This window comes from Chelon labrosus (genome assembly GCF_963514085.1).
Source record: "Chelon labrosus genome assembly, chromosome: 15".
NCBI lineage: Eukaryota > Metazoa > Chordata > Actinopteri > Mugiliformes > Mugilidae > Chelon > Chelon labrosus.
The window spans coordinates 23,050,225-23,111,172 of NC_140348.1; the positions used below are offsets into that span (position 1 = coordinate 23,050,225).

Below are 60,948 nucleotides of genomic sequence, written 5' to 3' on the forward strand. Positions count from 1 at the left end.
GTGTGTGTGTGTCAGTGTCTCACTTCAGCACACCCTGAGAGTCCTTGTCTGGAGACCTTGAGCGCTAAAAAGCACAGGGGCCTCTTCTGGGAGAGGGAACCGGAGCGCACACACACACACAAAAAAGAAAAACTAAAATAAATAATAAGTCGTGCAAACAGATAAGAAAGTTTTCCACTGGCAGGAACAAGCCGTCCTGAATGTTTCCCCTGTCCGATGGGCTGCTTCTGACGTCCACAGCACCGGGCGGATAGGAGATAATAACTGCAACAATTTCACTGTTAACTGGAGGGATTTGGACGTAGCAGGCGGTGAAACCTCGCAGAGGAATCCGAGCTATGGGGCGCACGTAGCAAACAGCTTCTTCTTTTTTTTTTTTTTTTGTCTGTCCTCCCTCCAGATGCTTCTTCACAGGTGTGTCTCCGTGGCTCGAAACCAAGGAGGGAGGATAAGTGCTGAGTGAGCACAGACAACAGCTACACTGTCTTTGTTAAACATCTTCAAGGTCCCCGAGGAGGGATAAATGGCCAACAGGAGGTGCTCCCAAAGGAGACACTCATCTGGACCTTAACGGGGTAAGACCTCTTCTGGCTTTTGACTTTTCATAAAGAGATTCCTTTGATTATGACAAAATGCTGGAACACATCTTTGATTTCTCTTTTAGATTCAGTAGCAAGGGTCCAGACTTCAAGGCATCCTCCGCAGCCAGGCAGTGAAAATATATTATTTCCCGTGTTACATGTCGTCATGCAACTCTTGTGCCTTTTGTCGCCCTCCAGGTCCCAGCGTGCCGCGGCGGGACGGCAGGGCTCGTTGCACTCGCTGTTCCTTTTTCCTATGCATATACTTCTTTGAGATGTAACTTTAAAGAGGCATAAGGCATGGGAAAATGGGGCTGCTGAGGTATTCCGCCAGGCCGGCAGCCGTTTCATCATCCTCCCTGCACGACAGCTGACCTCAAACCTGCCTCAGACTCACAAGAGGGGGACTGGAAAGCGTAGATTCTGACACAGAGGCTGCAGGTGATTTTTATGTCTCTGTGATTTGTTTTTTGTGTAAAATCGTATCTGAGATTTCATCATATTCATCCGTGATTGAGCTGTGGGTTGTGGTGCTACATTATTGTTGTTGTATTTTTTTTTTAAAGCTGTATGTTAAATAAAAACCATTGAACACTGGATTTGACATTCTGGCTTTTTTAACTGCATGGTCTGCAACAATTGAGTTGGAGATGGTGACCTTTCCACATTAGTGACTTAGGGTGGTGATGCACTAGGCAGTCTTTTTGGGCAACTCCGATGGGCAACAGCGCCCAGGAAATTGCCTGAGCACTGCTGCTTTAACAGCATAACAACAAAACATTATTTAACAGGTCTTTGGGGAAAAAAAAGAAGCAGTAGCGTCAAAAGGTAATCAGTAAAACAATCGAATATTATTACATGTATTTTAAGTAAAAGTGCAAAATATTAGCAAAGTGTATTTCATCCAAAGTTAAAGTACTTTTTTAGAGTGGTGATGGATCAGTGCTCTGTTTTTTAGATGGAGCCTGTTCGGCCAGGCATCTCCAAAGGTCACAATAATCATAACAAATAAAAAAAAGGTTTAGTAAAATGCTAAATGGGACATAATGTAGTAAGATAACAGTGGTCTGCAACTTTGTCTTTTTGTGACATCTCCTTATTTGACATCAGAGGGCCGTTATATGTGTTTTTGACTGGTCTAAAATGGGGCCCAAGCAACTAATACACGACATGACACGATTCTTTGAGAGGTTAAAAGCCCAAAAAGGTTAGACTTAGACTTGAATAGACATCCGCAAGGGAAACTGCTTGGTCACAGTAGCTTGGTTGCACATAAAAAAATAAAAAAATAAAAAAAACACTCCTGAGAGCCACAAGTAAAATAAAATAAGATTAGAATAAAATAAAATAAAATATATATGAGTAAAATCAAGAAAAATATAGTAAAATAAAATAAAAATAGTATGTACAGTATTAGCATATGAACAAATGTACAAGCAATAGAGTCGGAAGAATATATATTATATACACAGGAAGGATTAATAAGGTGCAGTAGTGAGCATTAACACTGAGTTAAGGCCTCCTGCAGTTACCCACTCCTACCTGAATGAACAACTCTCCAACCTGCCTATGATTCCTCTTATATTCTCAAACTGTCCTGTAACATCATCAACTATATCTTGTATTTCGCCATCAGATTCCACATGTACGCTTTAGTCAGATGTATGTATCTACGACAGATGTATGTTTATCTCATTCCTCCTATCCTCTCTCTTCTCTCTCTTTTCTGTCTCTACCCGGCAGGCGTCCCTCCATATGAACTTAAGGTTCTGCTCAAGGTTTCCTCCTGTTAAGAAGGAGTTTTCCTCCTTTCCACTTCGCCTTGTAAAGCGTCTTGAGACAATTTGTATTGTTATTGACTCTATGTAAATAAAATTGAACTGAATTGAGTTATCTGTTGCAGAAAGGTGAATTGCTGTAAAGTTGGACGGAGTAGCTATGCTGCACTGGTTTAATGTTTAGCAAAACATACCTCCGAAATACCACCTGCAATCTACAATATACCTGTAAATGATACATGTTGATCCTCACAGACTGTAATGGGTTAATTACTGCTCCATAGGGTAAAAATCTGAGGGTTATGATTGAAAGGATAGGTCTATCCTGTCTATTGTAGGTTATTTAGCTTTTTTAAATATGTATTTACATCTATAAATAATGTTAACTTTTACCTGTCTCTGTCTCAAACTGTTAAATTTGAAAAGCTCATTTTTTACTGGTGAAATGGACATGTACTCAGTGAGGGGCCCTTTCAAAGGTCACCAGAAATAAATGTGGTGTAATCTCTGGCAGTGCTCTGAATTATACACATTTAACCGTGTTCATGTACGTACTAACTCAAATCCCACATTTATTTGGCTGTAAAAGTCAAGTGTTCCCTCTGACAAATAGAAGGGTGCAGTAGAAGTTTAAAAGCAAAACCCACTTTCACTTGCGGCCTCTCCACCGCTGACAATCAAGCCTCCCTGGCTCCAGTCTGTCTGCAGCCATCCAGCCGCAGCTTTAGTGAGATTGTTAGCACCTCTTCACCCGGCTCGCCTCACCCGAACGGGATCAGTCAAACGCTCATTGTCATTCGACTCGCCAGCTCTTTGCCCTCTCACAAAGGATCACTTACTGATGCTCATGTCTCCATTAGTATCTGCAACTATCCCAGTTAATGCTGCTGCTTCTGCTGCTGCTGCTGCAGACTGGGGCCTTTCATTGTCTGCACTGTTTGCATAGAGGCCGTGCATAAATGGATGTATGGTTCAGCCAAGCATTTAAATGAATAAGGTTCTTCTGATTGTAGTAGTTACTGGTGCATGCAAGTCTAATCACCCCCCTTTGATGACTGTGCCTCCTGGTGGGGGGTGTCAGTATAGCTTTCCTTTTAAAATGAATTTAAATCTATGGCGCTGAACTCTTTGAATCATGTGGCTGCTGGACATGGATCCTGCCATCCCAAATGAGCAAGATATGGATTGCACAGCACTGAATGTGAGCAGACCACCAGCAGGCATTTATTTCTGCATCCTGCACATCATGAGCGAAGCGGGCGCGGCAGCTTTACGAGCACTGCGACTCAATCAGCCACCTATTTAGCTGGTGCCACCTAATGACTTTAACGTGAGGCAATATACACCTTGGGCAGACTCGAGGGCGCCGTCCCTGCGCGTCTTTCAAGTACGTGCGAACTGTTCAATCGCGACACAATGGAGCTCAATGGATCTCAATGATCTGGCAGTCCGCTCCGCTTTGAAGTCCCTTTGAAGATGCAAATCTGCGAGCGGCGGAGGCCGAGCACAGCTTGGAGCGATGCCACCGGACGCCGGAGGAGAATACGCGCCAGAGACGGCATCTTCAGTGACAGACAGACAGGCAGGCCGGCCGGGGCCTGTGTTTCTGTATAACATCTGCCAGTAGATATTATCTGAAGCGACCTGAATGTGACAAAACGTTACACTTGTTTGCTTAGCCACTAGGAAGTATGTCCAAAGATAAAAAAGGAGAATCAGAAAGGATGAAACTCGACAATATTGTGCAAAAAAGGAAGCAACACTGCACCATTTTTTTAATTTTATTTTACTGTCGTATAAATGTTGCAACAGATGGCATCACTTTGGATCTGATCCAGTAACAATGGCTGTGATTATCTGACCTCGCAGTGAGTTGCTTCTTTAGAACCAGTGCTTCCATTTTTTTATATTTATCTGTCAGTGTCATGACCGTGTTAGATTATTCCCTTAACATGCAGGAATATTTACAGTAAATATGAAGTGTGTCATCATTTTAATGGCTGACTCTTGAGTGTTATTTTTGTTGTGCGCATTTGCAACAAGCAATGAGTGTATAGCCTAACAGGGGATGGGAAGTAGTGCAGTAGCAGTGTGGGAAATATATTTGGCTGGAAGACAAAAACATGAGCCAGTTTTAAATCTATTATTTTTTTATTTATTTGTGAGATAAAACATATAAAAATCTGCATAAAATACATTATTACACATATGTAAAACATATCAAAACATAGCAACATAACATCAGTAGTGCTTCGAATTTATTTATTTTTTTAAAAAAAGCATTTCTATCCTATTCACAACGCGCTCCTTTAAAGGGAGCAATAGAGAGTATCTAGATTCTAGACAGGGATTATGGTGTTCAACTCTTGGGTGAAGTTTAGTAGAAGTGTGGAGGCGGCAGGGTAGAGGGGTAGGGGCGGTGCTGGTGCAGAGGAGCCGGGAGGATCGTCCTGTGGAGCGGCTGCAGCTGCGGGTAGAAGCAGCCGCCGCCTCTGGGGAGCTGTCCGCTCAGGAAGGGGTGCTGAATCAGCACCGGCGGCAGCAGAGTGGCCGGGACTGCCAGGAACTCGGGCCGCATGTCCTGCACCTCGCGTTTCAGCTTCATCCTCCTGTTTTGGAACCACGTTTTCACCTGAGAGATGCAGCACAGATTAGTTAAGAACAGCTCGCCTTCAAGTGTGTGCTCAAGTACAAATTATAAGCCAGTGACTCCACTGTGCACGACAGAGTGATGCAGCTACACCAGGTGTCACAGCTGAGGCCTCGAGGAAGAAGGCAGGTGACATACCTGAGTTTCAGACAAATTCAGCTTCTCTGCTATCTTCCTCCTCTGCGTGGCGCCCAGGTATTTGTGCTTGTTGAAGGTGTTCTCCAGTTTGCTGATTTGCTCCGAGGTAAACTTGGTCCTCATCCTCCGTTGCTGGGCCGCTTCCCCCTCGCTGTCATCCCCCACCTCGCTCTCAGACCCCGAGGTGTAGCCGCAACTGTCTGGAAGGAGAAGCCATTTAATTAATCCAGCCGAGATCAATACGGACACAAAAGAATGAAAAAAAAAAAGTCCACCTCAGCTCCTCGGACAAACTTTATCAGAGAACTTACTGTTTGGCGAGGTCGGGGATTGCTGGCTCCTCGATTCCTTTGCAAATTCCTCCACTCCGCTGTGGACTTTTGAATAAAGCGCCGCGTCCCGTTCCTGCAGAGTAATCTCCTCGTAATAACTTTTGGAGAGCCACTCGATAGAGAAGTTTGCCATGATGTATCCAAGCAGCGGTATCAAGATGTGTGTGTGTGTGTGTGTCTGTGCGTACTGACTCTTGGCCGCTATATAGGAGGGGCACACTTCTTTATTTGCATATGCAAAGGGATCTCAGCGGAACGATAGAAACTCGATGGTGGTTGTAATTGAGGTTAATAGAGGCTGGGTTGTAGTTTTTCTCACGTTCGTGGCGGCCTGAGATGCCCTGGCGCCAGTAAGTCTGAGTATCAGTTACCTGGCATCTCAGACTAAATGATCTCTGCATAAAGTGAGTTAGGGCCACATCCGCCTCTGAATACAAGAAGATTAAATGCCAGTGCATAGATATACAGTAATTAAAGAAGTATAATTAAAGAAGCCAGCGCCTACACGTACTTGCAGATCCCAGCCAATCCATAAAACGACACATCAGATCCTCATACAGTGCTTTTTAATAAGAGGTCACATGCTGGTGGCACTGAACTATAATTCAGTTAAAAAGCTCATTTGTATTGTATTCGTAGGGTCCGACCCCTCCTGTCACGGTGAGACATGTTTCCATGCCGTCTGGGACGCGAGTGACTTTTGGAGCCGCAGACAAAAGCGCCCAGCTGTCTGCGCGTCAAGCAACCTGGTGATGAGGCCTTTGTTACGGCGGGGCCGGGAGGGTGTGACCGCAGTCAGAAAACATCGACAGAAAGTGAGAAAGTCCCCGTTTGATCTTTGTTGACCTGTTTGAATGAGACATTTGCCTCGAGGCGCCCTGGAACCCCACACACCAGGTAACCTGCGAGGTCTTCAAAAACAAACTCCATTAAAAAGGAAAAAGAGGCATTTGCAGCAACGGGATGCCTTGAAATATCAAAAGATACTGGTGTGGTCTGATACTCTAGAAAGGCAGCATAGATCTGAGTCTCTCGTCTCGGGCATTTATGACCTTTTAATCACCTCCAAAGTCGCAGAGAATCGAGTTTGCTATCCCCAAATCTCATCAAAACAATCAGGTTTTAACCTCGGGCTTCAGACTTCACATCAGAGATCGGATCCGTTGGCCACACAAAACTCCAGACTCTCTGGAGCCAGGTCGGGGGCCCCTGTGGTAAGTGTAAACTCATCAATGAGCGGCTTAATTAAGGCTAATTGTCGACCATGATCTCCCCGTTAGCTGGCGTTTGAAGTGCAGAGGTGGGGGACAAACAGAGCATTTGAAAGCAGAGCATTTGGTCAACCTTTGTTGACAGGTTGGGAGGAGGTGTGGGGGTGAATCTGAAGAACCACAAGTTCTGCCCTTCTCCCTCCTTGTCCTTTAGGTTTAATAACCCTCGCTGATTTAATTTATCCTGATTTGTTTATATGGCTCTATGGCCTCATATCTAGTTGATACATGAGAATCAAATCAGGAGATCCATACAGTGTGCTGTGATAAGACCCCCTTAGCTCTACTGTCGACTTAATCACTCCCCCAGCCCCTCCCTGCTTAAGAAGAAAGACAGGATGATCTATTCATGTGGAACTAATCCTGCAATAAAGATTATATCATTTGCTTTATCTATGAGATACCCAGTGATGGCACCATGTGCAAAAACAATGCAGAGACTCTTGCTGCAGTGCAGAGGATAAACTTTATTCTGTGATAAATAGACTTTTTCTTTACAGCTTTTATATAAAATATAATAAACATCACACGTCAAATAAAACAGCTCTGGATTATTGCACGATCTCGAAGTGTAAGTGTTTCAGTGGGAGAGTTCGTGTTGGTAGGTGACAGTTCCTCAGTAAAAGTGTGGGCGGTGGATCATGAGATGAGGCTGGTGGTGGTGGGGAGGTATCTGCTGCTGCTGGAGGACCAGCTGCGGCGGGACGGGGAGCTGGTAGAAGGCCGGAGCGCTGGGTGCGTACTGGGGTAGCTGTCCGGCCACGCCGTGGTACTGAACGGGGGCCAACGGCTGGAACGGCACCGGCTGGAGCTCGGGAGCGAAGTAGTTCTGCACCTCCCGCTTCAGCTTCATCCTCCTGTTCTGAAACCACGTTCTCACCTGGGAAAATGCAACAATAAAGTATTAGTATCCAGAGAAATGCGCAATAGGAGATTTTTTAGTTCTTCATTAAATGCTACAGAGGATTTTTTTTTTTTTTAATTGACTGAATCTCTTCTCACCTGAGTTTCTGTGAGGTTCAGCTTCTGCGCTGTCTTCACTCTCTCGCCGACTTCCAGGTATTTGTGCTTGTTGAAGATCTTTTCCAGTTTGCTGATCTGCTCGAGGGAGAACTTTGTGCGCACACGGCGCTGTGGTGCGTCTTTCTCCACCTCGCTGCCCTCGTCCACAGACAGACACTCGGAGGAAGCTGCTTCGCTCTCGTAGCCGGAGGAGTACCCGCTGATTTCTGAAACTGAAGAAGAGAAAATGTGGTTACAAACCGCGCTTTTCAGAATTTGCAATGACTGAATGGCTGCTCGAAATTCCAAGAGTTGCACTACTTACTTGGTGACGCGCAGCTTGATGAACGCAGAGGCGAGCACTGGCTGGAGTCCTGGTGGTGGTGCCCGCTGCTCTCCATTTGCTCCGTGAGCTCAACAGATTTTGATGGTTTGGGTTTTGGCTGCAGGTAACCTTTGCCAAAAGTCGGCGGTCTCGGTGGCACCATGCAGGGAATGTGAGGTCTGCAGGTCGGTGCGGTATCCACGCCAGCTCCGTGCCCCTCCGAACTGTGATGGCTCTGGGCCAGCCAGTCCACAGAAAAGTATTTCACCATGTTGGCAGCGCTGCTCAGTGACCTGTTAATCCACCAAATGTCAGAAGGAGTGTGCTGTAGCGGCTCCGGCGCAGGGCCACAGCTTTTATAAGCCCCCGGCCCTCGCTGCCAATTTGCATATGTAGAGACCCTTGTTAACGCCTGATCGATCCCGATGATTAGGGGATAATGGCTCCTTATTGAAGTCTTTACATATCCTGTGAGTGTGTGAAGACCTGGCGCCGCCGAGTCTGTGAGAACCCTCCTGAGCTCATACATTTGTCCGCCCCGACTGAAACCGGGGGACCCTGAAACAGCTGTATCTCCTGCAGAGGCGGGGACCAGTTAACTTCCATATTGCTGCCTCTTGCATACAGTGGAGGGGAAGTGTCATCTGAGGTCTTATTAGACTCAGTTACAGTTTAAAATTCAGACAATAAAGCTTGATTTGATTTGGGCACGTCTCTCTTTGGTGCAGTTTGTCACAGATGTGTTTTAGTAGCATGCATCCGTCTACCTGAGCTGAAAATATGTAAATACCACTCACCAAGAAACTACAGAAATGAATGCATACTATATGCAGTGATCAGCTATATCTAAATGTAATTATCTGCACAAGATTTTGAGGTACGAATTATGCAGACAGATATTTGACACATATGATGCTTCCTTAAAGTTGCAGCCACCTCAAAAATAAATATGAAACATTTAGATTTCTCCACGCGGATGTGCCATTTGATTATGCCGGATTCTGATCCACTGGAGAGGCCACAAGCTCCAGGCTTTTTTTGGGCAATAGATGTCCAGGCAGTCTAGACATATATCAGTGGCCAAATTAAAAGAAAGAATTGTTTATGGATTATGCTGCCGTGCGTAAAAGCCAACTTTATGGACACTCGTACATGTAACGCGGTCATCACTTTTATTGCACTTTAACTTGGCATATATTTCCTCCTCAGCTCGTTCAGTCTGATGGGGGACAGTAATAATCCCCCGGTGGTTTCGTACTGACATGTCCTTGATACCCCGGTGAGCGCCGGCGCCAGCTACCCCAAGAACCAGCATTTGGCACAGGCGCTTCAAACATTAGAGATCAAAGGTATTACAGTAGCAACACAATTACGCCCGACTGTCGGCCCGTTCACATGCAAATATGCTAAAACAAGCTGCGAGGAAGCCGGGGAGAGCTCCTGAGAGCAAACACTCCAATGGAAAACACTTAAGTAATCCTTACAGAAAGTGGCTGATGAACCAAAAGCTGCAGGTTTGATATTATACTCGATATAAATAATGATGGAGAAAAAAAACCTCAGGACTCACTGAGAGTCAAATTGAACCCAATGCTCTGTAGGAAACTCTTTTAGTTGTCAGTCTTATCTGGAAACTGAAGGCTGACAGCATGACATCAATTCTATTAGGCGACAAATAAGCCCAGGAGACAGCTCCCCGAGAGACAGCCTATATAACCTGTGGGACTGGCCCTCCTCTGAGACGTCTCTGCATGCAGCTGCTCGGCAATTCCACTAAACTGATCGTTTAGTTATGTTACAAAGCAGATAAGAGGCTGGACCCAGTTGTCTCCTTTATCGGCGATCTGTCGCTGTGGAGGCAGGAGTCCATTCAACCCTTTGAGGCTCTTTATCTGCGACGCTTTGAAGATGCGCCCTGATCCTGTTAGATAACAATAAAAAAATAAAAAGGAACGCCCGGGACGTCGCCTGCACACTGCGCCTATTTCCTCAGCCCTGCCTCCGTGGGCTCTGCCTCGGTCTGTCCCAAAGGCACAGCAGCTGCACTTATTGTATTCAAATTGTGTTTTTACTGACACACTTGGCTGGGTAAAGCAAATAATCCAACGAGAGAGTGGACCAACAATCCTGGGTGTTTCAAGAAATATATTCATTTAGGAATTTATACTTGTAGTAAAGTTAAGTCAATGGATTTACTTGTGTACAGTACAAGTACTTCAAGTTCTACCAAGTACTTGAATACTTCCCTCCCACTGCTCTTGGTCATGTTTAGCAGCTCAAAACATGCTTAACATCTTTAATTTGAATAGCACATACATCTCCTTTTGACCTGAGGGCATATTTCAGATACCCAGAAGATAATGCATTGCCTCAGTACATGCTAGATGTTCATGCTCTTAATCTATAATTTGCAGGTTTCATATCCTCCTCTATTTCTGTTGTTAGAGTTAGAGATAACTGAAATGGATCTAAACCAGGGGTGTCAACCTCATTTTAGTTCGGGGGCCACATACAGCCCAATTTGATCTAAAGCGGGGCAGACCAGTAAGATAATAGCATAATAACCTATGACTCCATTTGCTTTAGTGCAAAGAAGATCAAGTAAATTAGGAGAATGTTTATATTTAATGAGCTACCCTTAAAAAAAATGAAATTTTGTAAGAAAAATAAAGTGCAATTTGAGAACACTGTGGTCTGCTGTTTAGTCCCGGGTCTCTGTGTTGTGTTCTGTCCAATTCCCTTACTAAAACAGTGGATAAATTAGGGATAGGAGTTATTTTCATTAAAAAAAAAATTGCAGTCTTCCATGTAACTTTGCAAATTCACACTGCAGGCCAGATTAGACCCCTTGGCTGGCCGCTTCTGGCCCACAGGCCGTATGTTTGATACCTGTGATCTAAACTATAACTTGACTACTCTCAGATTTGTAGGATAACATTCATTTGTTTGCGCAGAAACATTTCCTGATATATCAGCACTGCTCCAGGGTCACTTTCATATTTAGTTCCCTTAAGTGTGCAGTCCACACTTAAAGAAGTGGATCCACACTACTTTCCTATATTCAGTTTTCCACAGGACCACGAGAAGAACACGAGTAAAAGAAGAACACGTTACCTGAATCGTTATTATTCAGTTCAACATCTGGACAAGCTGGTAAATCCCTTTGTGGAAGACCTATGCTGGAATGACATGAGGTGGAAGGGTATCCATGAGAATACACTGTCTGGACAACAAAAAAAAATCGCCACCTGGATTTAACTAAGCAAATAGATATGTACCGGATAATTACTGCATGGGCGATTATCTTTCAGCTGGCAACAAGTTATTTAACCTCAACTGATGAAATGAATAGCTTCTCATTTCTTAAACAACCATGTCTAAAGACACATCCTGTGGTCGTGGAAAAGATGTTAGTCCGTTTGAGAAGGGTCAGATCATTGGCATGCATCAAGCAGAGAAAACATCTAAGGAGATTGTAGAAGCTACTAAAATTGGGTTAAGAACTGTCCAACACATTATTAAAAACTGGAAGAGAGGCAGATGAAATGATGCACCCATCATGCCTAGTGCCTACTGTACAAGCCTGTGGGGGCAGTGCTATGATCTGGGGTTGCTGCAGTTGCTCAGGTCTAGGTTCAGCAACATTATGTGTCCAAAGAATGAGGTCACTTGAAGCACGGCCTCCCTTTCGAGCCCGCCGATTGCCTCATGCTCCCACCTGACAGGCAAATGTGTCACTTTGACACAGGCGCTTTGCTCTGCTTTGCAGCTGCACAGACGGACCCTGTTGCCTTTGCGGGATAGGATGATGGAGGAGGGATGGCATTGATGGAGGTCCGTCTGGTCTCCAGAGAAGCTCTGAGGCACTTGGATGTGTCGCCAGGTGAAGCGGCCTTGTGTGAGGCTCGTCTTGCAGAAAAACCGGGATGTGCTTCCACTGTTAACTTTAAAAATCAGAGTCATTATGAACAAACTACGAGCCTTATATTCAAGGGTAAACTACCTAAGACAGTTAAGAATGCTTGCAGTCAGATTGGCTTAAACTACATACTATAATATATTCTCATAGATAGGATGAGAGAAATGACGCACAGAAAGTCACTACCATGCACTATAAACCTCTACAGCTCACAGATGGAGGGAACCCCGAGCTTCGGCTACGCCACCAATTCCACATTTCCAGCCTGATAAAACAGGGCTCTAACCTGCCTGCAGCACATCCTGTCGCAGATATTGTCTGACAATAATACGCTCTGGCAAGAGAAGGCTTATAAAATCTCATTTATTTAGCTAAATTAAGCAAATCTTCATAGCACGTCACATTTCATCTCGGCGGTGAGTTTCACAGCGGAAAACCGCGGAGGAGAGAGAAAGAGAGAGAGAGAGATTGAGAGAGAGAGAGATTGAGAGCGGGCAGGAAAATAGAAAAATAGACAGTGACTGAACGTCGTTCCTCAAATAACATTTTGCACACTGACACCTCATTATGTTCTATCATTTGCTCTGTAATGGTACGGTTTGGTCATGACACAGTAGCCTTGTCTTTCGCCCTTCACCACACACTACTGATAACAAATGCAATTATTACCCGTTGTGCTGTTTAAATGAAATTAATTTATCAATCTAGCTATGTAATTCTCATTTCAACTCCTAACTGGTAAACTAATAAGAATTAAAAAAAAATGAATGGTGCGTGTTAAGCAAAATATACGATCGATAGATGGTTCGGTAAATTGAATCCAGCAGCGTTGCAATATTTAGCCTTGTTTTCTACAAGTTAAACACAATTCAGCTGCATCAGACTGACTTCATTTAAAAGCTCGACATGGATGAGTTAAGCTGCTAGGAGGCCCCCCGTTCACCTCCAGGCCTTCCCCTTTCTTTCATACATACTGTCTCTCTGTCAGGTTTGCTGAGAGGTGGTAGAATATAATTTCAGGAATGTGCTGTGCAAAAATCTGACAGTCATGCCCGCTTCACACGGCGATGGTTCAGCTGGGCAGGGGTGAGAACGGGGCCAGAGATTGATTTTTCCTTTAAGCTGTCTTTCTACTTTGCAGAACTATATCTGGCATCTTGTTTCAGCCACTTGTGCCTCCCTCCTCTCCACAGCCCTGTTTCCAACATAGGAACCTTTCCAGGGGGCCGCATTTCCATAACCTTGACCTGCATTTGCAATGACATAGCCAGGTCCTAAAGTAGGCGCTAAATTCTATTCTTGAAAAACCACAAAGTCCCTGCTCGTCTGGCTGTAATTTCTAAATGTTCATGGACACTTCTGAATAGTTGCCTAAACTGGCATTTTATAAGTACAACCTCTACAAACCCAGAATTGTAGAAACACGGTTGCTGTTGAGCTGTGGCCAAGTATAATCATAATCCAGAAGAGACTGGTATGACTAATCAACCAATGAAGATATCCAGGCATTGTTGAGCATCAATGAAGAGGATGAAATTCAGAGAAAATTGAGCCAAAACTAAATTTAGCCAACCTGAAGAGCTTGTCTCCGTTTAAAACCTGGAAGCGAGGAAATATATTTTTCATAATCCCTCAAGTGCTTCACGAGCAATTTACACTTAAAAGTGTGTTGGCAGCTTCTTTGAATCCAGTATCCAGCCACGCTGGCGCCGCTGCGCTGCTATGCTCAGACACAGCTGTGTGCTTTGCGCTAAATGCTAATGTCAGCATGCTAACATGCTCACAATGACACTGCAGATTCACCATGTACAGTGTTTAGTGTGTTTGCATGCTAAAATTTGCACTAAACGCAAAGTTTTGAAGGAGCCGGGCCACACACGCCGAAGTGTTCACTTGACCTCAGTAAATCAAGAGCTAACAGATCACTACGACCATCCAAGTGGGATGGACTGTTTGACGTGAGACCTCTGCACATCCATGCAGTAGAAGTTCCCACGTGGAAAAGTCGGAAGGTTATCGAACTCATTCTTTAGGAAAAAACAAATGTTTGCACAAAACTGCTTTGGCAATGAACTCACTAGTTCTTGAGATATTTTCAGTCTGGACTGACAGACAAACTGTCACCTCTATTTCCAGCATGGCTACAAATGTAAGAGTCCCTCTCAAAACATACGCTACTGTGCTTTATTGGTGCCAGTCCCAAACAATACTGATTGATTAGCCACACTGCTACATAGTGAACCCAGTCGTTCGGGAGCCCGTGGGGGTTTCAGGACATGATGCAGTTGCCTACTCCACCATGGTGGTAATACAGCTTAAATACTGGACATTCATTCTACAGTGATGTAATGTTTAGTCCAGAAATTATTATAAGTAAGTCTTAACAGTTAAATTACAGACTTATGTTACAAATGCTGCCTGTATGAGCTCAGTAAAGAATCAATCACTGCAAATTACAAATATCCCCCAGTACTCATTAAAAATACTTTTTTTCTTTTGTTTTAGTTGTGGGATCAACAGCAGAACCTGATTATAAAGAGTGTGAGTGTCCAGTCCACAAGGCTCTGCCGCCAAGACTACACAGGAATCTGCAGGCGCTGGTTTAGGACATGGGGCGTCGACCTGGTGTCGTCGCTGAGAAAAGTGACTGAGGCAGGTCTCACTGGAAGGTGGCCTTGACCCTCCTCAGCGTGTCCTGGATCCTCCGCGTTTGTCGCTCGCTCGACTGCTGGAAGTTGGCGTCGTTGTCGGCGGCCAAGAGGTGAATGTCGGAGGCGGAGAGGCGGGCGATGCGGCGCCGAAGGTAGGCCTGCAGGTCCCGGTCCGGGCTGTAAGGGTACGCGACCTCCTGGAAGGCGTGGACCTGGCTCACAACCTTTGCTATGCTCCTAGGACCAGTGATGGATGGAGGAGGATGGATGGAACAAGAAACGGAGACACAGAGGAAAAAAAACAACAGTGACGACATGAGAAGAATATACGGTATACCTAAATGTATATTATACCTGTTTTTGTTCTTAGCAACATCATGAGCTTCGTCTGTGACCTGATTTAGAAAGAGACGGGACAGCCCCGCGCTCCACGGCAACCAGCTGTGCCTCTGCCTCTCTCCGCTAGATCTCCTGACCCCAGCATCTGGCTACACCCAGTCACCTCTCAGCATCTGGCCTGAAACCTCTTTTCCAATCAAACCCCATCCCACAGGCGCCATCTGGTGCAACGCTGGAACCCCTACCGACAACCCAAATTCAACAGCTGTGCCGTCGCCGTCCAGCCGCCACTTGTTGTGACCTCAGCATCTGGTCAGCCATGCTGGAGCGGAGGGGAAGGACGCTGGGAAAAAAAAAAAAGGGCCGACTTCGCCATAGACGGATGCACGGGATGCGGGGAGCGAGCTTAATTTTCACTTAATGACACTTACCGTTCATATTCTGTCTCGCTACGGGGATAGGTACAGGGCCAATTTCACTGGCTGGATCCGTAGTTAACCAGCATCAATCCTTTACCAAAGTGAAATTAGTGCAAATTCCAGCACGGGATAAATTATAATGGTAATGATGGGAGGAAATGAGAAGATTGAGCACTTCCCTTCTGGCTTTTTTTTTATTTTACCTCTCCACTTTATGAGCACTCAAGAGCTCTGCAGAGATATTTTTGCACCTGAAGCACAATTGTCAATATTTCATGCTGCATGGCTGCACATCTGCTGTCTGTCACCACTCTGTGACAACATTTTAGGAAATTCTGGATAAGTCTTACATCGTATTAATCGAACAAACATTCGTATGTAAATGGGTTGCTTCCGGGCAGTTTTACAGACTATATTGCTTGCTATTATGAACTACACCTCACAGCAGCTTGGAGCTAGACTATTAGTCAGTAGTCACGTTGACTAGTCAGAATGTGTTAGTTACGTTTTTCTAATATCTGTAAATATAAGGACAACAGGCTTTAAATATACAGTATGTTGTTTTATTCCGCACTACTGTGACAAGGAAATTTCCCATATGTGGGATCAATAACGATGTCTTATGTCTTATGTCTTGAGGATGAGAAGGTTTTCAGCCACACCTTTACCTCACTTATTTGACTTATTTTCATGCGGTCAAATGTCTGAGTGAGGTTCTGTGATGGACATAAAGCTTAAGCAAAAGTTCAGTAAATAAGATCTGTTCACGTATTCTGTCTCTATCCCTTTACAGCTAATTGTTTTAGCTTTTTTAAAAAATTTTTTACCACAGTTTCGTTCTCTTCATTACACCCACTTTCCAAAAGTCTCAATTTCAACATATCTGTTCTTGTTTAATGATCCATTTCAACCTGTTCTAAGTCCCCGCAGGCCATGCACAGACCCTAGTGCCGTGGCCTGACGTGCACCTTCCACAGAAGTTTCCGTTTTAGTATTTCAGGCTGCTTCTCCATCTCTGCAATTTTCAAACTGATTGCTTTGGATCAATAAAGGTGGAACACGCCGAGGAAAGGTTAACTGAGGAGGCTCGGAGATACAAACATCTGTGCAACTCGTCTTCTGTGAAATTTCTGCAAAACAAAGCGTTGTGTTTTTATTTGAGCTCGTGTTTTTCTTACAGAGCGAGCCAGACTGACGAGCACACAAGTGCAAATGGCTCACACCGGCGCAGACTACGTACGTAGGTCCCGCAGTACCTTAAATGAGCCTTAAGTCCCCAGTCTTTAAATACATTGCAATTCTGCCACTCTATCTGTCATGCAGCCCTCTTCCTCCTCATCTCCTCTCCATCCTAACTGTCCAGGAGATATCATCTGACATCTATCTCTACCACCACCACCACCAGTGTCTACACTCCAGATGGTCCCGTTCATGTCTACTGCCTTCATCTGGGACTCGCTATGATTTTACATCTCATCAGTGTCAAACCCTCAAAACATTTATTCTCTCCAGCTCTTGCTACTTCTTTAAGTTTCCCTTCCACATGATCTCTCCTTGATTGAAATGAATTCCATATTACGTAACTGTCGCGGAAACTGAAGTCGTCAGCTTCCTTCAGTACAGAGATAGATTCTGGTGAGAAGCACAGAGACTGGATGCATTCACTACGGTTACTAAGGGTTAATTAAGTCCTCTTATCTTGTCTACGCTGACAGTTGTGGGACATGCATGGAAGCCATCACGCGATTCAAGCGTACCCTTTTCTGTAGGTTACCACAGAGCTACGCTTATCTCAAAAGAGAATACCAAGGATGTATGTGACAAGCTGATTCACCCACATTTTATATTAACAGTAACTGAAATTCACTTCCAAACGGCTATGTGGCTTTTTCTTATTGGTACGTCACCGTGGGGGTTTGACCTTCACCGTGCAGGATGATGCATGTGCAGAGCTGACACTAGAAGGCAGCTTTCCCATTCATCCGATGGCAGCCGGAAAGTTTTCCTGTGCTCACTGGAAAATCTCAGTTTACCCACAAGCTAGACCTGTGACACCTCAAACTTGGAAGCCAGTAAAGGTGGAGCGTACAGCTTAGACGAGTTTGATATAGGTACTTGAAACTGTGAATGTTTCTGTGAAGCAGGAGAACCTCGTGTCCCGCAGTTAAACATTTGAAATGAATAAAAAAATCTTCCTGTATTAGCAGTATCTTCATTTGTCAGTGAGCTTTTTTATAAATGTTCAATTTATTTGTTGAGCTTTCTTTGCATATTGGACTAATTGTTATTCAACAGAGTGTTTCTACCTTAAATCTAGTCTGCAGAGGATCTTTGTAAATGAACAGCAACAGATTAATGTTCCATATTTTACAATTATTGGTCATTATGTTAATAATAGATTTATCTGGAACAATCTGAGATGGCATGGTAATCGTTTGGGAGGATGGCTGATTTGGATTTGATGGATTAAAAGTTGTATAAGCACTTGCTTTAGTTCGTGCAAGATTGCAGAGACCTTTCAGACGCACACAAGGAAATGCTGAGTTGCATTCACATCATTAATTGTGTCCTGATCTGCATGAACTGATCAGGACTACCGTGGCTATCAGCTAGGACCAAAGCGTACCTGAGTTTGTTCCACTTGTAAGCCCCCGTGGTGAGCGTGAAGGCGCCGATCTCCAGCTGCTGGACGTGCATGGCCAGGATGTGCGCCGACGGCAGAGTGGGTCTCTTCCTCGTGTGCTCTCCCCCCATGAGACACAGGTCATCGCTCTTCAGAAACACCTGAGGAGGGAGTCGTTTGCCCAAACGGTGAGTAAATGAGTTCTTGCTGGAACAGGAAATTTAAGAATTTTTCCATTTAAGCCACAGGTGCAGTGATAAGCATGCCCAGTGCAGCGGTGTAATGAAATTGAAAGGCTCTGAGGACTTTTAACAAATTCAGCCTTTTTACATTCAAAGCCAATAGAGTATACCATTTCTCTTACAGCTAAATAAGGTTATGCCTTGTTATATATGATTCAGGAAGTATTAAAACATCTTGATACCGTCCCACACTCAGACCCCACAAAGAATTCAAGCAGAACCATCTTTGAAGGCCTGAGTAAGTCCCCTTGCATTGTTTCCACGCAGGCGAGCACCCACAATAAAAAACCTTCTCATTTACAAATGTCTAAATCAAAATAAGAGTACATGGTTGACAACAACTTGCATGTAGATGTAGGATCGTAATAAATAACAAAGAGAAATACATTCAATCACCTCCAACACTGGAAGGAAAATTAAAATTCGGGAACTACTGCTACTGTGGCCGTGTGGTCTTGGATATGAGGGACAAACTAAACGCTCCCTCAAATTATGAACACCAGAGCATGAAAATGCAATCCGTACTGGTCACGTGGACTGTACAACTTCAAAACCACGGTTCAGTTTCTTCACTAAGATTCTGTGGGATTGGGAAGGTCGGGATGCCTAACAGAGGGGGAGATCATCTCAAGAAACTGTCCCAGAGAGAAAGGTTTTGGATGGAATTAATGATGACTTCAGTTTAAGATGTGGCAGTCGGTAGCCTTGTTGAAATGTACAAACTGTGACTCTCATTCGGTGTGATTAGTATTTGTAACGCAGGAGTCGTAGGATTTAGAAAGTGATTGTTCTCCTTATGATTGGGTATAACCTTCTGCTGTGCATTAACTCTGCCCTTTTATATATACAACTGAACTGAACCTGTATACCTCTAATGCTTGGTTTATAGTTCTGCGTCAGACCCTACTGAGACGCTAGCGCCGTAGCCTGACGTGCACCTCGTCAGAAATGTAACTACGCCCCGTGGCGACGCAGACCGCAAGAGCTGTGATTGGTCCGCTTGGTAGTATTTCCGGCTGCTTCTCCATGCCTGCATTTTTCGACTAGATTGTTTTGGATAAATAGCGATGTAACACATAGAGGAAAGGTTAACTGAGGAGGTTCGGAGATACAAACATTTGTATGACTCGTCTTCTGAGAAATTTTGGCGAAAGTTCCAGTCGCCACTGTTGAAAGTGAAGCAGGAACGTGGAAAGAAAAATGAACCAGATCGGCAAAAAAGACACAGCGCATGCTAGCGGTTGGGTGGTGTTTTTACAGAGCGAGCCAGACTGACGCGTGCACAGGTAGGCTACGTGCATAGGCTAACTAACCGTTTACCTCCCGCAGAAGTATAAACTGCGTTTAACGGTCTGAGGAAGACCCTGTGCCGAAAAGCCTGAGCCTGTTTTGTGATGTGAGCCGAACAAACAAGTGAAATGTGAGTATTTTGTCCTGGATTTCAACGCTTGAGACGTGCCGCCATTTTATGTTTCATTTCATGTTTTGGAATGCACTTTTGGTCTAGCACGCCATTGAAGCGTGCCAGCTAAGCAGGAAAGTTGGTAAGTGAAGGATGCTGCTTAAAGCACCGGGTTCTTTTAAGGTTAACTTTCAGAAGTAGAGCCAGCTGTAAGCTCTCAGCACACGGGCAAGATGCTCGAAGCTGTTTTTCTATTGATTTGTTTGCCCTGCAGCCCAGTTTCACAACATGTGGCCGTCCAAGCCCTCACTTACAAACACCATCCGCGTGTGCTTTCTCAAACACACACACACACACACACACACACACACACACACACAGAGACACACCTGCACAGCTCGCAGCTCCTCCAGGATCTCGCACACCTTGGAAGCCAGATGTTTCCAAGCCTGTTGGCAGAAGAGGAGGTAGCTTTATTTAGCATTTCTAAAATGACGGCAAATTATACAGCAGCTTCAGTGCAATAGTAACGTCGATGAATATAACCTGCCTTCAGAAGAAAATATGGAAATTTCTTTCATTTTCTAAACACTGGTGTCTTTTAATTGTGAAGTTTTTTTTTTTTTAATTACTCCTTTTCGCGGGCCACATTCTTCCTCCCCGCGTTCGCTCTTTCTCCATCTTATTTGAATTCATTAATGTTAATTTCTCTTTTGTGAAACTAATTAAGCACCATCCAAGTTCTATCGCGGCTGAAGAAAACATTTAGCTCGGGGGCTCCATGACTTATTGCACAAACTTAGAAACCGTGTGAGGAGGGATTTGACGGTACGCGGCCTTACTGGTAATTGCCTGACAATCACGTTCTCCAGACCTCCGAGGACCTGCATGGCTGTGGCGAAGTTCCTCGATTCGTAGCAGTGCTTCCCTATCCACAGATACTTTGTCAGCAGAGCGACTTGTGTCTGCAAGAGAGGAGAGCATGGAGTGAAAATGCAAAACAAAGCAAAATCGAGTGGCTCTTGTCGGTGGTGTGCCACAGCTGGCTGCATAATGAAGTGCGTGCACTGGAAAAACAAGATAAAAAAGTGTGTTGTCTTTAATATCTGCAGTGCTTGTGCAATTTCCCAGTTTTAAGTAGTTAATCCATTCAAATTCAAGGTAGCCTTTGAAATAATTCGAAAAACTATACTTTATATGAGTCATCCAGATCAGGATGAAGAGAGGATATCGTATAAACCGTGCGTCTTAAAGGGACTTCAATTAATCAACAAATGAATGAATTACATTTCTTTTCATTATACGGTAAAATTTAATTCCTCCCTCACGAAGGACACGAGACAAAACAAGATGAATAACCTAAAAGTAAAGTAAATGGACCTCAATAGATAAGTGAGAAAAACGGTGATTAAAACAGCAAAAAGCAGCAGCATGGTGTAAAATGTGAAATAAAAAAAAAAAGAAGCAGCATGACGGCAAATGTCAAATTAAGAGCAGCGGCGTGATTAAACAGCACCAGATGTGGTGGAGTGCTTTTAGTGCATGTCCTTGTTTGCGCGTGCTGCATAAGTTTCAGTCCTAATGTGGCTGTGTGCGCGTGCTCAGCGTGGCCTTAAGAGCTAAGCTGCAAACCGGCAGGTGCGAGAAATCGTGAAAGGCATCCTGAAATGTTTGCATTTGCATCTGATGCATGATGAATTAGAGGCGCCGATTAAGCCGAAGGAGCGCTGAAGGAGTCTGGAAAGGAGATCTGAAATCAGCGGAATCCAGAAAATCTGTCGGCAGTCGAAACACACTGACAGCAGTTGAGCCGTCACGGAAAGAGTAAGAAGTGAAAGCAGTGGAAATGTCGCTCAAAAAGTGAGGGGTGAAAGTGCTCGAAATGTCAGCAGGGATGTAAACAGTGAAAGAAATTCAATTTTAAACGGAGCTAAATGCACAAAAGACAGTTTAAGTGTACACCGATCAGGCATAACATTATGACCTCCTTCCTAATATTGTGTAGGTCTCCCTTGTGCCTCCAAAACAGTTGTGACTCATCAGAGAATGGACATGGTCCTTCTGAGGGTGTCCTGTGGTGTCTGACAACAGCATGTTGTTAGTGGGGGCCTTTGAGGGGAGGGGCCTCTGTGGATCATCCCACAGATACTTGATCAGTTTGGGATCCAGTGAATTTGGAGGCCAGGTCAACACCTTGTGCTGTTCTTCATGTTTTTTTTTAGTTGTTCCTAAAGCGTTTTTGTGTGTGTGTCTGTGTCAGGCTGCATCCTGCTGGGGATGGCTGCTGCCATCAAGGAGTGTCATTGCTATGGGGTGAGGGTGCCTGGTCTGGTCTAGGTGGGTGCCACATGTCTAAGTAACATCCACATGAATGACTGCCAGGTCCAAGATGGTCAATGTTACTTACTTCTCCTCAGTGGTCATAATGTTATGCTTGATCAGTGTATAACTGTATTGTCAACTCTCCTGCCAGTAGGAAAAATACCAAAAATTGAAGAAATGTCCTAAATAAGCAAATAAATACAACAATAATGGCAGTAATAATTCATTTTTGATGTATTTTATTGCCTTCCTCAGTTTTTCTAAAGCCTAAATGGCAGCCTATGCACCCATTTAATAAAGAATAGTTTCAACCCTGTGCGCTCTTGTTCCTGACACTCTATAAACCCTTCAACCATGACACCAGAGATGAAACAGCTAGAACATATGGGGGAAGTCTGTGAGAGTCCACGTCCAAAGAGAAATCAAAGCGCACGCTGTGACAGTAATGGCTGCCTCCTCTCCCGACCGACCTTGTTACTTTCATGAGTTATGTCTCCCCTCACCTTGACAGAGTCACAGATGACTATCTCAGCAGAGATCCAGTTAGCGACACTGTCAGCGTACGCGAGCGGCCGCTGAAGGCAGCCGCCGCCATCCGACAGCGCCGCCTCACGTACGCCGCTGCTGCTCTCTGCTGGCGGGACGAGCTGCGACACGTTCCTGGTGAGGGGGAGAAAAAGAGAGATCTAGGTAAATGTCTACTGGGAAACTATCACTGACGTAATGACACTACAGATTAACAAAAGATTTAGATTCACGAAACAATTCAACGGTTGCAAAGTTTACAGGTTTTGCAGAGCTTTGGGTTTGGGACAGTTTCGGACATCGTCTAGGTTTCAGGGAAATTGTGATTTTTAGCTGTTTTTGTTTAACTTTGTTTGATAGACGTGCCATTTGTAGCTTGACCAAACTCTACAAGAAAACATACACACTGTAAAAGAAAAAAAAAGAAACATTTTCTCACAATTAATGTGGTTCATTCTAGTTCATGCATAGCAGGCAATCCTATATAATTTTAACATAAACTATTTAAATCTTTAATTTTGTTATTTCTATTGTTAAATTAGGTTTAGAGTTACAGTAGCTTATGTTAATACAAATGTATTAAAAAATATCGCTTTACTTTCCTTTCAAGGGCAAATAAAGTAAAATAACTGAATTGGCTTATGAATAAATATCGTCAGCATAATGCTAAGGCTGAATCTGTGAAATTAAAACTGCATGAATTCCAAAGGGGGATTTATTCTCGAGGTTTATATCATTTTTCCTTCGTCTAATAACTTCAGCAGGCCTAATGTCTGGTCCAGGAGCTGTTCCAACAGCCTTCGCAGGATGAGATACAATATGTGTCTATATTCCCGTGGGCGAATCAGTTATTCTAAGACGTTCACATTTACTGGAATGTATAATAAATCATATAAAACTTTGATTTGAGGAGGGGCAAAGACGGACTGTAATACGGGAAGTGGACTGTGCATACAGATTGGCGAAAAAAGTCGAAAAATCAGTGGAGAGACTTAGAAATAATCTTAGCAGTGCTTCGGCAACAGTCACAGGGGGTCACTGGATGCTTGAGGAAGCAATTATATGCTCCACCAAAAAAATCATTCCAATAGGCTGCCAGACATTTGTGATCTATGCCAAGGAGCACTGAATATATTTTAAATTGCTCATCTAGGAACAAAACCACAGTAATGACACCTTTGTCTTTTCTGTTATGCCTACATGCATGGCATTATACTCACTTGTTTTGGGTCAGGACTTTGTCTCTTACTCCTTGCATTCTGGAGTTGAGGAAATGAACCGGATGACATCCTTGGAATATTTCCTGGAATCCACAGTTAAAATCATGAGTTGACAGTTCTTTCCTGTGCATTTGTGGAGACATGGCTCCCTCTAGTGGTTCGAAGAGGTAACAACAACAACGCACCTGTTGCAGGAGGGTGAGCTGCTGTGCTATGTGCTGGGCGCTGTATTCATTCTGGCTGAAGGGGAGCCGCTCCTCACTGTGCAGGCAAACGCCGGAGAGGTCGTCCATCAGGGAGCCGTAGCAGGGTGCGGGCAGGGCTGCAGCAATGGAGAAGGCCTTCTCTTTGGACACGGAGCCAGAGGGCTCCACCACGCGTGAAATCCTCCACTGGAACCGTCGGAAAGAGACAGCCTAATGAGATGTTGTTTCTCAACAGTAAATACACTGAATGTAATAAGAGCGTAACAGATTTTTGTTTAAAAACTGTAAGACCAAGTTTACATATACAGAAGCTGTATGATTGTCCAGACTCACATAATACTATACATAGTATGTAGTGAAAACTTTGAAGGAATTTAATAACAGTTTTGCAGAAAAGACACTACAGTGAAGCAAATGTTTGACCTTTTGGATTTAACATGTCATCCTTTTATCATTTTATCCCATAAGATGTCTTTTTTCTTAATTCTTTAAACTTTTAAGTGATCGCTGATCAATCAAATGGTGAAATCAAATGGAAGAAAAACAACAGTAGAACTCAGGGCTATATTTAATAGTGAAAGTAAGAGCGTTTCCACATGTACAATGAAAAGAGAACTCAAAGGATTGGGACTGAACAGCTGTGTAGCCTTAAGAAAACCACTAATCAGTGAGGCTAACCGGGAAAAAAAAGGCTTCAGTTTGCTGGGGAGCATAAAGATTGGACTCTGGAGCAATGGAAGAAGGTCATGTGGTCTGATGAGTCCAGATTTACCCTGTTCCAGAGTGATGGGGGCATCAGGGTAAGAAGAGAGACAGATGAAGTGATGCTCCCATCATGCCTAGTGCCTACTGTACAAGCCTGTGGGGGCAGTGCTATGATCTGGGGTTGCTGCAGTTGCTCAGGTCTAGGTTCAGCAACATTATGTTCCCAAAGAATGAGGTCAGCTGACTACCTGAATATACTGAATGACCAGGTTATTCCATCAATGGATTTTTTTCTTCCCTGATGTTCACGGGCATATTCCAAGATGACAATGTCAGGATTCATGGGGCTCAGATTAAGAAAGAGTGGTTCAGGGAGCATGAGAGTCACAGTGACCTTTTATATTTGAACCTTTAAATCCTTTTTGAGTCTAAGTGGATGCTTGTGGCAAATTCGAAGAAATGCCCTAAAGGTGTTTCTGGAATACTGTTCTCATCAGGATGGGCTGTAGAGACGGCTGACCCGTAAACTTAACGCCAGAGGCATATTCTGCATCTTCGCATGCAGATATTTGTTTATAGAGATCGAGTTGGAACTAAACAGGACTCAACGTGAATAAATCAAATGCTGACCTTTCTGCCAAGATCCTCAGTAGATGAATGCAAACACATTGAGTCGTCATCTATATCAAAGCAGATTAGGCTTCCTAGGACTTGACTTGTATTGGAGACACTGTGGAGGCTGTGGAGACCTGCGAGAAGGGCCTCTCCTTGGCTGTCTACTGGAATCACCTGTGGGAAAAATGAAATGAGTAAACTGCAGAATGGATCTGACCACTCTTCATATTCAGTGCTTTTATCAGGAGGAGACTTGAAATTTATTAGGAGCATAGACTGTATAAAGATGGGTGGTGGAACAGCTCCTCAAAAGTGAAAACAAAGCAAGGAGAGCTCCCCCTGGTGGCTAGCTGCAATATAGGTCATAAGTTCCACCCGCTCCATGTTAGTGGATGGGACTAAAACTAAAACACTAAAATACACGTAAAATAATTTTATTTCAAGGATGGTTTCACTCATGCAAACTAAAGTCTAAACCTGCAAGATCTCTGGGAAAATAGCGTCAGTTTGCAAGGAAGTGGCGAATTGTCCATATTTATGTACAGTCTCTTCAAGAACAAAATTCTGAGAGTATTTCTTGTAAAGTTCACATCAGAATGTACATGTGTGGCTACCTCAGTATTAAGGAAGTTTTCTAACATATCCATGAGACTGGAGTTTGGTGTGAAGTCCACAGATTTACAGTCCGTTATCCAGAAATGGAGCAGGTCCAAACTGCGATGGAAGATCCTTTGACCGTCGCCTGTCATTTCCGGACCTTCCCTGGCAGGAAAAACAAACATCATTCTTCAAACCTACTGTATGTTCTATTGTGCATCATGTTGTGTCGTTTATCGCTGAGGTTGGAGAGCATACTGCACTGCGCTAAGCAGTTTCTTTGTGCTGTAACAAGCTACTACTGGATATACAGTACCTTGCTGCACTGATGAATTTATCCATTATGAACTGCAGCAGCTGCTCAGGAGTGCTGAAGAAACGGTACGTATACAAGAACTGCTGGATGTAGCCCTCCACAGCAGCATTTCTGTGAAGAAATAGCGACGGCAACACTGAAAGACATTCAGAAACCGACATGGTTTAATATCTCAGTGTAGTAAAAATGATAAATAGCCCCTCTGCTGACAATAAAGGAACACGATAACACATGAAAGCACGTGATTAATAGAGCATAATATGTTATTTCCAAAGAGTGAGCAGCAACTTGAATCAATTCCTCCTGGGGGGGACCCTTCAAGCACCATCAAACACGATGGCGTCATACGTATGGATCTTCTCCAACTTTGTTGTGCACAGAACAGTTTCAAAAATATTTCCAGGGGGTGGATCCAGCTGAGGTTCCCAGAATTACTTTAAAGGCTCCTTTCAGTGTGAAGGAGTAGTCACACCGGAACTAAATTCTCCAAAATCACAACATTGTTAGTGGTGGGCCTCATGTGAGCTTCAAGACAAATGGAAATTCATGAAGATCCCCTATGTTTCGATGAATCGGCGGCTTACTAATAAAAATAAGAAGTTGTGAAAGCAGGCAACGTCTGGGGACTTAAACTGAAAACAAGCCTTTGACAGTCCCCCCAGAAGTAAAGGCAGCTTCAGCTTGAGGCAGCAGAAGGGTGAAAGTTTTTAAAATAAATTTTTGGATCAGAGCCTTGTTTCCTTAATTGTTGATGCTGTTTCCCATGGCAACGGATACAAGGCAAACACATAAATGCCAGACTTTAGAGCCGCAAAGCATATTCAGCCGTAACCATCAATGTGGCTGAAATTAAAAGAGCGAGAGAGAGAGTGTGTGGGTGAGGAAGAGAAGCAAATAAAAAGTAAATAACAAAATGAAGGTGTAGAAGATTGCGGTTTACCCAGCGACAATGTGTTTGCTGTACATGCACCGATAAACTCTAGCAAAGGTTTGCAGAGAGTCTAAATCACAGCGAGGGGGAAGTCTTAACACACTCAAATGCCCTAATGGTTACAGCAGAGAATAAAGATTGTTGGTTTGGACCTGTAGCGCGACGAATTAGCAATAGAACATATGGAATAACCCAAAGCTGTCCCTTTAACTGTGTATTAACACGATTACGAGTGTGCAGCCGTGCTAGCAGCGCCGTGCGAGTGTGTACTTAGGGATAATGGTGCTTTGAATTAAATGCTGACACATGCATGCTGACTGGCCCTGTTGCATTATTATAAGTGCTAATTACATCTGAGCACAAAAGAAAACACAAATTCATTTGCTGGAGTCTAGGGAACACCACAGTCTTTATGATTCACGCTCTGAAGGTCAACCATACATCCGTTTGCCAAGGAATGGTTGAGATATTTGAGCTATGCTTTGAGCCTTATTTTAGGAAACAAAAAGTGAACATTTAAGATTCTCTTTTTTTTTTGTAACTGGCGAAGGGCCAGTCCTTAGTTGGACACATCAAAAGCAGCAGGGAGTGTAAATAATTCATCGCAAACCTCGTATCACAGGGACTGCCCAACTTTATCAGCATTCATACCGAAAACGCGGCTTGAAATTTCAGTGCTCATGTGGTACCTGGCATAGAGGTAAGCCATGAGGCCCAGAGGAGATCCAGCCTGAAGAGTGGTCTTCCCTTTGCTGGTACCAAAGCTCAGAATAGACGAGTCTTCGGAAGAGTGAAGATCCAAAGCGTCAGGTCCGCTGACAGCCAAAGAGGGCAGTAATGAAACCTCCAAACCCCACTGGTCCACACTCAAAATCTACAAAAAAAAAAAAAGAAAAAAGGAGATAGAGATTATATCAAAGGCTAGAGGAACTACATTGTTAGGGAATGCACAGGAAAAAAGAAGTGTTGTGAACCGTCAGTACCTCAAGGTATTTCTTCACACAATCCAAGAAGACCACCTTGGATCTGAGCTCTTCGAGCTGGGACTTGAGTTTGGAGACCATCAGTTTGCTCTCAGTGCCTTTGGGAGAAAAGACGCGGACAATGTTTTGTGGGTCATACTGCAGGTAAAGACTGTATTTTTCACATGTAAAATGAGCACCAGACCTTTGTTTTTCCTCTCCTGTTGAATCAGCTTTTGGTAGAAATTTCTTGTTTTCTTTAGATTCCTTGTTTCAATCACCAGCTGCTGCTGCAGTTCCTGTTCAAAGGAAACGGCACAGAATGACACAAAGGCCCTAAAATTGCACCACATGCTTCCAGTGAAAGAAGCCATCGGGTGTTTCCAGTGTGTACGGGGCTCTCTCCCTCCCTTTTCTTCGCCGTGGCAACGGCACACAGCAGCTCTTTTGAAGTGAACTGAGAGAAAAGTCGCAGCAGCACGGCTCTTAAGGTGTGTTATTAGCTCTAACACGGACCCGTCTGAGGCGGCGGTGGTGCCATCAAAGTGTGCAAACACAAAGGCTATTCATTAATATTCTTTTGCGAATGATAATAGCTTCCTCTGCCAAGGGCTAAGTTCAACATATTAATATTCAGATCCAGTTTGGAGAGAATAATACGCCAATTATCTTAAAGTCCCCCACATGTTCTCGTTCTATTTACCCCAAAGCCCGACCGTGGCCCACTTCATTACAGATATGAGAATAATTGTTGCACTTATTCAAAAATCCTGACCAGGTTAAGGCCTGAATGGAAGTGAGCTGAAAAAAATAGTGAATTAAACGCAGTCAATTTGTGGTTCATAAAGTCGAGACAATGCAAAGTTTGAAAACGAAGTTTGTTATTTCTATTTTGCTCACCTATAAAAAATTCAACATGCATGACGTAAACAAGGCGTACTCTTCCAAGTGGTATATAAAAATGAATGAATAAATCATGCGGCCTGCTGTTTGTTCAAACACATGGTTAAGGTCAAACCTGACTCACTGTGAGTAGTTTTCACGCATTCACCCACCTGTGCCTTCACATCCAGACAAGGCGAACCTGTGTGCTGTCCCAGATTCACTGCATACTGAATGATCTCCGGACTAAAACAATCTTCTCCGAGGAAGGCTAAGGCCCAGCCCGGGCTGAAACTGAGCCCCGGACCCTCTGCTCTAGACCCGGGGGAGAGCAGTCGCTCCGACGCCAGGGAATCACTATCCTCCATGTCCTCTGAGCAGTCCGGGCTCATCTGCTCGTCGTGGGCTCCCATCAGCCCTTCCTCTCTGCCCGACAGAAACTCAGGTTCAGAGGGGCTTTCATCGCTGCCCCCAGCTGAATGATCTCCTCCCTCCATGACCCCCGAGTCCGTACTGTCAGCGCTCACACCTAGAATGGTAAACAGAGGCGGGAGTGGGAGGAATTGCAGAGAAGGGACGGAGAGACGGGAGACTGGGTCACATGGAGAGCAAAAACACAAACTGGATTTGTGAAGAAAACACACAGAGGGAGACTCAAGGGTGCTGCTGGGGGTATTTGTTGCTAACCCTGTCATTGCTGCACAATGCGTCCATTGTGTAAGGCATGAGCTTAAAGGCAAACCAAACTCATCTCCTTTGCATCCTGTATGAGCCTGTTTGTCAAGATCCCAAGTCTAGCATATTTTAATAGCACAGCGCATGCAAATATGTGTGCGTGAATGTAAATGGCCGCAAATGTGTTTCAGAAGAGAGGAAAAAAAAAAAAAAAACCTCTGCGGGGTTTGCTAGCATGCCTTGGACTCTTATGAATGTGCTGCAGACTTAAGAACAACATCCAACAGTCAGTCATGGCCCTTGTGACTTCAGTCAGCAGCCAAACACAGAGCGATATAACAAAACACCAGAGACAGCAACTCTGAAACTATATATTTGGACATATTAGTCAAATACAAATGTTCTAAGTAAATCATTTCAGGTGTATTTGAGAAGGGAAAAAGAAAATGCAAAATATTCCCTGTACTGCATTACTGATGTCATCATTTAGTGAGACTGATAACAATATAACAGGAGACACTGCTGCTGCTGTGGTATATCTGAGCTGTAAAATGTAAATAAGTGATGCACAAGTAAAATAGCATAACAATGCACCACTATGCACTTCAGCGGATTCCTGCGTAGGGCCCACTCGTACCACCAAATCACCTCCGTGGGTGTCAGGCGCCAAGAGGTTAGCAGATAACCCTCTAATTCCTGTTAATTTGTAGGGTGGCATTTCCATGAATTTGAATATTTTTTTTTTTTCTCTCAGCCCATCCCACATCGGACTCCTCTCCTGTGGAACCAGCTCCCTGTTCAGGTTCGGGAGGCAGCAGACACTCTCTCCACTTTTAAGGTTAGGCTTTAGAGTTTCCTTTTTGATAAAGCTTATAGTTAGGGCTGGACTGAACCGCCCCTGTCCCTTAGTTATGCTGCAATAGGCCTAGGAAGCTGGGGGGACGATGCACTGAGCACATGTCCTCTACTCTCTTCTCTCTCGCACCAAGCTCCTATCCTCTAATTTCTTTTCTCTGGCACCGAGCTCTTGTCCTCTAATTTTTTATCTAATTTCTTCTCTGTTACTAGTAATGCAGTTCTGTGGTACTACTGTATAGCATGTTAACTGCTGTGTGTCTCAAACTTTATTTATATTCATTATCAAACTGTCCTGTAACATCATCAGCTATATATTGTATTTGTATCACCATTAAATTCCACATGTAGAACAGTCAGATGTATGTATCTATGACATTTTCTGTCTCTAAGTGACTGGTCTTAGGCAGATTGGTCCCTCAATGTGGGCTCGGTCCTGCTCAAGGTTTTTTCCTGCTAAAAAGAGTTTTCCTTGCCACCGTCGCCTTCATGCGTGCTCTAGAGGTTTCAGGCCAGGTTTCAGACCGGATTCTGTAAAGCGCCTTGAGACAATTTGTATTGTTACGGATGCCACATAAATAAAACTGAACCGAACTGAACAGACCCTCAAACGAATTGAAATCGGGGCAAGTTAGAGGCCATTTTCCTCGTTACCCTCCTGAAAAGAGGTCACAACCACCAACAAGGGCCTGGGTACGTAGCGCACGTCAACATCCAGATGAATGCCAGGTCCCGAGGTTTCCGAGCAGAACGCTGCCCCCGGGGCGCCACACCGCCTCTGCCAGCCTGCCTTCTTCCCATAGTGCATCCTGCTGCCTCAGGTAAACACAGAGCCAGATGGCCCGGTATATGTGCAGCGCAGACCACATGAGGTCCCCGCCTAGTGTCAAAGCGGGTGTCATCGTTACACCCGTTTACAACGATGAAGCAGAACGATCTCTATGAAAAGGGTGGATTTAAACAACACCTTCAAGGTAAATTGACTGACAGAAAGCTGTTTCACAGATGTTATCTGACATAAAGTCTCTAATCTTAAAAGATAAAGTCCAGACATCAACATGAACCACACCTTTTGTGGTGAATCTGTAATGTGTCATGATTGTAAATGTAGAAAAGGAAATAGGAATAGGAAAGGATATATAAAAAGAAAAAAGAAAATATTCTATTCACTAAATATTGGTCATTTATACCTCATTCTGTTCTGTACACACTAATTAAAATGTTGTGGCTGATAAGTGTCTCACAAATAACTAGCTACTTCAGTTTACCCTTTAAAGTTCTTGTAGCAATATTGAACATGTTAAATTTTGTGAATACCAATTCATAGTTTTTATTGCGTAAGATATAAATAATGTCGTCTTTGGATTTTACTTTAATATTAGCATTCAAACTTAGATCACATACTTCGCATGTAACCACTTGACAGTGCAGCAACAGTTGGTTCTCCTGGAGAAAGATTAACGTAAGGATATTAAAGATTGGGTAAGATATTCATCAGAGTATATATTCCGAAATTGAACTAGTTTTCTAAACCCAACCCAACACTTGTATTTCACTATGAAACATAATCTCTGACTCAACAACAAGGACATGTGTGCAAATCAGTCTCTTACCTTGACCGTTACAGTTCTGACTTTGTCCTGATCTTAGTTCAGCATCTTCGAGCACATCAGCTTCGTTTTCCTCACGACGGGACCGGGCCTCGGTCGCTTCCCAAGCATCCATGGCGACGGGACTGGACGTGTGAATGTTTCCATTCAGATCCAGACGGCCGTGCAGGCAAACTTCCCCCTTTCCTCTCCAGACTGCGGCAGCTACCAAGGGTGTGGTAAGAGCTGCCCTTTTCACAGCCTTTGATGGAGGCTCCTCATTAGAACCGCTGCATGGGGCACAGGAGAGAGAAAAACACACAGCATGCTCAAGGCTGGCGACAATTAGCTCTTTTTCAAGGAATATTGCCAATGGTAGCGCCTTATAAACTATAAAGAATAAATAAAACAGGCAATTTGGAGAAAACACACACGGTCAACAGCACAAAAGAGATGTGCAAAGATGCAGCTTTTACAAGATTTAATGTCAAAACACAGCACAATATAGACATCAAACAACATCACTCACGTCATACACTTGGAAATCACACCAATCAAGCCATAAAATTATTACAAACAGGACGTCCATGTCTGATTAAAGTCCTCCCTCGATCGCATCAGCGGGGAAAGTAGAGAAAATGACCCTAACCCAACAGCTGAGCTCTGTGAACAAGCCAACAGCTGGAGGAAAAGCGTGCTAGGCTAGACTAAAAAGATGACTGAGAGAACTGACAGCAGGCACGTCTCTCTGTTTGTCTTTAGCTTGCTCATGAATGTATGCATGTGTTCGGTCATACACTAACTAACCCACCCCCAGTCCCTCCAGGGCTAATTGTCAGCACATCAGTAACAATGTACAGTAGGAGGAGCTTTAAGCGCATCTTCAGCGTTGCCAGACAGTCTCCTCTGCACTAATAAAGCAAAGCAGTTACCATAGGGACTATTTTTAAGCTGCCGGCTGAAGTTTTACGTGTGAAGTGTGTATTGTATTAACGCTCATTTGAATGCTGGCGGCCATGGGGTTAGGGTTACAGGTGAACATGCATATGTAAGTGTGCAGTGGAGGAGAGGTCCCGTTCAGCAAGGGCCGGATCATTTTCTGCGCCTATTCTTGGGGCCCACATTTGAATAAATTAACAATGCGAATACAAGCAGTCAAATCTCACTGCGTTGCACTAGCCGTTAGCAAGGTTAATTATTCTCACACTACGCAGATAATCTTTTTTTATTACTCGGATGTGATTTAGACAGCATTTTCTCTGAAAACAGTCGCTTCTTTAAAGATTAAAAACAGTTTTAGGTACAAGTAGTCCAATAATTACACCTTTCATTTATTACGTGAATTAATTTCCACCAGAATTTTACTTATTATTTGAATATGAAAAAACAAAAAAGTGCCGCCTGCTCTATAATCTATAAATTAGAACCGTAACCATCCAATTATCTGGTGATTATTATTAATTTTTTCTCAGTTATTTGATAATAATTATCTAACTGTGAAAACAGAAAACCATTCCCATCAGTTTCTCAATCTCAATTTGCAAAAACCACAAAGCAGCCAATTAAAAATTTAATTCAAAAGATAATTACTAATAAATATGGAGCAAAACTGCACATCTTGAGCGCATAATGCATTCCCAAAAGTGGTTTAATATGATTGTTAATAACAGTTTCATTTCTATTAAATGCTATTACATGGTTTTGGTTTGTTTGAGGCTCAGTGGAACTTGACTGCCAATATTGTGCCTGATGTTACTAACTGTGGTCAGAAGGTGGCGGTGTTGCGGAGTGTAATTGTAATGCCAGTTATATTTCACCAAGTGCATCTTGGTCTTGATCGTTTTAAGGAAGTAGATGTAGTAAGACACAGGTGTCAAACATACGGCTCGCGGGCCAAAAGCGGCCAGCCAGAGGGTCTAATCTGGCCTGCAGCGAGAATTTGCAAAGTTACGTAGAAGACTGCAATTTTTTAATAAAAATAACTGCTATCCCTAATGTGTGCACTGTTTTAGTAAGAGAAGTGGACAGAACACAACACAGAGACCCAGGACTAAACAGTAGACCACAATGTGCTCAAATTGTACTTATTATTCTTACGAAATTTCATTTTTTTGAAGGATAGTTCATTAAATGTAAACATTCTCCTAATTTACTTGTTCTTCTTTGCACTAAAACAAATGGACTCATAGATTATTACGCTATTATTTTACTGGTCCGGCCCACTTTAGATCAAATTGGGCTGTATGCGGGCCCCCCAAATAAAATGAGTTTGACACCCCTGCAGTAAGAGTGATTTATAAAAAACTACTGTTGTAAGTGACACAAAAACTGTACATTCTTCGTGTTTTGTTTCTGTATAAAGCCAGAGCCCACTGCCGTATTTTATGTATTTACATGCTTTACATGCTTTGCCAAGAAACCACAGATTACAGTATAGGAGGACTTGATTGAGCTTCCTGGTCAGATTTTTTATTATAATAAATGATGCTAGAGACCCTGGTAATTGTGTGCAGTGTGACAACTCATTTCCTGGCCTAAAATCTGATAATGATATCATCGGACGCCATCTGCATAGTAAAATGCCTTTTACTACTTAACCAGATTCCAGCTAATTAAGAGTTAACATTTACTAACCAATGACCCGTTCCTCATTCACTAGTCGCGTGATTTCACTGAGACTTAATTTATTAATATTTCCTAACATGGATTCATGACATATGCTGCATTAATGCAATGAATCTTTCTTAAAGGTCCATTGTGTAGGATATAGTGCAGTCTAGTGGTGATGTTGCAGATGGCAGCCTAGTGAATGTGCCTCCTTCACCCCTACTTTTCCAAAGATTTAGGAAAACCTAAAAAAAGAAAAGACCTCTCTAGAGAATTTGTGTTTGGTTTGGAGAAGCACGTGGATGCAACATGGCAGACTCTGTTAAAAAGGACCCTATCCTTATGTTAGGATAAAGGCCTCATTCAAGGTTAATCAAACACAACTATTTGTAGTCATGAAAACATGATTATAAATCCTATATTTTATTTCTGTTTATACGCCCATCTAAATACCACAGGCTGATCCTTTAAGTGTGTTTACTCTTATTTCAAAGCATTACGGGCGTATGTCTCATAAATCAAGAGTAAACAGACACGAAGCAGAGCCTCTGGCTACACTTTGGATCGGTCCAAATATAGAAAGAAATCTGTGTTTTTTTTTTTTTACGACCTTTAATTTGTTTGAAGAAAAAGAACAGACAATAAAAAGTTCTGCTCACATTGTGGACGGGCTGTAGTTTACCAGGCAGTGCAGTATACCCAGCAAGTCGTCCTCCCAGTACAGATCACTGAACCTCTCCCTCACAACTCGGGCAAACGCATGGTGCTGGAGGTCCTTCAAAGAGAAGATGTACTCCCCTCGGAAAAGAGAAAAAAAAGTATATTTTTCAAATGAGTAGATCAACAGCTCCAGACAGGATGATGGAGAGTTACTTTGTAAGCTTTGTATTAAATGTGGCGAATCGTATTAAAGGAACATACAGTAATGATTGTTTTTTTACTGTAGTGGAATTCTGAATGACTTTTTTGTTTGCTGGAGAACCAAATGTGTGCAACGAACACGTGAACCGAATCAAAAGAACCAGAACATTATTATAAATCTTGAAGTATTAAAGGCTGAAATAGTTACCCTTTAACTATTTCAGCCTTTCGTCAGTTAGCTACTTCGGCTAACTTTTGAATCGTTTAACAGTTTATTCATTACTTTTAGCTAATTATTTAAACATTAAGTCTATTACTGGCCGATTATTTATCTATTACGTTATAAAAATGACTTCATTATGGCATTTTGGCTGCCTATTTAAATAGTTCTCTTTTAGCTAACTTTGTCAGCTGTTCATCCATTAAAGCTGTTTTTAACCTTTCGTCAATGAGCTATTTTGGCTAACTTTCTGAACTGTTAAACAGTTTACTCATTACTTTGAGTTAATTATTAATTATGTTTGAACAATTTACCCATTATGGTTACTCCATTAAAAAACTAATTTATTACTTTTCGCTGATTATTTAAATAATTCCCCTTCAGCTAACTATTTCAGCTTTTCATCAGTTAGCTACTTCAGCTAACTTTTGAGCCGTTAAACAGTTTATTTGTTACTTGCTAACTATTTATCTATTACAGTAAAAAAAATAATTCATCACTTTTGGCTGCCTATTTAAATAATTCTCTTTTAGCTAACTTTGTCAGCTGTTCATCCATTACAACTATTTTTAACGTTTCATCGGTTAGCTACTTTGGCTAACTATTGAACTGTTAAAAAGTTTATTCGTTACTGTGAGTTAATCATTTGAAAATTGATTCCATAAGTTGTTAATTGTTTGAACAATTTACATTTATTACACTGTAAAACTAATTTATTTTTGGCTGACTATTTAAATACTTCTCTTTAAGCTAATTTTGTCAACTGCTCATCCATACTATAAATGTATTGTATTACTCCGGTTATCTTTTTCAACTACCTATCCATCACTATAGCTAAACACAATTTAATCACAACTGTTTGAACTGCTCTGTTCCTTCATTTTATCTAAACTAATCCTTAGAAACAAAAGGCAATATGTGTTTTTCAAGATGCAACGACATATAGTATTCCAATTAAGGTACCGGTTTGCTACTACACAGCCTTTCCTCTGGCTTTTGGGAATCACTGCAATAAGCATACATATCAATAAAGCTGTTTTCCAGGCTTCCATTGCTGTGTGCATCAAATGAAACAATAATAAAAGGAAACCACACGTGCCTAAAGATACATACCCATGGCAATGTCCTCGTGTCCATTGTCCATGTATCCGTCAAGTGAAAACTCTCCCTTGAGCAGGTCAATCACCTCCTGTAGGGCAGGGTGGACTTTGGGGGAGATGGACTCCGAAGAAGATTGGTTCTCACCTTGTGTGCTTGGATTTCTTTGTCCACTGTGTGCCCTTGAAAAAGTATTCTTGAGGGGGCTGAAATAAGACGGTGGTGGATCATATTCCTGCGGTCCAGGCATATTCAGACAGTCAGTAAATGAACCCTCAGTGTTCTCTGGAACTGTGATCATTCCTGGCAAAGGCTTCGGGACCAGAGAGAGATTTATATCCATACCCGGGACCGTCTCGGGAGCCCTGACCAGCACAGGCACTAAAGACAAATGTCCTGTTGTGGGATCCTGTCGAAAGAGGTAATTGTTGAAAACGCCGCAACCATTGAGGTTAGTGGAAAATGGCAGAGGAGGAGAAAATTCAAGACTGGAAATATCTAGGAGAGCAGAAGGAGAGTCAACCAGCATCTTGTTGCTGGAATTTGTAGAAGATGTAGTTACGACTGTTTGACTGTCAGTCGACTCTTGTGTGTGTGGGTCAGGTTGAGTGTGTGCATCACATGAGTCTTCAGAGGGTGGGATGAAACCAAGGCCGCTTTCCTCGACGTGATCTCCGCTTTTTGTGAATCCATCCACAATCCTAAAAAATAAAGTGCACGTCTAAGATGTGCAGGATTTAATGTGGACAACAGCTTTATGGAGGGTATGTACTGGACTGTTTGTTGGCCAGGTGCCATTAGTAGTAGTAGTAGTAGTACTAATGGCACCTGGCCCAAGTTGCCAGGAACCACAACAGGCTTGCCTGACACAAAAGGCCTGTGCACAAACGATACTCCCATTTGACATATAATATTTCCAACTATCGACTATACAGCATGTACATCTTTATATAAAGTCTCTGGTCATAACTAGAACCTGGAAGAACCAGGGTAGCATTTTCCTTCAGTTTCCAGTCTTTGTGATAAGCTAAGCTAAACATATTCTCCTCTAACCCTCAGCAAGAAACCAAAGAAGTCCACCAGATTTCCCAAAACATTACACAGTTCCTTTAAATATTACGAAATCAGCTTTGGAAAAACTGCTTTTAAAATGATGTGGAGCAATAAACAGTATCTGCATGAAAAACCTACCCTTCAGTGGCAGCTCCAAGATGTTGGCTCTCCTCGTCATTGGTCAGGATAATGGGGGTGAAGTGTGTGGCAGTGGAAGTGAAGGCATCTGGGAGTTGGAGTTCTTTTTTGACTGGGTAGCTGTGGGGAACAGGGCCAGGCACAGGAGCCAGTCGGCTCTCAGTGGCCATGGGCACAAAGCCTACACACAGTTACAATAATCCCAGTTACAATATCAGTGATATTGTCTCATGCAATGCGCAGCTACACAAAATGTGCACAATATTCGGGAGAGCTCCTGCTATGGCCTGATCGCACGGAATTTCATTTATTGAATCTCCTACTTAAAGTAAAGTTTGATGCGAAACAAGTTTCCGTTATAAGACAAAAACAATCTGACAGTGCATCTATAGTTTCCATGGGTCTTCCTGATATTTAGTAATTTTGCTGTACAGTACGTTTCAAGGTAAATATATTGCATGAGGGTCATCCATATTAAAGTAAAGCTGTCCTACCACTGTTGTTTTGTGCAGATTCTTCACATGAGTGCTCATGAGCTTCAGGTGGACTCAAATCTTCGGCATCACAGGATTTTGAAGCTGGCTAAAAAAAAAAAAAAAAAAAAAAAAAACGAGAGGGACAAAGATACAGAATGGATACAGAGACAAACAGACTTTGACTTGAATAACATACAATGAATAAACAAATGGAGACATTAAGAGTGTATCTGTGGTGCAAGACAAAGGGGAGTTTACCGGGTGAACTCTGCTGATGAGGTTGTTCCAGACAGTCTCAGCGTCAGTCCCCTGACATGATAAGTAGTCACGACAGCTCTGTGGAACACATCCGCATGAAAGTGGGCTAACAATACAGGCCGCGTCATCCACATGCACCAATAATGTCAGAATTAATTCTGCCCTCAAATAATAGAAGTGTTTGAGCAGCCAACGGCTACTTTTAGAGAATCATTGCCGGCACAACAATAGGAGCAGATTTTAGGAGAGCACTTTGTTGACAAAATGACGAAGTGTACTGACAAATTGGATTTTCTATATTTGAATTACAAGGGCGTTTATTCTACAATGATGTGCCTGTTAGGAAAGGTGCTCCTTTCTGAAGGTGTGATATCTGCATATTGATATGCAAAATCCAGCCAGAAACGTTCATTCAAGTGAACGCAATTCAAAGTGCTTTCCAAAGCTGCACATAAATCACAGAAGGACAAATCAATAGATATGCAGCTGAATGCTGAAGTGGAGAAGAAATAGTAAAATTATCAGTGGTCTAAAAAATGCCTCTTACAAAGGGAGTGTAAGCCAAGCTGTAAGAAATGATTACAAGGTAAGACCTTCATCTGCTTTGAGCTAAGAGCTAACCACCCCACCACATGCTAACAGTGACAATGCTAACAGGTTGCTGTGTAACAGGCAATAGTTACCATGTTTACTGCCTCAGTGAAGAATTAAATATTTGCTAAATTGAACTGAAAAAGTAGCTGAGAGTAATGGGATTGGAATTACACACAGATCAGGCATAACATTATGACCACCTTCCCAATACTGTGTAGGTCTCCCTTGTGCCTCTAAAACAGCTGTGACTCATCAGAGGAATGGACATGGGCCTTCTGAAGGTGTCCTGTGGTGTCTGGCAACAGAATGTTGTTAGTGGGGGGCCTATGAGGGGAGGGGCCTCTGTGGATCATCCCACAGATACTTGATCAGTTTGGGATCTAGTGAATTTGGAGGCCAGGTCAACACCTTGTGCTGTGCTTCATGTCTTTTTTTTAGTTCTCTTTAGTTCATGTTTTTGTGTGTGTGTCTGTGTCAGGCTGCATCCTACTGGGGATGGCTGCTGCCATCAAGGAGTGTCATTACTATGGGGTGGGGGTGCCTGGTCTGGTCTAGGTGGGCGCTACATGTCTAAGTAACATCCACATGAATGAATGCCAGGTCCAAAAGTTTCCCAGCAGAACACTGAATTGTCACAAGACGGTCAGTGTTATTTACTTCTCCCGTCACTGATCATAATGTTATGCCTGACCAGTGTATATATATATTCATCAAGCTGTTTGCATAATTCATTCATTTTCTTTAAACCGCTTGTCCTCTGGAGGGTCGCGGCTGTTTGCATAATGCCTTTCTGAAAACAGAAACATTGCTGGAAGGGGGAGTTCAAGCCAGAGATTCCTGTGGAATCTTAAATGTAATTGTACGCTTGAAACCTGGTAAGTGGAAAAACTGAGCAGCGAGGCAGCCACATGAGCTTTCTTGTGCATTCAAGTGTCAGGCAGAGAGCCTTGAAGATAATTTGCCAGACACTCACATAAGGTTGGCGTTTAGGAAAGAAGAAGCAAACTGGATTAAAGTGGACGGGCAGCGCATGCCTCCGGAGGAAGTGTTAAAATAATAATACCTTTTTAGCCGTAAGGATGGTGGGTCTCTCTATGGGTGTCCTCTTAGCCATCTCCAGGAGCAGTCTTTTCAGTTTGCGAGGCATCGCCAGCTTTTGATTAGGTGATAAACTGAACTTGGCCGTGGCCCAGAGAATAGCAGCGACCCCGTACACGCAAACCTGAGGCAGAAGACAAATGAAGAGGAATAACCTACAGTCAGAGCAAGGGATTAGATCACTTTAAAATAGAATTAAAAACACTTCCAACACACCTTTTCTGTTACAATTCCATGCTCCTGATATTCAGGAGCGAGAAAAAATTCATCACGGGTTTCTGCAAAGAAGACACTGAAAGTTAATCAAAGGGTCCAGACACACTTCCTACACCAAAGACTAAAAAGGAAAAAAACATCAGTAGAGAATATAATAAGTTAACCTACCTATGTTTTTAGGTTTCAAGAAAAGCACCTCTCCTTCGCAGCCCACGTACACCGTGTCCAGACATAAATAGGCTAATGGAAATAAAGAATAAATCAGCTGCACAGAGGAATGCACAGAACAAAACAATGCAACACAATTTGCACAATTTTTCTATTCCCCTCTTCTCTCTGCTCCGGAATTCCCCTCTGCAGTCCCTCCACTGATGTAAGCACTGCATCTTAAATGAAGTGCTCTTGCAGGGACGGTTACTTTCTGGTTTCATGAATGAAGCATTAAATCACCTGGGAAGTCAATGTAGGTCTGCAGCGAGGACAGGCAGGTGTAGCACAGAGCCCACAGCTCATTCACTGTCAGCCTCCGTCCACGAGTGAGTAACTCTCTTAGAGAGATCCACTGGATGGAAAATAACATTTGCATTAGCAAAGGAAGTTTCATCTGTTCCCTCAGTAGGCTTCATTAACTCTAAACGAATTGTTCTCTAGTTTCAGTTTTTTTTTTTAAATCTATTTTTTAATGTTCCTTCCACACGGCCTATTACTGCCGAGCACTCATTATGTTGTTTGAATACTCTGGGATGTGGTCAGAAAATAGTTGCAATCAGTAACAACAGGAATTAAAAAGCACAGCTGATTTTCGTGAGTTAAATAATATTAAACATAATGACCTCAGTACAGTCATGTGTAAAAATAATAGCATATTTTTTGGTCACATTTGAACAAGCAAACATCTGACTCACTTAAAAACTTTAGAGACTGCAGATGACGGTGATATAACACCCCAAGGAAAATTATATTTTTATTTATATCTTTTCATTATTATTATAATTTTTTTTGTTTGTTTGTTTGTTTGTGGAACAATTAAGTACACACTTATGCTAGCCATATCGCCAGCTCACTGATATCCAGAAAGCATTTTAAAAAAGGCAACTGGACTTGTTTAAATAGGAGACTCTGTGGGTAGAGTCTCCTATTTAAACCTCAAACTTCAGTCCCCTAGAACTGAAGAAGCTACTCGGATGAGTGGTGAAACGTCTTCTCAAAAAACTCTACAAATCCAGTTGCCCTTTTTAAAACACCTTTTGGATATACCATGACCTGGATGACTGAGAACCTTCACAGACGTCAGCTCACTGACAATTTTGACCTAACTTCCATTCCTTCAGTTGAAAAAATAGGATTTTCATGACTTTAATGTTCCAAATTTACAAATTACCTTTTTAAAGGCATTCAGATATGGCCATCTTTCTTGACAACGCCGTTCCATAACCTGCCATTTCTTAATTTTATCGAAGTCTTGGTGGATTTTTGTACATTTGTTCATATGCAGAGTTTGTACATTTTTGCTTATACTATTTTATTTTATTTTGTTTTACGAGATTTTTTACTCATAGTTTAATTTAAATTTTTCTTTTTACTTTATTTTGTCATTTTTCTTTTTACTTGTGGCTCTCAAGTGTGTTTTATGTGCAACTGAGCTACTGTGACCCAGCAATTTCCCTGATGATGGGGGTGAAGTTATGAAGTTATTATCAGGTTAAAAGGTCCAGTTCTGATTCTTTCATATGGATGGCTTTGCATTATCTTCCAACTTCCAAATTCAAAAATGTCTTTATCTATTTACATACTGACGAATACAATATATGAATTGTTAGTCATATATTGTATAAAGCTCTGTGCCATTTGTTTAGTATGACACCCATTCTCTGTAGATTGTCTCAAATTGCTTGTTCCAATGGAAAAAATAGCTACAGTTCTATCTTATAAACTGTAAATGAATTGAGGACTATTTGATGAAATTAATCTGAACTCAAGGTCGATTTATAAGCTTTTTTTCTCAGAACTTTTAAGCGGACTGCTCACCATACAACCTGATCAAGTATCTTTTATTTGTTTTTTTTTTTTCACGTGACCTGATGACAATTGAACAATGTCACATCTGAAGCTCCTCTCTTTTTTATTCTTCTGAAGATGACCTAAAATAGTGAGAGAAGGGGGAAAAGCCTAGATAATCCAGCTAATCCAGCTATTCTCATTTGTGAACTGCCACACTCCCGTAAGGTGTCATGTTCTGAGAGTGCAGTGTTGTGTTGTTTCTCTTTCACCAGCTATGATAAATGCAGTGTGTGATGTAAAGGCAGAACCACAGATTTGAAATCCAGCTGGCGGTGGCTAACCTCATCCTGAGATTCTTCATTCAGGCACAGCATGCTTTTGGTCATGTGGTTATTAGGAATATAAAGGCTGTGGTTCATTGAGCTCTGCTCCCCAGAAGAGTCCTGTTCCATATCCAGCTCCTGACAGGAGGTACAGGAAGATAAGTCCTGGGTAAAGTCTTTAGATTGACTTTCAGGCCACTCTTCGGTGTCTGTTTCTCTGATGCATAAAGCCTCTGCTGTATCCTCACTTCCTTGTGGCATTTCCCCACAATACTCAGCGCTACATGGGTAAGCATCACAGGATTGTCCCCGATTGAGTCTCTGAAGCCTGTCACTCCACGCAGACTTGGCGCTCAAGTGTTCGTCCGCTCCTATCTCAGTGAGGTCAGAAACAGGGATGCTGATATCTCCGTGAGTGGGAGGGGACAGACAAGGAGGGTTGTTGGAGTCTGGCACGGAGCAGGAGCGGTTGAGGGCCCCCCTCACCCTGCACGGCCTCAGCTGGGCTCTCCTCCTCACCGGGGAGCTGTTTTGGGATCGGCAGTCCAACTCGTCTTTCAGGATGTCTCCGTCGCTGCTTTCCATGTCCTCCGCCCAGAGAGAGGAATCCCAGCCTCCGCACAGCTGCAGATTGAGCACATTATCATTCGTTTCGGCTGAAGGCAGAAATTACTCTTCAGTGGGTGAAATGCAGTTTGGATAACTGAGCAAACCGTAGTGGAAATGAAAGACTTAACTAATAATCTTAGAGAGCATAACTTATCTCATTTCCGGTACTGGTAGCCTGTGTCTCACTCCTCTACCCATCATCCATCTGCGCATTACGACCCCTCCCACCCTGTCTACTAAAAGACTTCCTTGCATCACGAAACAGGTTTGTATCTTACCATCATTACATGCTAATACATATGATATCTGGCATAATATGGTCAATGTCTGGTTTATCTTCATGAATCTTTCATGCAAGCCTCCAAGCATTTGCAGGTAAACTGCAGGCATTCGATACTCCCTAATTCTAAAATACTGCGAATGTCCACCGCCATCTACCCCCCACTCCCGTGGATGAAACCCCCATACGAGCTAAAAAAGAAAAAAAAAGAAAAGAAAGCAGCATTACAATACCTGCTGCCTGGACACGCCGTTTGATTTGACAGAACTATCAGGAAGGTCTTTGGTGTTATCATCTGAGCTCAGTCTTTTGAGGAGACACCGGGGTCTGGAATGCTGCCACCTCGCCTCCCAGGAGCCTTCCTGTCCATCTGTGGACGGAGAAAGAAAAGGCAACCGTTAAAAAGGCAGGAGAAGTCGCAGCGGACACCTGCTTTGGCTGCGATCTGTTTTGTTGAGCGGAACGCGGCTAAACATGGACAACCTTGAAAGTTCGAAACGGATTCAATGGAGAGCACGCGCCGCCCGACTGAAGACAGTTTCCGGCACACAGCTGCGGAGGAGGTTTGAGACAGCCGGGCTTCAGCCAGGGACAGGATGTCCTGTGGGAGAATTAAACATGCAGGTTTGCAAAAGTCAGACAAAAGACAACAGATGGACAGGTTTATGTTCTCTAAAACTCTCCTCATCCTTATTATAATGAATAAATGTCGTTACTTTATTTGTTCATGATTAGTAATGTTCTGAAATCCTGAATTTTAATTTGGAATAGTTTATTTAACAGACTCACAGTGAAGGGGCTGCGTCTGCAAGATCATTACTGTATATTCTTCGTTTTGCACTAACACCGTATTTCCACTTGATGCTGCTCAAGAGCACTGACTACAGTTCATGTACTGCCAAGCAGCCCATTTAATAGTCATAAGTAAAAAGAGAGAAAAAGAAAAGTGGTGTTGCTGCAGTGCATTAGTAGTGGGAGGTGTTGTATGGCTTGTTGTATAAGGACTTAATTAGCAGCGACGATGTAGCGCTGCTGGCCAGTTATTATTAAAAGTTAGGAAAGATTACTCTACAATAACCTCTCTATGTGGTTGGTAAACAACTCATAATTCACCTTTTATGACTAAACATGTAAAAGATACACCGATCAGGCATAACATTATGACCACCTTCATAATATTGTGTAGGTCTCCAAAACAGTCGTGACTCATCAGGGAATGGACATGGACCTTCTGAGGGTGTCCTGTTGGTGTCCTTAGTGGGGGGCCTTTAGATCCTATGAGTTGAGGGGAGGGGCCTCTGTGGATCATCCCACAGATACTTGATCAGTTTGGGATCTAGTGAATTTGGAGGCCAGGTCAACAGTGTTCTTCATGGTTTTTTTTTTTTTTTTTTAGTTGTTCCTAAAGCGTTTTTGTGTGTGTGCCTGTCAGGCTGCATCCTGCTGGGGATGGCTGCTGCCATCAAGGACTGTCATTGCTATGGGGTGGGGGTGTCTGGTCTGGTCTAGGTGGGTGCTACATGTCTAAGTAACACCCACACCAATGAATGCCAGGTCCACAAGTTTTCCAGCAGAACACTGAATTGTCACAAGATGGTCAGTGTTATTAACTTCACCTGTCAGTGATCTTAATGTTGTGGCTGATCGGTGTAGTTCCACTTATTTGCACTTGCATTAAGCTACTTTTTAAGACTTTACATATGGACACAATTGCTGAAGTGAGACATCTAACTGCAAACCACATCCTCCTATTTACCTGCAGGAGCGGCCTGTCCTCAGGCGTCTCGTCCTGCATCTGCTCCAACAGCCTCTGGATTTCTTCTCCCAGCTCTGCCTCCAGCTCTGGCTCGATGACAAAGTTCAGTGCGGCAGAAAGCGTAGAGCCCAGAGAGTAAACATGGCCCTGCGGCAAATGGTAGAAAAGGGAGAAAACACTATTATTATCGGGAAGCAGCTGCAGTACCCGGAGAGATCTTGAGCTGTGAATTACTGTAAAAGCGCTTTGGGGGTTAGTAATTGTTATATATATTGTGCGTATTTATGACTAAGCTTCTGTTTTGCTTTGGTGCACTGACAGTGGATATTATGGTCAGCTCTAAGGCAGGAGCAAACTTGAACCAGGTGCTTTAGAGTTCAAATCCCACACATAACGATCACTCCCAACAATTGAAGTGGACCGGACCCGTACTTATGTGGTGAACACATGTGCAAGGCGGGCCCACGAGTGGGTCGCCAAAATAGAAGGGTAAACACTCAGCTTTGCTTACGCTGCTACTGAATATAATACCTCTCTTGGGAAAAACATAAAAGAAGTTGTTGTTTTTTTTTTTTGTCAGTAATGTTGCCTATCCACACAGGCAGCAAAATTAGAAGGAAGGTTCGCTCAGAAATTCGGTTACATAAGTCTGTTGTGAATTTATTCACGTGGTGGTGAGAACAGTGACACCACACAACGGCCGTGTGCCTGTTTCACATTTAGATTCTGTGTTTTGAATCGAGTGATGTTTTCCCATCTCACACTCTCTTTAGTATGGCAGCGGTATTTGAGAAGTGCATAAGAACGAATAAAATGGCTACAGAGCTCCACTCTGACTAACAGAAAGAGCATAAACAATGGATCTGGACATTTATTAAACCCACAATAGCCAGTGAGAATAATGCACACTTATCCTTTAACAGAATTGCAGCAGGACAGATAACCCATACAGACAGTCGAGTATACTGTACATACATTGTGCATTGCAAAATTTACATAAAGAAGCTCGTGTTTAAATGCCTCAAGTCTGGCGTCAGATTCAAATCTGCGTGAAGGTTAAAGGATTCTTCGGGGCCGATTTCAACTGGAATCACATTCTCATAGCTGTGGCCATGGTTTCCGTTGACCGAGCGGATAACTGGGAATGTGGCCACTTGCTTAAAAGGGGTCAGACGGTGCATGAAACGAAGATCTGGGACCAACTCGTGCACCTCAACCTGCAGGAGACGGAAGCTAAAATGTGTTTAGTTCAATCCGCCCTCTCACGGTCAATACAAGAGACAGGATTTTTGTCTGAAATGTCAGAAAAAACTGAAATGTGCACAGCCAAAACTTATATAGGGGAGTCAGGAGATCCATTATTTCACAGGAAGACCAGTCTGATAGTATGACTGGCAGTGTTTCTTCCTGTTACTCACAGAAATATAGGAACCTACAGAGCTGCAGGCACCTTACATTGTGCCTTACATTGTACATTGTACATTTATAAAGACGCTTGTGTTTAAATGTCTCCAATCCAGCGTCAGATTCAGATCTGTGTGAAGGTTAAAAGATTCTTCTCGGCTGATTTCAACTGGAATCACATCCTCATAGCTGTGGCCATGGTTTCCGTTGACCGAGTGAATAACAGAGATCTGGGACTGTGGCCACATGTTTAAAAGAGGTCAGACGGTGCATGAAACACGAGCACTGAAACGAAGATCAGGGACCAGCTCATGCACCTCAGCCTGCAGGAGACGGGAGCTGAAAGGCCTTTAGTTCAATCCTCCCTCCCACGGTCAGTACAATTAAGAGATGTTGCAGTGAATGCAGTTGGCATGTCATGCATTAATTCAAATTAGTTTGTGCTGGTATTCTACAGAACTGCACTATAATCAGGTGATTGTGATACGCTGCCCCTCTTGATTACTGTAAATAGTGAGCACAACAAATTGGAAACACCTCTCAGTATAATTTAAGTCAAGTGATTTGTGCAGTTTAACTAATAACGTGACAAAAGGAAATATAAATTATTATTTGTTGCAAAAATCGCCAGCTGGTCTCAAACGGCCATGGTGCACCGGCATGAAATATAAATGTCATGATACATAAACACATAAAGTAATTGTTAATAGCTAATATTCTTTGCAGTATTGATATTTCTCTCCTGCATAGGTTGCATATGAGGCAATATTTTTACCAGATTATCTATTTTGCTTAATTTGGAGGTAAACACCTAAAATGAGCACAGCCAAAACTTACATAGGAAAGTCAGTAGATCCATTATTTGACAGGCAGACCACTCTGAGAGAGTGCATGGCCTTGTTTTTGGTTGTTACTGACATAGATATAGACTTAATATAACTTCTGGAGCTGCAGACGCCTTACATTGTGCATTACGTAGATAAAGACGCTTGTGTTTAAATGCCTCCAGTCTGGCGTCAGATTCAAATCTGCGCGAAGGCTAAAGGATTCTTCTTGGCTGATTTGAACTGGAATCACAGTCTCATAGCTGTGGTCATGGTTTCCGTTGACTGAGTGAATAACAGAGGATGGGGATGTGGGGATGTGGCCATTTGCTTAAAAGAGGTCAGGCAGTGCATGAAACGAAGATCTGGGAGCATAGACTGTATAAAGACAGGCGGCGCAACTGCTCCTCAAAAGTGAAGCCAAAGCAAGTAGAGCTCCCCCTGGTGTCTGGCTGCAGTATAGGTCATAAGCTCCACCTCCTCCATGTTAGTGGATGGGACTTGGGCCAAACTAAAACACTAAAATACACGTCAAATAATGGTTTCTGTCATTTTAGGTAATTAATATAATGTTGACTCACGTTCGAGTCTCAATTTTTTTTGGATAAGTTTAATTTAGTTGTGCAGCATATCTAATAAAGTGACGAAAGAGAGTGTAAATTATTATTTATTGCAAAATTGCCAGCTGGTCTTAAAGGGCCATGGCGCATCGACATGAAACATAAATGTAATGAAATATCAACACATAAATCAATAGTAATAGACCAGGAATTTCATGTTTGCCAGATTATCTGTGTTGCTTAATCTGGGGGTGAAGGAACAAAAACTGAGCACAGTCAAAACTCATATAAGACAGCCAGTATAGAGGCATTATTTGAAGTGACTGAATCCTCGCTGGTGTGGGTGGCGAATTGTACGTGAGGCGAAGAGAACAGGCGACACTCTCATCTCCCTGAGCAAACACCACCAAGGTGCCCCCGACTGTGTGTTGCATTGAGAACCTCCCAGGGGGGACGTGAACGTGTGCATCTGTGACGGGAACCTGCAGGAAGATTGATCATCTCTCACCTCGAACGTGCTGCCCGTGTTGTCAAACTCAGGAGGCACGAAGGAGCCTTCCGGATCATCTGCGGGTCAAAAACACACCAATTAGCGGCGCCATTAAGCATGACTGGAAAGCACATGGAGCGTCATCGTTTCATCGGGAGGGAGGGAATTGCGTTCGTGAATTGATGTGAACACACGACGTATGGGGACGTCAGTTCTCTAACCGACTTGCTAAGCATTCGCAGTAATGAGATGCAAATCAGAGCAATATGCATCCAGCATGCTAAACCACAACAGTCCGGCGGGCTGGTGCAGCCGCCGCCGCCGCCGCCCTCGCTTCATTTGCATGATTCATGTGTCAGAGATAATCCCCGACAAACAAGACAGGAGATATCTGCAGATCGGAAGACGGAGCAGCGCTGCATCCTCCTCGTCCTCCTCCTCCTGAAATAGCCCGGCACTCAGACTGCCTACGAGGAGGACACGGCGGTACATGAAGACATCACTATAGACACACTGTGCACTCCATCAGCTGGGTTTAGAGAGGCAGGGAGGGAGGGGAGGGGAGAAAGAGAGGGAGGAAAAGGAGGGATGGAAGGGGGCAGGAAGGGAGTAAAGTGGGTCACGACAGTTCTGGTTTGTCTACTAGATTTATGATGTACCTCCCGGGTGCAGAGAGGCCAGACTCAGTTTCTTCCCTCTCCCTTTTAACCTCTTTAACATTGTCTCCTTCTTAGCCGTTTTTAATTTTGTCTCCTTACCTCGACTCACCCATCCTCTTCTTCTTCTTCTGCAGATTTTTCCTCTTCTCCCCCCTCATTTTTTTCTCACCCCTTTCCATCATTCTCTTCTTTCCAGTCTTTCCTTCACCTATTATCCTACCGTCTCGATCCACTCATTTTGCCTTTTCTCTTCATTCAGCGCCTCCCCTCCCTTTTTCCTCTGCTCTCCTCTTTCTAATCTTCTCTCCACGGCAGGCTTTTCTCTTCTCTTGCTTTCTCTTTCATCTCCTTTCTTCTCTATAATTTTAATTTCTTCTCCTTCTCTTGCTCTACTTTCACTCGTTTCTGTCTTTTCCTTACACTTCTTTTCATTTCCCTCATCTCTTTTCACGTTGCTCCTTCTATTTTCATCATACTCTTTCCTTCCTCTTCTTCCTCCTTTCTCTGTCTCCTCTTTTCTCCTTCTCTCCTTTCTCTCATTTCTTATTTAATTTCTTCTTGCCTCCCCCTATACCCCTTCCTTTCCTCGCCAACACCCTCTCATCCTTTAACATTTTCATTTAAGCTCCTCATATTTTCTTCTCTTTTGTTTTTTTTAAATCAATTTTATTCAGATTCAACAATTCAATAAGAATTTCACAACATTACAATATTAAAAAAAAACTTCGACATGTATGTACACTTACATTCACATACATGTATGCTAGGGGTGTGACGAATAACCGGTTTGACTCGGAAAATCGGTTTTGATTTAAAAGATGCGAGTGCATCGGTACATGGACTCTTGGATCGGTCTCAGTGTAGCTTGAAGCGGCCAATGGCCCGATTACAAACGTATAAATTGATTTAATGTTGCTGATCTCCCTCTGTGACTCCCTCTCGCCCCCTTCCATAAAACTCTTGCGAGACTTGCCGCAGTCGTGTCAGATCGTGCTGCGAGTTTGTGAGGGAAAGTTAAAAATGGCTGACTCTGAGACCGTTTTCAACGCGCCAACAAGTTTTAAAGTCCGAAATTCGGATTTTACATGAAGAATGGAGCACTGGATAAAAGTGCTCCATTCTTTGCCATATGCAAAGAGTGTAAAACTGCGCTGAAGTACACCGGTAGTACGACAAATCTCCACGCTCACTTGGTAAGATGACATGGGGGAACAGGCGATGAGGAGGCTAGCACGGCTGGCACAAAGACATGGCAAGACAAAGACATACACAGATCTCTCTCTTTGTTGTTTCTTTGACTTTATGCATTTGTGCCAACAAAACATGACCAACGTTTGTTTTTTCAGCCAGGAGGGCTCTGTAGAGTTCTTACAGTTATATGTTACACCAACAAACATGACAAAAATGACAATTCTATAAATCTTTTTTGAAGGAAATGCCATATCTATAGTACTGACATGTTAATTCATATTGCAAAATGATTGTCTGCTTTCAACAGGTCATCAGATTGCATCGTACCATCTCGAATTGAGCCGCACCGTATCGAATCGTGTCGAAATTCTACCAAATCGAACCGAACCAAATCGTACCAATTTAAAATGTGTCATCCCTGAATCGCATCTTACGTATTGAGATATGTATCAGATCGTCTTGTATTGGAGAGATGCACACCCCTAGTATATACCTATAAACACCCTATATATATAAAAAATAAACTCCTGGCCTTCCCTTTCCTTTCATATCACCTCTTCCTCTATTCCTTTCTTGTCCTTTCATTTCTTTATTGTCTATATAATCTAGTTTTCACACCTTTCTTCATCTCCTCTCTGTCTTTTTCATCCTTTCATCTCTCCATCTCAAAGAGGCAGTTCAAACAAACACGAAGGCGAAGAGGACGGGTGGGGGCGAGGGAAAATGGGACAAGACATTTAAACTCTTTGTAGTAAAGAAGAACTGTATTACAGGGCGAAAAAAAAGGTGGCGAATATGAGAGGAGAGAGAGAGAGAGGGGGAAAAAAAAGGACAGCAGTTGTGAGTGACGCAGTTGCCTCCAGGGCGATGGTGAGAGCTCGGTGAGTCATGTATGCCTACAGCGTTTCGGCACAACAGGTAGAATGAGCTGAGCAATATCACAGATTCAACACGCTCTCCAAATGGGCTCATCGTGTTTCCCACGGAGCACAGCCGGTAGCGTTTTATCAGAGAGCGAACAGCTTGCGATGCTGAACCTTGTGGAGGGAAAGAAAAAAATAAAAATAAATCGCAGTTTTTCTTGGTGATCACGGTGTAAAAACCATTTGGGGACATTTTGTCATCCTGGCAGCGCTTCGGCGATGCCAGCACCCACGGTGACATACGACCCCCTTCCCGGTATCACTGCAGTAATTAATCAGCTGAAATGAACAGTATTGATGGGTCGTTTTGGCAACTGCTATTCTCCCCCCCGAGATCCATGACAACAGTCCTCAAGGTCACTCCATAATACAGTGATTATTTGCGTGTGAGATTAGAGCCTTATATTGCACGTTAGCCTCGCTCGTTCATTGTTATCGCGCAATTAAAAAAGGAACAATAGGAAACTGCGCGGCAAGCGAGGCCGAGAGTGGAGGAGTCTTGATGATTAATGATACAGATGCACTCTGTTCAGAATGTACAACTAACGCGGGAAGGGTAATGTGGGCACTGCGGTTTCTTTCTCTGTTCAGGATGAATCACAGCAGACGGACTGGACCCAATCCAAAAAGAACAACAAATCAGAAGTCTGAGAAGCATTTTAGCTGCAGGAGCAATCAGAACATCTCCTGACATTGTCTCCATTAGTTACAGAAAAGAAAAAAAATTACGGATGTAACACCTTTAACAAACGCCACGCAGGCTTGTGTAATGTGTGTGAGTATGTGTGTGTGTGTGTGTGCACCGCAGGACGGCTGCTGATAGGCTAGCCAAGCTGTTACCACAACAACAATCCCCCTGGCAACTCCAACTCTGCTCATCTAATCGATGGTTATCAGTTTCCAACGCTTGGCACCGGGGCATGGAATAAGCGCAAGTTGAGAGGTTAGAGGGAAAAGACGGCAAACGGGGAACACTAGAGAGAAAGGAAGGACAGAGCAGGAAGGCAGAAGAAGAGAAGAGGTGAGGGATAATAACTCCTGATAGGATGTTTTTCATTCGACGCCAATGGGCCTGTGAAGCTCTGTCGGGGAGAAACACGCCGTTCCATGCAAATCCGGGCAGACCTGCAGACCTCGGCGAAGCCTGACAAATCCAGTGAAATACCGCCAGAGTATTTTCAGGCAGGAATTTGCAAATTACAACAAGAGGAAACGAGCTTAAGCTGCAGTTGAGGGACACCCTTACATTTGGAGTTCTGAGTTCTGATCTAATCTGCGTATTCATAGAAGAATAATTTCTAATGTGCCTGCATAAACTGCAGCATTCAGCCTTATCACTAGCTTGTGGGATTAAAACGTCCATCAAGTGGCTAAATCCAGTAACGGACAATAAGAATGTCCTGCAAACACTGATAAAGAGTCTATGCAACTAGTACAATGGGTACATATCTCCAGAAAACACAATTATTGCCCCAGATTTATATATGACAGCGTGTCTGTGCTGTAGACTCACCACTGAGCTGCTCCATGAAGCAAACATTCCCATGGGCGTTGAAGGCCAAAGTGTCTGGTGTTATGCACAGAGTGTGGAAGAGGTGGGAGGGCCTGATGCTCTGCAGGGCCAGAGCGCACTCTGCACACACTGCCCACACCTCCTCCTCCGACAGACAGCTGTCCCGCAAAGAAAGGATGTCTGCCAGAGACACATTCTCCTGTGGGAAAAAAAGAGCACACGTATTATATTATACGCATTTCACGGGTGAAGTGTGCTGTGCATAATCATAAATGTTCACTGACTGGTTAAAAAAATAAATAAAAAAATAAACTTCTACAACGGTGTGATCTTTTAAGGGGCAGGTCTGGTCTGCATCAGTGCTTTAATGCAGTGTGTGTGAGAGTAAATGTTAATGAGAAGCTCTCTTTGCCATTTACTAATTACCTGCCTAGAGCACAGTTCAGCTTTTTGTCAAATTGTTCATTAGCTTGTACCTAGGTAGCAAGGCCAAGTCGTGTCTCGTTTTAAAAGGACACAAGCAGGCCAATTACAAAAGTAACGGATACACTGGACAGAAAATTTAATCAGATTTAATACTGCGATCATTTAATAGGGGATTTGTTTTCATGTCGACTGGACACTTTGCAAAGCATGTCATTTTAATGTACAGCAGCTTGCACGTGTCCCTGCGAGCACCTAAATGCATCGCCATGTCAGCGCAGTCTCTGCATTTCAACTGCATTTCAGTGAGTCAAATCACGCGCAACTCATCTATTAAAAACCAACCAACGTCACAGAGGGACAGGAAGGAGTGACAGAGACAGCCGAACCTGAATCCTGAAGAAACTCCTACAGGTGCAGGGCAGGAGCTGATTCACATGCATCATAGCACAGCAACACAGACTTTATAAAGTAAATCAAGGCAATCTGTTATCGTCATTGTAGATCCAAAACTTCTGGATAGAATAGATAGATAGATCCCTGTTTATTTGGCAATACTTTTGTACGATATTCACTGAATAATAATATTTCTTTCATTTCAGCCCAACATAAGAAGGGTAGATGTTGCAGGAGCTCTGAAAAGTAAGTGGGAAAGTAATGTATAGGAATGTTTAAATAAATATGCACCAGACTCATATAGGTTTTGAGTGTACTAATACTTGGCATAAGCAAAATAAAGAGAAAACTGAATTCAGAAGACCCCTGACCTAGAGGAAGCATTAAGAGCAAGCGCTAAAGTGACAGTGGAGACGGGGGGGGGGGGGGGGGGGGGCAAGCAGCTAATGGCATGCTATGAGGTAGCAGCACGGATGTATGGATAGCTAGAGAGAAGAACTAGAGGATAGGTGCCCAGGGAAAGAGAGAGGAAAGTAGAGGACAGGTGATCAGTGCATCAAGGAAGTCCTCCAGCAGCCCAGACCTATAGCAGCGTAACTAAGGGATGGTTTAGGGTCAGCCCTAATTGTAAGCTTAGCAGAGAAGGTGTCTGCATCCTGAACCCAAACTGGGGGCTGGGTCCATTCTACAACCTCTAGGAACCACAAGTAAACCTGCGCTTTGAGAGTGAAGCAATCTATATAAATGATACTATGAAGCCTTAGTCTTTGAGGGCCTTCTATGCAAGGAGAAGGAGTGCAAATCCTATGCTGGATTTTACCAGAAGCCAATGAAGAGAAGCTAAAATGAAGTAATATGATTTCTCCTGCTAATTCCCATCGACGCTCTCGCTGCAGCCTCTCGCTACTTTTGGATCTAAATCTTGTGTGAAGGCTGAGGTTTGGAACAGCTTGCCAGATCATGTGGGATTCTTGGAATCTATGACAGTTCTTAAAAATAGGACAAAAGAAGTGTTCAAAGACACAGAAATAAAAGTTACCACTGAATGCACTTAGTATTTCATCTGCATGTCATCCCTTTCAGACAGTAGTGAAGAAGAAAAGACATTTTTATTACATCTATTGTATTTCTTATTCACATGCTGTCTGGACTAATTGCACTAATATTATGTGTTACTCTTGACGTATTGGGAGCCTGGTGAATTGGCTGGACTTGGCCCTTGAGGCGGTCATTCCAGATCCCCACACAGCATTGTTAAATAAAAAATAAATAAGTTTAAATAAATATCTTTCCATCTACCTCTTCAGCCTCACTGAATTTTAGAGGTTTATCTACAAGGCACGGAGTTTGCATGTTCTCCCTGTGTCTGCGTGGGTTCTCTCCAGGTACTCCAGCTTCCTCCCGCCGTCCAAAGACATGCTGGTTAGGTTCATTGGTGATTCTAAACTGGTGTGAGTGTGTATGGTCGCCCGTGTCTCTGTGTTAGCCATGTGATAGACTGGAGACCTGTCCAAGGTGTACCCCGTCTCTGCTGGGATAGGCTCCAGCCCCCCCACGCGATCCTTTCACAGGACAAGCGGTTACAGAAGATGTACTACAAGGCACAAGTAGTCTCCTACATTTCACTGTTAAGTTGTTTCTCTGTGATTTCACAAATCCACCTCACTTCAAATTCAAGGTGAGCATAGAGAATAATTTCTCCTGTTAATGCTCCATGAACGTACTGTGCATTGCAGTCAGGCTCATCCTGTACTGTACATTCAAGTTAAGTAACAATAAGTCAAAGACCTTTTTGACAAGAGGAGGAAAATAAACACAAAATAAACACCTCAAGGTATGTATTGTGCTTGTAAACTGTAACGACACGGTCCAGCTCGTTGTCCTGAACTTGCTTGAATAAGTTTTACACAGCGATGTTCAAATTGAAATGTCATAATGTTCTATTCTGCAAAATGGTGTCCATCTTGCTGTTAAGATTGGATAAATTAATCCAAACTTTAGGCTTAAAGTCCCTGAGTGTGTTTGAAGATTACAACCAAATGATTACCCCTCTCAAAACCTACCATGGCTGCAACTTCATCGTAAAAAAGCAAAAGTCCTTCTCTAGTGCCAGTGTTTGGTTTTGGTTTGGTTTGTTTCTGGGCCCCGTCCAGATGTTGCATTAACATGAGACCGGGGCAATCCGATGGCAAGTGGCCAGATTTAAGGACCTGTGGTCAGGGGCTGCCCTTAATGTGACCCAGGACACGTTGTGTGTTCACACTACCAAAGGAATGCGGTCAAAGCACATCCCAGATCACCTCCAGATGTTGTCTGAGATCAGATCTGTCAAATGCGTCCTCAGTCCGTCCTTCACACCTGTACTTGTAGCTGGTCACTTGTGATCTGAAGTTAATGCAAGGTAAAGTCAGATCGTCCTAAATCATATACCCTGGTCCTTTCATATGGTTGCATGGTTGCAGGCTGCATAATCTAAAGTAATTATCTGAAGCTATCACAAGATGGTCTTACCTTTATTACAAACGGAGCCTTGAACAATGCCCTAGTTCTGAGGCTAGCAGCAGAAAACCCCTTATTTTCTGCAGTAGCAAGGGCATTTGGCACACGACATGACACACATTCTAAGCCACTGAGTGAATCTACATACCCACACGAACACACTGCATCGTCTGTGCTCCACTATTACCAAATGGCCCCGTTTTTTTCCAAGCAAACAACTGTGATCTCAGAGATTCCATGAAGCATCCTGCATAATGCTGCAGTCTTATTATTACAGGAGCTTCTGTCCAGTTTACAAGTCGGCACAAAAGCTGGCCTGAGCTCGGCCGGAGGGGTGGAAGTGGCGGAGTCTTTGTGTTACAAAGCAGCGATTGTGAAGCGCTACATCCAGCAATTTAACTACCATGAACTTATTATTTATACCACACCACGGCTTGTTTGAATGGGAAAACCGTGACAGTCTTAGAGCCTGTATTCTCTCGCCGACAATCACTGCATTATCTCCGATTGCACGAGAAGTGTCTATCTGTTTATCTCTTTTGGGGGTTGTAGGAGACTTTGAACAGCGCGTATTGATGTGATCGAGTGGGATAGAGCGCAATTACAGGGCAGAAAAGTGCCATTTCAAGAAGCAGCAGCAGAAGAAGCAGCAGAAGCCCCATAAATAGACAGCTTCCCCCGAGAACAGTGCAGGGGAACGCTGGTCTCTCTCTCTCACCCCCCTCAAGTTAAATATGCTGTCCTATATAAAGTTTGCCTTTGAGCTCCAAGCTTCTGATCAGACTGCCAGAGTGTTGCATGTCTTTGTGCCGTGGGAGGGAGAATGACCACGAAGGTTTGGTCAGTACTCTCAAGCTTGTTGTTAAAAATGACAAATGTAGTTTTTCGCAGGGGGGCTCAAGCCTATCCCATCTGTCACTGGGCGAGAGGGACACCCTGGGCACACACAACCATTCACGCTCATATGCACATCACCGCTTAGCCTAACAAGTTTTTCGGACTTAGGAAAATCCATGCAGGCACCAAAAGGCCCCAACCGGCCAGCCAACGGGTTTGAAGCCAGAGAACCTTCTTGCTGTGAGATGTCAGTCATATCCATGCTTCAGTCTTACTATTAATGTGCATCCAGCTCAACAATGTATACAGTATGTATGTGCAAGTATATATGTAGGAGTAGGATGATGGCAAACAAGCACAGCACACAGGAAACCCAGCCTACTGTGTAATATATATTTACATATATTTTTTTCCTATTTATTGTACATTTGTTCACGTTTTGTAAATTTTTTTGTTTATACTATTTTATTTTATTTTATTTATTTTTTACCTGTTTTATATTTATTTAATTTTACTTATGTTTTTTACTTTTATATAATTTTACTTATAACTTTACTTATATTTTATTTTATCTCATTTTACTAGATTTTTACTTGTGTTTTATTTTTATTTTATTTTATTAGATTTTCACTTATATTATATCTAATTATTTTATTTTATTATTTATTTATTTTTATTATTTATTTTCTATCTTCACCTATTTTATTTTTATCATTATTATTATTATTTTTTTTTTTTACTTGTAGTTCTCAAGAGGGTTTTTTTTTATGTGGAGCAATTTCCCCTGTGGATGAATTAAGTCTATCTAAGTCTAAGTTGTTGGTTTTTAAAAGATTATTTATTTTTTATTTTCCAGAAATATTTAAAAACCATAAACGCACAAATACCTCTCAGGTGACATCTCCACTGGACATACAGCATCTAACCCCTTAGCGTCTAAATGTTCTCAGCTAGAGTGGGATGGCAAAGGTGCCAAATTCAAGCTAATGATGTGATGTAACTGAGCACTGTGCCATAGTATTTCAATTTAAGGTAGTTAACATAACAGATATTGTTACATCAATACATCCCAAAGTGACATATTTTACTATTCACTGCATTTACACAGTGAATTAGCCTGTTTTAGCTCGCTACAGAAATGTAGATGTCTGCTTATGGGCCCCTGTCTGGCACTCAAGACAGCGCCAGCATGGAGGGATTGCCTGAAGCTCCAACGTCTGTATTTATGCTTTAGTGGAACTTGAAAAGCTGTCTCATAAAAAGGCACAATAGGAAGGAAGCAGCACCTGCACCTTTGCAGATCATCTCTTCATTTGGCTGAGGGACAATCAAATATTCTAATAATCTAAGGTCAGGGAATCTTGTCCAGCATAACTTTACATTCAAAGCAAATTAAGTATAGGCTAATAATGTCATTCCCATATCAAACTCAATGTGCCAGTTCAAAAGGAAAGACTTGAGACAGTACCTACAAGTTGTTTTGCTCATACACATCCTTGGACACAATGACTGATTTGCCAGTTTGCCCAAACATAATTTGGAATCTCATGTTGTGTTCTTCATCAAATCTCAATACTGAGTTAGAACTTCTTCCAATTAAACGCACGGCCTCACCTCATCTTCCAGCAGTGGGGGCAGATGTTCCAGATCATGATACCCCTCTCTCTCCTCAGTTTTCTCCAAGTATGTGAAGGCGGCATCACTCCCGGAAGTCTCCATTGCACCAACTTCGATTCCCTCAAGTGGTGAAGCGAATCTCGGCTCCGACCGCAATGTTTCCAGGCGAGACTGAAGGAGGCATGCCTGAGCTCTCGGGGAACGCTGCAGCCCTAGCAGCCAGGCAGCCAGTCAGTCAGTCAGGCAGTCGATGGTCACTGCGGGACACTCCGGTCCAAAAAAAAAAAAAAACAAAAAAAAAACAACAACGCTGGGGGAAAACGCGTAAAGCACCGCAACGAGTCTGGAGCGCCCGTCTGCGGCGCGCTACTGGTGACGGAGACGCCGGCCAGTGTTTGAGGCTGTCATGACTACAACACCTCCTCAGAAACAGGCGACACACTGAAGGCGATCTCGAGCCGCAGTAATCCTCCTCCTCCGCCTCCTCCTCCTCCTGCACTCCTCCCCGTGCAGGAGCCAGAGCTGGCAGAGAGCAGAGCTTGCTGCCTGCGCGCCACAGTTGGCTCCACGCCTCCGTTCACGGTGCAGTTTGTTTGAGTGACTCACACTCATCACTGAGTCCTTATTATCTCTCCTTAATCCCGTGATCTGGTTGCGCATCAGCTACGGTGCCCTTTGAGCGTGCACGGAGATTCATCACTGCGCGATGCTGCGTGTCTGTCATTTACCATTTAGAGCCGTGCTAAGCATGCAAAGTTACTTCATAAATCCCTACAATACCCCTGGGATATATATTATTGTACTGCTGCAGCCCGCCAGCGTATCACCAGAAACATCACAGTGCCTCGATCAAACGTGCAATGTTCATAACGTTCTTCATTTTTGGCTTAATTACTAGAAGACTGGCGCTAAAGCCAAGCTTGAGGCTTTGAGAGGGTGCTAAAGGGTGCTGATTAAATGAAACAGCTGATCTGATGACAGTACCACATGAAAGTTTGAGGAATCAATAGGCTCTTTTCATCCTGGGGCCGTGAGTGTCTACACATACTTCAAATACAATGTCCCAATCCACCTGAACACAGAGAGATGCCTTAGTGAATAAGGAACAATGTGCAACTGGTGGCATCAGATGAAGTCTGTGTAATCATTCCTCTGGGGATCAGGAATGTCTAAACCGACCCAATGTTGTTGAAGTATTTCAGTCTGGACTAAAGTGGTGGGCAGAGTAAACCCACATGTCCATCCCTAATGCCACACACACACATACTACATAATCACATGTGAAGTGAGCCAGAATAAATAAGAGAAATGTGTTCCATTCTTCTGAATTTGGAAGTTTTTCTATTTTTTTTCTGTTTTTCAGAATACATCACTTACACCGATCAGGCATAACATTATGCCCGCTGACAGGTGAAGTAAATGACGTTGACCATCTTGTGACTATTCACTGCTCTGCTGGGAAACTTTTGGACCTGGCATTCATTGGTGTGGATGTTACTTAGACATGTAGCACCCACCTAGACCAGACCAGGCACCCCCACCCAATGACACTCAGCACAAGGTGTTGACCTGGCCTCCAAATTCACTAGATCCCAAACTGATCAAGTATCAGTGGGATGATGCACAGAGGCCCCTCCCCTCGACCCATAGGACCCAAAGAACTCAAATGCCCCCCACTAACAACATTCTGGCCCATGTCCATTCTCTGATGGCACAAGGGAGAACTACACAATATTAGGAAGGATAATGTTATGCCTGATCAGTGTAGGTTGTCTTAGCCTTTATTTGTCTGGCACACCTGTTTTTGTGTGTGTGCCAGACAAAAACAGTAAGAGCATATTATTCTAAAATGATGTGCCTGTTAGGAAAGGTGCTCCTTTCTGAAGGTGTGATATCTGCATATTGATTTACAAAATCCAACCAGAAACATTCATTCAAGTGAATGCAATTCA

At 43.1% G+C, this 60,948-nt stretch overlaps 2 protein-coding genes across 2 annotated transcripts; both read right to left on the reverse strand.

The window, feature by feature from the left end:
• Positions 1-7,366: 7,366 nt before the first annotated feature.
• On the reverse strand, positions 7,367-8,672 carry LOC311500021 (uncharacterized protein; the record flags this gene model as incomplete). The annotated part of the gene is made up of 3 exons (XM_084561199.1): positions 7,367-7,630; positions 7,753-7,985; positions 8,078-8,672. Coding segments are annotated over 3 exons (1,092 nt in total), but the record flags the coding sequence as incomplete, so codon positions are not given.
• A 3,671-nt stretch (positions 8,673-12,343) lies between these two features.
• On the reverse strand, positions 12,344-59,192 carry kndc1 (kinase non-catalytic C-lobe domain containing 1). Its single transcript, XM_084561342.1, has 31 exons — positions 58,994-59,192; positions 53,225-53,423; positions 48,957-49,015; positions 45,661-45,807; positions 44,388-44,505; positions 44,138-44,274; positions 43,034-43,639; positions 41,142-41,253; positions 40,860-40,931; positions 40,692-40,753; positions 40,441-40,599; positions 38,784-38,861; positions 38,544-38,631; positions 38,050-38,230; positions 36,874-37,559; positions 35,339-35,477; positions 32,097-32,362; positions 29,127-29,482; positions 28,277-28,370; positions 28,093-28,190; positions 27,799-27,983; positions 26,179-26,289; positions 25,880-26,027; positions 25,281-25,439; positions 23,925-24,131; positions 23,740-23,822; positions 22,498-22,654; positions 20,515-20,637; positions 20,062-20,121; positions 18,032-18,189; positions 12,344-14,884 (listed from the first exon to the last, which is right to left on the reverse strand). The coding sequence occupies exons 1-31, from the start codon at positions 59,096-59,098 to the stop codon at positions 14,656-14,658; spliced, it is 5,382 nt and encodes a 1,793-aa protein (XP_084417468.1). The 5' UTR covers positions 59,099-59,192; the 3' UTR covers positions 12,344-14,655.
• Between the last annotated feature and the right edge of the window lie 1,756 nt (positions 59,193-60,948).

Coding starts and splice junctions, on each gene's coding strand:
- kndc1 (XM_084561342.1), bottom strand. CDS start 59,098: ATGGAGACTTCCGGGAGTGATGCCGCCTTCACATACTTGGAGAAAACT. Junction 40,932..41,141: donor GACCTACATTGACTTCCCAG/GTGATTTAATGC, acceptor TATTTCCATTAG/CCTATTTATGTCTGGACACG. Junction 32,363..35,338: donor AACTACAGCCCGTCCACAAT/GTGAGCAGAACT, acceptor TGCCCCATGCAG/CGGTTCTAATGAGGAGCCTC.